This window comes from Panicum virgatum, chromosome 8K (assembly GCF_016808335.1).
Source record: "Panicum virgatum strain AP13 chromosome 8K, P.virgatum_v5, whole genome shotgun sequence".
Classification (NCBI taxonomy): Eukaryota; Viridiplantae; Streptophyta; class Magnoliopsida; order Poales; family Poaceae; genus Panicum; species Panicum virgatum.
The window spans coordinates 34287833-34359921 of NC_053143.1; the positions used below are offsets into that span (position 1 = coordinate 34287833).

At 42.7% G+C, this 72089-nt stretch overlaps 1 protein-coding gene, 2 long non-coding RNA genes and 1 pseudogene across 4 annotated transcripts; 3 read left to right on the forward strand and 1 right to left on the reverse strand.

Moving 5' to 3' along the window:
• Positions 1–2197: 2197 nt before the first annotated feature.
• On the forward strand, positions 2198–3489 carry LOC120644478. Its single transcript, XR_005663768.1, has 2 exons — positions 2198–2647; positions 3107–3489. It is a non-coding gene; the product is annotated as an uncharacterized LOC120644478 (long non-coding RNA).
• Positions 3490–6323: 2834 nt separating this feature from the next.
• Positions 6324–8942, forward strand: LOC120644479 (O-methyltransferase ZRP4-like). Of its 2 annotated transcripts, none has more exons than XM_039921106.1 (2): positions 6324–7122; positions 8304–8942. In XM_039921106.1, exons 1-2 carry the CDS (start codon positions 6355–6357, stop codon positions 8601–8603), a joined length of 1068 nt encoding a protein of 355 aa, XP_039777040.1. In that variant the 5' UTR covers positions 6324–6354; the 3' UTR covers positions 8604–8942. The 2 variants fall into 2 exon arrangements, with proteins under 2 accessions (XP_039777040.1, XP_039777041.1); XM_039921107.1 differs by lacking the exon at positions 8304–8942 and adding an exon at positions 7237–7475.
• Positions 8943–44344: 35402 nt separating this feature from the next.
• On the reverse strand, positions 44345–44949 carry LOC120645653 (annotated as a pseudogene).
• A 14993-nt stretch (positions 44950–59942) lies between these two features.
• LOC120644480 lies at positions 59943–60386 on the forward strand. The gene is made up of 2 exons (XR_005663770.1): positions 59943–60013; positions 60104–60386. It is a non-coding gene; the product is annotated as an uncharacterized LOC120644480 (long non-coding RNA).
• Positions 60387–72089: the final 11703 nt, after the last annotated feature.

The following is a 72089-nucleotide window of genomic DNA, read 5'->3' on the forward strand; positions in this document are numbered from 1 at the left end:
GGCGGGGTGCGTGGCGGTGGCGCGATGGGGCGTGGCGCGGAGGTGCGGCAGCGGCGCGGCCAGCCGGGGTGGCGCGACGGGACGGGGCGGGGCATGGGGCGGGGCGGGGCGGGGTGGCGTGGCGGGGTGGCGTGGCGCGGCGGAGCGGGGTGGCGCGGGGCAGGGCGAGGCAGTAGGGACGAGCATATGGTCAGGAGGCGCGCGGTCGGGACGAGATCGATTTGGATAAGGGCCAGGTGCCCTTTTTGCCGTGTGCCCCCGATCTAGCACACGGCAAAAAGGGAAGGTTTGCCGTGTGTCCCCGATCTAGCACACGGCAAACATGCCACGTCGGCGACGCTGAGTTTAGCCGTGTGCCTCCTGCAGGGCACACGGCAAACCAATGATCTCTTTTTTTTTGTTCCAATATTTTTCCTATAAGTTCATGTTTGTAAATTTTGTTTGTCACATTTTGTCCCTTTGACAAAGTATCTTTGATTCTTTGCCAAAGTTAATCTTTTATGGTTTTATGTAATACAAAACATTATTTCATGCACTTTTAGCTCAAATTCAATATATATCACATGAGATTATTTAGTTGCAAAATAAATTGGTAATTACCAAACTAATCCAAAAAATAACCAAAACTTGGCATGAAATCAACTAAGTGCTGGTTTGCCAATAGAAAAAATTTGAAAGTCAACACGCATTTCTTTGCAAACATTGAGTTCAAATGGTAAAGACTTAGTTACAAATATACGGAACCTCTATAGAGATGTTCCGATTTCTAACACCTGTACTGAAAACTTGTGCAAAACTTTACCAAATTTTTACCATAGTGTCCATGCATGAAATCATAATACCATGACAAGTTTTATAATTTTCAAAATTCATTTGCTTTTAATAAAAATTTAAAACGATTCTTCGAAACGTTTGTGCTCATGTGTCGTGAACAAGATCTTCATAACTTACTTCTGTTTTAGGCATATATCCTCACATTGTACTCCATAACATGAATATGATTTTTTGATGCATTATATTCCACTATTTAATAAACTCCCAGTTCAATCACCAAGAAATTCGATTAATGAAACTAAAGTACTAAATATGGCAAACTTCATGTGAAATATAGCAAAATTTAAAATGAAGTAAAATACATTATATGTGTCTAGCAGAAAAATTTTGGAGGGCAAATTCAAATTTTTTCCCACATGTTTGCCGTGTGCTCCACTAAGGCACACGGCAAAACTTGTGTTTGCCGATTGTTTGATTTTTTCCACACGGCAAACGCACGTGTTTGCCGTGTGCCAAACTTTCACCGTGTGTTTCCTCTGCTGGCTCACGTCAACGAAGCAAGGATGCCGTGTGCCTGGAGTTTGACGTGTGTTTTGGAGAGTGACACACGGCAAAAAATTTGTTTGCCGTGTGCCTTTCAATTGCCGTGTGCTGCTTTGGTCTGCACACGGCAAACACTACGTTTGCCGGGTGCCTGAGGTTTAGCCCACGGCAAATCTCTGGGCACATGGCAAACGCATGGTTTCTGGTAGTGATACATGGGAAAAGGGTCAGAGAATGTACTTACACGAAGACATCCCATAAACAGATCGATCAACGCAGGTTGATTTTTGTAGTTCTTCCAGTGCTTCAGGATAGGCACATGGTTTCGGACTCCTATGTTGCATTCCGTTGCCCACTTTGCAGCAACAAGAGGTACCACGGGCCTTATCCTTCCTTCGGTTATGACAACTTGCAATTTGCCACGCTGAGCTTGGCTCAATCTTTGCAGACCATGTCCCATAGTGACTCCTCGAACCCGTTCTTGTCCTCCTGGTTGTAAATGTTCATTGAAAACACAATTAGTGAGGTGAAGCAAATGTTGATCCAAACTGATCATGCAATCAAAGCTATGAAAAAAAATAGTTGTATTCAGCATCGAAATCAGCAATGTAATACGCTATATAGCAAATAGAGGAACAAACTATCACCTTCGGTGGTCATCTGGTTGTGATTATCAGGATGGGTGAAGCCACGATCTCCATCAGCCATGAGGGAATTACCAGCATCATGCTCGGCAAAAACATCTAAAAAAAGGCAGCCAGTAAGAATGCATTCAGCAAGCTATCAAACATCTATAGTTGAGTTGTGATTTTTTGTGACAAATAAAAAGTACACAAGGATTGTAAGAATGCATCACCTTCATTGTCCATATGGTTGTGCCTCTCCTCTCCCTCGACAGACCCGCTGCATCCATCCTCTCCTCTTCCTCCCTCGCGAGATCCCGGCGGCGACCTCCTGCATCTTCGTCGGCCCCCTCCGTTGAAGACGGAAGATGGAGAGCCGCATCCAATCTGCGCGTCCGGTTCCGCGGGTCCGTCAATTTGGCGTCATTGGGGCCTCGCCCGGCTGCCCGGGTCTACTTCCTGGCCGCCTACGGCAGCTCCTTCCTATTCGCCGCCAACGGCCGCCGCGAGCTCGTGGTGGTCGACCTCACCGAGCGCGCCGACTCCCACCGCCCGTCTCGTACCTAGCGGGGGCGGCCGCCACCACCATCGACGTCTCCGCTCCGCCCCCAGTATCGCGCACCACTGCTCCAACGCCGGTGTGGAGACTCCCGGCCGCACAAAAGTAGTAGCCAATCCTACACCTGTTCTTCAAGTCTGCATCTCAGGTGACTCTAGAGTAGTGTGTAGAACTGTAGAATGGTTTAATTCCTTAGCTTCACCAGAAATTCGTGTGTGATTCCCTATTTCAATTATTTGGGATTTGCTTGGTTAGTGTGCATCTCATGTCAGGAATAATTTAGAGGATGAAGTAGTGGTAAAGAGCAATCTAGGAGAAAACAAATGCCATGGAATGCTACTGCTGCAGACATGCAGGCATGGCCCTGGTTTGCTATTCAGAGTACTATTTGCTAAAGAGTATTAGTATGGAGAGATGCAGGCATGGCACTGGTTTGGTATATCTTTCACGTTGTGCAGTCAGAGTTGCATATTGGAAAATATCACTTGGCTTGTTCTTTCACACTCCTGTGATTGTATTGGAATTTAGTCTTGTGTTCTTGTTCTTCGATCTTTCTTTGTCGGAATCTGACACGCTAAAATATCTACATTCTGAATTTTACATGCAGGGACCCTCTCGTAGGGAAATTCAGAAAATCTGGGACTTGGCCAGCGAGATAGAAACAACAGAAGCCAAGATCAGTGGTATTGGTGATGAGCATGAAAAGGAAAAGGCAAAGAAGAAGAAACACAGTGGAATGCATCCAGCTATCTGATGCTAGTCAAGATATCACCAAGAACATGACTGGGTCATGCTAGGCAAAGTCGAATGTGTCCTGCTAGTCTAGTTGAATGTCTTGTGTTCATGCTAGTCTAGTCGAATGGGCCGTGCGTTAATATGTGTCCTGTGTTATCTGTGTCCTGTGTAATGTGTCCTATGTTATATGTGTTGTGTCTGTGATAACTGGAAGTGACCTTGTGTTATTATCTTAATGGAATTTGTGTTCTGTGATATGTAGCCTCGATGGTTTTTCTGAGAGCAAAAAATTTTCTGGTGCTTTGGCTTCTTCTTTGATCACAATAATGTTCATTGGAATTACTAAGATGAGCATGACTACTTGTTCTTAAACAGAGATACCACTGGTATTCTTTCCAGCATGGACCTATGGACTTGCAATCATACTGAATATTGTGCTGTGAAGTAAATCTGATTAAACGGCCAGCAAAAGTAAATCTGATTAGATTAAACAAAACCACAAATGTCATTCCACAAGGAAACATGGTCTCAAGTACAAGTAGACGAGTCTTATTCTGGATGGCCCTTACAACACAACACTAAAATTGGAGCAATTTCACTAAAGTTTATTCATCATCGCTATTGACCTCAATTGTGGTACCTCCTTCATCGTCACTGCAGTACTCCATCGTGTCGTCGTCTTCATCTTCACCATCACTGTGAAGATGCACTTCCTTGTTAGTTTGTTTCATCATCCGAGCAATTTCAGCAGCTTCAAAGATAGGGTCTTGTTCATCATCTCTATTTAAGGGTTTCTCATATGCAATGTCAGAAACTGTTTTTCGCATGCCCTCCTCTTCGCAACACTCATCCTCTTGATAAGCAGGAGCATTATATGGTACAACCTCAGTTTGACTCACATTGTAAAGATGCCTATGGTAAAATGTCTGTACAACTTGCTAATTTTTACCAAATTTTGTGTCCAGCAAATAGAAGACCTTCCTAGCATGAGTGGCCAAAATATAACAATCATCCTTGTACCACAAACTTCCAACATTGATGCTTTTATAAAAGCCATCATCTTTAAGTTCAATCTTCTTTCCATCTAGTTTAAACCAGTCACATTTAAACAAAACTACGGACCTCTCATCGCCGTTATAATCTAACTGAATTATCTCTTTCAAAGTGCCAAGAAAATCCGTGACTTGTCCATTATGTATACTTTGGCCCTATTTATTTTCGCTTAGCTTATAATCTAAGCATGGCTGCGAGAAGCGAAGATTTTCTCGCTTTTCGATTCTCGCTTCTCGTAGTTCAAATCTTTGAAGCAGATTACCACAGAAGCGAAAATAAGCGAGGTGTTTGGTAGGATTATCGCTTATTTCCACCAATAAGCCGATTATAATCAGAAACAAATAGAATTTTTGTGTTATTACTCCACTATTTCGTGTGGTCTTATTCTTGTCACGATCAACTGTGTTAAACCTCACACCATTGATAATGCGTGAGGAGAATTTTTTAACTCGGAAATCAGGACCACATGCCAAGGAAAAGAGATCATCATCTACCTCTTCTGTGCCAGTATTCTGCTTCATCATAATCTGCCACATGAAACACACATATATCAGAATCCATAGAAAATATCCCAAAAGCCTAAAACTCTGCCTATGAACACCTACATGTTTCCTGAACCAACTCTAGAATCCGTGCTGAATGGTTCTTTCAATGTTTGGCACCAATTGTCTCTCCAATTCTTCACGCGAGGCCACAGGTCATGAGTTCGAACCCCGGCACACGTGCATTTATTTTTTCAAAGAGACCAACTATTTAGTACCGGACACTGCGACCGGTACTAAATGGACCGTCCATTTAGTACCGGCTAGCCGGTACCGGTCGGGGCAACCGGTACTAAGGGCTGCATGTGCCCGGTACTAATGTAGCTATTTCTTGTAGTGTAATGTGAATAGAGAATAATAGCAGACAATTGTATTGGTAGGTGGATGTTTACTGCATGGTGAGTGATAGGCAAATTTAGCAAGTCAGCTGAGCATTTTTACTTGTGTATATTGGTATTTTTCTATTCTACATAAGCAATTTTTGTGTCCTTAAAAATTATTGCTGAAGTATATGTGACGTCTTATTATGAAAGTCTTTTCATAATCAGAATTTGAATTTGATGGCCGATTCAAGAATTATAATTTTTTTAAGTTTTAAAATTGCTTGCATGCATGTACTTTCGTGGGAGATAGGAATCCTCCTATCAGAATTAGAATTCAATGCGATGTATACTAAAAGAAAAATGAGAGTACCAGGCAATTCGACATGGTGTGGTCTAGTCTACTTGATGTGTGAGCCAATCGATGCAAAGAGTGCATGGTATGTTATGATGAGATCAGGTTCGTGTGCATATGCTTGCGGCAGTAGTAGATAAGATCAGGTTCCATTCGAGACCATGTATAAACTGATATAATCTTTTAGAATTTAAATTTAAATTTAAATCAAATGCTATATAAGAGGTGACCAATAAAACTGCCTACGCTTTTCGGAATGGGAGTTTGTGGCTGGCATTAGTGGAGCGAGTGACAAGAAACATATTGGACGCAATCCATCGATCAGATGGCAACTGTTTTATATTTTCTGCAGCTGCACATGTGCACACATGTTCACTTGGAGCAGGCAGCTTTCATATGTGTCCTTTTTGAAGCTAAATTAAATTAATTTCAAAGATAATATGTATACATAAACTGTTTAAAAGTTGGATCTATCGGTAAATTTCCACATGAAAGTGATATCATTGAGTACCCTAACAATGACGTGGCCGTGGACCACCGGCACAAAACCACTATTATAAAAAAGTGTTTCTAAGGGACGGACAAAAATAGTATTTTCAGGGAATAAATATATCAATAGTTCTTACTTTTGGCAGCTAAATATATAAGGTATTTCTAGGAGTGGGACTGCCCCCAAAAGTTGATTTTAAAAATTAAATTAAAAAAGTAGAAATTATCTAAAACTTTCCGGAATATTTTGATCATTGGTCCAGTCTGGGCTGATGAATAATCTTCGGACATCATCTATATAAAGTGGCCCTACCTACGGATGGCTCACCACAATTGAAAACGGCAGCAGTAGCCAAGAACCATGGCGCTCGCAAGCCAGGCCTTGCTTGACGCTCAGCTTGACCTCTGGCAAAACACATTTGCCTATGTCAAGTCCATGGGCCTCAAATCTGCCATAGACCTCCGCATCGCCGAGACCATCCAACACCATGGAGGCGGCGCCACCCTCTCCCAAATAGCCACCAGAGCTATGGTCCCTCCGGCCAAGATCCCCTGCTTGAGCCGCCTCATGCGTGTGCTCACGGCCACTGGTGTCTTCAATGCCCAACAGGCACCACCGGGCATCAGCAGCTGCGAGCAGCTCCTGTACACGCTCACACCAATGTCCCGCCTCCTTGTCGGTTCACGGAACCAGGTCCCCATCACCACCTTGATACTCCAGTCGACCGTCGTCTCCTCCTTGTTTGAGCTTGGTGGGTGGCTCCGGCGTGAGCTGCCCGAACCATGCATGTTCCAGCTGAGGAACGATCACACATTTTGGGAGCTAGCCAACACTGACCCAGCGTTCAACGCGCTCTTCAACAACGGGATGAACTCAGACACTGAACTCATCATGGACATTGTTGTCAATGAGTTCGGGGAGGTATTCCACGGGGCAGACTCATTGATCGACGTCGCTGGGGGGCATGGCGGCGCGGCACATGCCATCGGGAAGGCGTTCCCGCATCTGAAATGCAGTGTGCTAGAACTTGGCCATGTTGTTGCAGATGCTCCCAACTACACCAACGTGCAGTATATCGCTGGCAACATGTTTGAGACAGTGCCACCAGCGAGCATGATATTTCTCAAGGTATGTGGTCGTTTAGCATGTTATCTCATTATTTATCTTGAATTATGTATTAATTCATGCTTTGTTTTTTAAGCACCAACTGATTAATCTCCCGTTAATGTAATCGAGGATTAGTCGTTAAGCCACCAGTCTATATCTCCTTCCCTCTCGTCTCCATCTTGGGTGGTGAATGGTGATCAGGTTGGCGAAATCAAGGTGGAATCCATGGATGGGAGGTTGGGAGCCGACCTGCTGGTGGGGCGCGGATAGAGGGCGCGTGGAGGGTATATATCCATATGGGGAAAACTTCACTATTAACTCAGGCTTGTCTCAATGGAGTTTCATGGCATTAAATATCATCAATTTTGCCCTTATGGTAAGGAGAAAGAAGCGTATAATTTCATAGGATGTGAGGAGAGTTTGATCACCATAAAACTTATCTGGCACAGTTACCTAGTTTCTGGTTTAGGTAACTGCGCCATGAAATTGTGCACTGAGACTGCCCTCAGGCAGCCAGCACCAACGGTGGCTCTGTGGCTGGTTGGCAAAAGCAGAACCACAAGGAAGCATATATCTATAGAAGCTATCTCAATTTTTTGATTTTTCAAACACGCTTAGGATAGTGATGGATCTGACAAGATTTGGTTGTGGCTTTGGGATTCGCGTGCAAATTTTTCGTTTTACAGTTTCACACAGGTCCTGTCACCAACCAAACGCAGCTATACACATGTGCCTGTGCAGGCCAAAAGCTGCTGAATAACATGCAGCTTACAGAGGCCGGAAGCTAGGTAGGAAAAAGTGGCTGCCAATGCACCAACGAAAAAAAATTAAAAACACTTATTACAATCAAATTTTCACCACTTATGCACCCTCCAAATTAAAATCTATGCATCCTTTAGAGCAATCTAGAGCTATTGGTGCACCGTCGTCATGTTCGCTCTAGCTTCGCCCCTGCGGACAAATGCTCACGTAACTTACCCATCCGGGAATAAGCTAGGCGCCAGAAGCAAGGTAATCCTGACCTGAGATCAGCGGTTTCAGACCAGTCGGCTGGGTCTGGGTCCATTTTCGCTTTTGAAATGCTTCTATCTAAATATTAATAAGATAAATATGTTTGTTTTCAATTTTTAGCTTATCTGCACTTAACTAAAAACATAAATTTTTTTATAAGATAGATATGATTTGTTTCTTTTTTCTGGTAGTGGGTCTTGCATGACTGGGGCGACGAAGAATGTGTTAAGATATTGAAGAACTGCAAAGAAGCTATTCCTCCAAGAGACGAAGGAGGAAAGGTGGTAATCATAGATATTGTGATTGGCGCAGGACAGTCTGACAAGAAGCGGAGAGAGATGCAGGCCGTCTTTGATCTGTACATGATGTTTATCAACGGCATTGAGAGAGATGAGAACCAGTGGAAGAAGATCTTCTTCGAAGCAGGATTCCACGACTACAAGATAACACCGGTTCTTGGCGTTCGGTCAATCATCGAGGTCTACCCATGACGTCCTTTCAATATATCAGCATCTTTTCCAATACCACGGTGAACCAGATCCGAGCTTATGTGGGGTGGATTTGTGTAGTTTAAATAAGTTTGCGTGTTCACATGACAGTGGTTCTTGTCTCTACCAACATCGCGTATTGCTTCGTGCGCTTGCTATATGGCCGTGCATATGTGCTTCGTTTTAGCTTCTTTAGATACATAGGTTTTACTATATATCTAGACAGTGTATATCCAGGTGTGTGTATATATATGGGATGGAGCTAGCACAGCTTACATGTGTATATATTTCCCTTTAATTATGAAACAGCGAGTGCGTGTCTACAACGCACGTTACATGGAATGCGGTATCTGTCAGACTTAGCAGATGAGATTAGCAAATGCTTCATTGGGCGAGGCAGGTGTTTGCGGCCTTGACTTTGCTTTCTCGATACCTTCGGCTTCATCACCCTCAATTAGATGATGCTCATACTTTTTTTTGGAGGGCATTGCTGCAGAATCATCATTCACCTCCTCGCATGTTGGATTGAGAAAAGAAGAACAGGCCCCCGCGTCGTCTCTCCCCTAGGAGGCGACTCGGGTGGCACTTCCACTGTCCACCGCCACCACCCCCTCTTAGAACTCATCCTCGCCTGACCAGCACCGGAGCAGGGCACCAGAAGTCTGTGTACCTGCTAGGAAGACGGCGGCAGGGCATCTTCATCGGTTGGTGTGCTCCCGCCCAGGTGGAGGATACGGCGACGGTGGCGGCACCTACGGGGTGGATCTACGCGGTGCCACTACGGAGCGGCCCTTTGGCGGGACCAGCGGGGTGCAGCACCGGTGGCGGCTGCATGTGGCTTGGTGGCGAGGCTCCCTGCCGCGTGCGGCAGTGACAGCTGGCCATGGGCTGCGGGTGGTGAGGACCGACGAGGCCCGGGGGGGCGGGGAGACAGCGTGGTGGGGGCGTGGTGAAGGCTATGCCGGTGCGAGGTGCTGCGGAGGTGCAGGCGCGACCGTGGTGTCGGCCGGCAGGGGCCTTGCATGGAAGCAGGGGTGTGGAGGAGGTTCTGCGGCGGCTGCATGCTGGTGGAGTCATCCACGCATAGATGGGGAGGTGGTGCTCGGGCCTGGCAAGGCGCCGCAACGGGAGGGCTCTTTGTTTAGCTCGTTCGGGGGGTGGGCAAGCACCGGCGAAAGCCATGTTGAATCTTCCGGCAGGACGACGGTGACGCTCTTAGGAGCCGTTTACCTTCTTGGAGGCGTTGTCATGGTAGTTTCCCACTCTAGCCAGTTGCATGGGTGCGTCGGCTACGCCGTGGTGGCATAGTCGGTGGTAGTTTGCTTCAGTAATTGCCAGTGACGCCATGGTGGCTTGGCTGGCAGTAACTAAGCAGGGATGCCAGTGCCGCCATGGTGGCGTGGCTGGAGGCACCTGGCTATACTTCTTTTGCTGCTGGTTTTTGAGCTTGGTTGGTGGCGATGGCCGCGAAATGAAGGCTTGTGTTGATGATCCAATCCAACTGTGCGGAGTTTCTGTTGAGGCTCGTGTCGATTTCCTAATCTGACCGGGCAATTTCTTGAGTTGGAGTGGTGTGGTCGTGTTGATGCCCCAATTCAACCGACCAATGTGCACCTCCTGTGGATGTCCCAATCCGTTCGGCCATAGTTGCAGGTGTAGTTGTAGGTGTTGTAGCTGTTGTGTATGGTTTTTTGTCCAGTTTAACTATAAATTGGATCAATTCTCTTTTTATTACGCCAAACCGCAACTATCAGGATCTTTTGAAAAAATGCTCATACTTTTTATGAAATGTGTGCATTTTTAGCAGTGATTGACTTTATGCTTGTGTGCAATTTCTGTACATTTTTTAGCAGTGATTTGTTTCTTTGTATATGTTGTCTGATGAAATTTTGTGAAACTTTTATTTGTGATCTTGATTTCAAACTTGAGTTTCTAGTATGAATCATGTCGCACATCTACTGCCATTTCATTAAACACCATGAATATTTCATAACTCATCTATATATAGTGTTTGAGATAGAACCAAGCAAACAACCTATGTGGCTATTATGTATGTGAGCACATGCACTATTTTTGCGGAGGCACCAAGAGGATGAAACAACAAGAATTCGATGTAGGTGTAACATTGATAATAATTTCTTGCATTTAATTCCGTACATGTATTAATTGAAAATATTGATATTTGCAGGTGACAGATTTGAAAAATGAAAGAGGACCTGATCGAACCGGAAAGAATTACACTATTGCAAAAACAATTTGTAGCAAGCCCCACTTTTTTTAGAGGTGGACTAAAATGTCATCTGTTCCTACAAATAGGGTGCAGGAACTATAGCAAATGAGCTGCCCATAAAAATCAATTTGTAGCAACGGGTCACCCCCTCACCCGCCCCTACAAATGGGTGTCATTTTCAGGGTTGGGTGGGGGGTAAAATTTATTCTAAAAAATTATTTCATTAAAATCAATTAGTGTTCTACATATCACAATATGCTTATGGTAGGTTAAATTTATTCTAAAAAATTATTTAATTAAAATTGTTTAGTGTTCTACGTATCACAATATGCTTATGGTAGATGAAATTTATTCTGAAAAATCATTTAATTAAAATCATTTAGTGTTCTACGTATCACAATATGCTTATGGTAGATGAAATTTATTCTAAAAAATTGTTTAATTAAAATAAAATAGCAAAACACTTCAAAAATAGGTAAAATTTTTACCATAAGCATATTGTGATATGTAAAACTAGATAAAAATATGAAAAATATAATTCAACATGTTTAGTGTTTAAGAGTGTGGAAAACACAAAGTTAGCTTTGAGTTGTATGAGATAGTAGCGTAACATAGGTACACAATGTTGTTTCAACACTTTTATAACTTATATACATTGCAGTTTGATTTTGATATTTTTCTTACATTCTACATATCAAAATATTCTTATGCTAAATAATTTTTTGAAGTGTTATTATTATTTTTTATTAATTAAAAGAATTTAAAAAAATAGAAAATTATTTGTAGGGGCGGCTGGATGCATCACCCGCACCAATAAATCTATTTTTAGGAGTGGGTGGAAGCCCGAACCGCCCCTAAAAATCAATTTGTAGAGGCAGGTGAAGCCCCCACCCGCCCTACAAATGTTTTTCAAATTTGTTATAAAAATTCGTTTAATTAAAATAAAATAGCAAAACACATCAAATTTTTGTCGTAAGCATATATTGATATGTAGAACTAGGAAAAAATATGAAAAATATAATTCAACACGTTTAGTGTTTAAGAGTGTGGAAAACACAAAGTTAGCTTTGAGTTGTATGGGATAGTAGTGTGACTTAGGTACACATTGTGGTTTCAACTAGGAAAAAAAATATGAAAAAACATAATTCAACACGTTTAGTGTTTAAGAGTGTGGAAAACACAAAGTTAGCTTTGAGTTGTATGGGATAGTAGTGTGACTTAGGTACACATTGTGGTTTCAAAACTTTTATTCTTTATATACACTTTAATTTGATTTTCATATTTTTTCTTATGTTCTACATATCGCAATATGCTTATACAAAAGTTTTAGTCCTCTATATAATGTGCTTTGCCGTTTTTAAAGAATTAAATGAATTTTTCGAATAAAATTGGAAAATAATTTGTACGGCGGTGAGGCCCCCACCCGCCCCTATGAATCGATTTGTAGGCGCGGGTGGTGGCTTGACCCGCCCCTACAAATCCATGCCTTATATAGAGGATGCGCCGGATTTAGAAAAATTTCAGTTCGGGCGCGCGCGAGGAGACGCTAGGAGGGTACCAAAATTGTTCGCCACTGCCGCTGCCCGTGCCTCCTCTAGGCCGCCGCGCGCCCGCGCTTGCTCCTTGCTGCCACCGCCCACACCTCCTCTCCGCTGCCGCCACTGCCACTCCTTCGGCTGCTCTTCCTCCTCCTCTCCTCTCCCATGGCGCCGCCACCGCTCCTCCTCCTTCTCCTCCTCCCCGCGCCATCCCTTCCTCCCCGCGCTGAGCAGATCCGCGCGAGCGCACCTCCTACCCTCTTTCACACTACTGCCGCCACTCCTCCTGCTGCTCCCCGCACTGGCCCCTCTATGTCCGGCAACTCTCCTCCTCGGCGTGCCGCCATGCCGCCTCCTCCCCACGGCGGCCCCGACCGGTAGATCCACCTCGTCCCCGTGGCAGCCCGACCCACGTCGCGGCCTCCTCCCCGAGCCAAGGGCCAAGGCATCAAGGTGAGTTTCTTTTTTTCACTTTTTTCTAGTCCAATGCAAAGTATCAGACACACACTCTTAATTCGTGATAGTGAAACGTAGTTAGTGAAATTGTTCATATGTTTTCTTAGTATATAGATGCTGAGGTAAGATTTGTATGAAATCTGCATAACATTTCTATGAAATTGTTCATAAATAGGCATATGGCAAGTCATGGCTTTGGTCATGGTAGTGGCGGTCGTGGTTGGGGGCATCAGGATTTTCCTTTGCCTGAAACTCACTCTCCTGGCATCACTTTTAGTAGAGTCAACAGGACTAGACTGATTTGATGTTCTCAAGCGAACAATCTAGCTCCAGGAATAGTAAGATCCATTATCTGTGTGCTTAAGAGCGTTTGATCCATATTAATGTTATATTACGTCTAATGCTGCGGATCGATATGTTTACATCGCTTGCCCAGGTAGTTAACCAACTAGGTGGTACACCTCCTCAGGTGGAAACCAAGGGCCAACAATTCAAGAAAATGAGAATCTCTTTCGAGATACCATCAAGAGAAGATCAAGGCACCATGATTCCAATAGTGACTACTAGAAAAGAACCACCTATTCAGATAACTTATGAAAGAAGTGCTATGGAAGCTTGCCTTCTAGAACATGAGAGGCATGGTTATCTAATTCCAGACTTGTCATGGTTCAAAATCAAAGCGCTTCAATAGAATCAACATGATATTGTTTGTCTCTATGATAGCCTTGCACAAGACAATGTATATGACATGGTATGTGAGTTCTTATTAATTTAAAGATATTACAGTACTTTCTTTGATTGTGCAAAGCATTTCATAATATTTGTCTTCCATCTCCATTGTAGGATATCATTGAAATAAGTTTAGAAAATATTTTATGTCAAGCCTTGAAGAACTTAGGTTATCATTGGTACGAGGGGGGTACACCACTTGCTAGGGACGGCCATTACCAGACTAGTATTCAAGTTCAATCTACCCCATCTCCTATAGCGGAACCAATATTCACCATCTACGGCAAAGCACTTCCTCGTAGATGTGAAGCAAAGGATAGTGCACTTATTAGTGCTTTGATTTTTATTGACCGAACCCTGGGGTACAAGATTGGCAATATTAACTATGTTCAGTACCTCTTGCTTGCGAATAATATTCACTAAATGATGTAAAGTAGGCATGCAATTCAACATTTGCACCTTGGATGAACAATTACAATGTAATATGCATCGACTTTATCGAATATTTCAATCTCATACACTTATTCAAGTTTTTGAGGCTATGTAGTGTGATGTGCTTATATATGTAAATCAATTTGTGTCAGTATATGTAGATTGGAAAATTTATTTCCAGAGGCGGGTCACACCTTCACTCACCCCTGGAAATGCAATTTTAGGGGCGGGCCAGCCCCCCAACCACCAATGCATTTCCAGGGGCGGATGAGGGGTGACCCGCCCCTGCAAACAGCTATTTTTAGCTGCGGAAAGTAAGGCGGGTGCGGCATCTACCCCTAAAAATGCTGTTGTACCCGCCCTACAAATAGTTTATGTAGTAGTGTTAGGGCAATTCAAGAAGCAATCTAAGGATTCCTGAAGGTTGAGGTCATAAATCCAAAAGGAGAATTGTATGCGGATCATAGGGTAAGCGTGGGTCGACATGATCCAAACACGGATGACGACCAAGACTTGTATTGTTTGAATAATTTGTCAGAAAACAACTTATGTGTATGGCTACTTGTAAATAGTTTTTTAATCCCTCGTGCATTATTATATATTAGATGTAATTGAATATGTATAGTCTTGCTTTGCTAGATATGAATATAGATATGAACAGGGATGCTAGATATGAATACGAATACGCAAAAGGCTACGAATATGAATGAATTGAAACTAAAAAAGAAAAAGAATAGAAACCTAGACAAACAAAAAACAAAAAAAAATTAGTACCAGTTGGTGTTACCAATCGTACTAAACTGCCGCACCAGGCTCCCCTGCGTGGCAAGCAGTCTAAACGCACCATTTAGTACTTGGCTGCTTGACTGGTATTAAGGGCCTATTTGGATAGGACCCTGGGTGATTTGCGTGGGCAGTTGAGCTGCCTGAGACCTCCCTGTAATCGATTGCAATATTGCCTGGTTAGGCAGACCTGTATTCCAGGTGATGTTTGGTTGAGGCCCTAAAGAAAAGCCTGGGTAGATAAAAGTGCCAGGCAGCGTTTGGTTTATGGGTTGCCTGGGATTACAATCACCATTCGTTAGAGGTGTGGTGAGGTTACCCCGAGATGAAGGATATCTGTTGCAAGATAGTTCTAGTTAATATTTGAATCATTTCAATTCACAAGTTTGACAAAAGGCCAAAATGAATATTCAAGTGGTGGTCGAAACAGAGTTTCCGTTTCATAGGCTAATAAGAAGTTCATAATTACATTACACTAGATGTCTCAGTTCAAATATATTACAAATAGATAACTCTACGAGGCCAAAGAACATACCCCCAAAAGTTAGAAGTTTTCTATCTAGCTTCATGCATAAATAAGTTTGTCGTACTATGCATGATGATACCAGTTACCTAACTGGCAGTTAGCAATTGTTTTAACACTCGGAGTGTAGCAATTGCATGACCAAAAGGGTGCAACAAAAACAGACCCCATCAACTAGTTAAAAGCCTTGCAATTCACATAACAGTTGTGAATTAGTCCAATAAACTTGTCATGATAAATAAAAATATTGAATGCATGTTTCGATATATACCTAAAAGTATGGGTAAAACCGACCGGAGCTATTTGTTATCTTTGCATGGGTCTCTATTGACCTAAGATTAATCATATCTTTGGCAAGATAATGCAGAGCCCTCAAGACCTCACTGAAATATCGACTAACAGTCTCACCGGATCTCTTGAAATAAAATCCAATCACACAATTTCTCAAGTTGTGTCCGACTGTGTGCAGGAACATAGCTAATTGCTCTTCCACCGAGACATGAATGGTATCTCGTAGTAGTCCAGCATCACGCAAATGAGAGGAAAGCTTCCAGAATACATCTTTCCTCATTCGCAGTTGACTTATGCAGTTTGTATCAGTTCCATTATACAACTCATCGAGACGTGTTTGTCTCACCAATGGCCTATATTTTCTTGTCAACTTTCTATAGCGATGACATCTACGTCGTCGCCACTGGGATAGTGGCCACAACAACAGCTAGGACACCTAACATTCTAGCTCGTTGAACAATACAACCAGGACTAGGTTCGAGATCCATTTGAGTATTTTATTACATAGAAAGGTAAGAAGGAAATACAGATAATGCTAAAAACATGAGCATTGCAGGTAAAATTGGATTGAGAAAAATATATTTTCCAATGTGATTCGAATATACTTGCTTGCTGCATCTTATATCCATCACCTTGAACTGAGAAAACAAATAGAAGAATAGAGAGCAGAAGGGGCAAAAGTGGTTTACGCTCTTACCTTTGCCTCTCAACGAAAAGACCTGGGATGCACTGCTGGAGGTTGATTCAGAAGGGGAAGAAGCAATAGGAGAAAGCCAATCACCAGATCTGCAAACTAGATGAACCCCTCTAAAACATCTTTCATCTTCGAGGACAAATCTTGATTTTTCTCTTCCAGGAAAACCTAGCTACAAGCAAGAGGGAAGGGGAGAGTCAAGAAAAGGAGAGGAAAGTGAGCACGGGAGGGTAAAGTGGTGGGCTGTGTGATGATTATAGCCAGGCAAGTTGAGTTGGGAGCCAGGTGACCGATTTGCTAGGCCTGGCTAGGCAACCAAGCACAGGCAGGTCCTTCCAGGCAAGAAGCTCAGGGCTGCAACCAAATGGACTCCAGGCAGGTCATAGGCAAGAGGCGTTGCCAGGCAATCTGGTCCTATCCAAACAGTCCCTAAGTGTACGCACACTTATTATCGACTAGGCGATACCGAGCGGGGAGCTTGTACTAACCGGGTTCCGACCCAGTACTAATGCAAGTTTCTCTAGCAGTGGGAGTTGCACCAACGTGACAAAACTACTTGGTTGCTCTTACCGGCGATGTTTGTTTTGTATGTGTACCTTCCGTTTGATCCATCTATCACTACTAGAAAACAGACCTTCAATACTAGGTAGAAAGGGCCTTAGGTACCGATTTTCCAATTGGTTCCCCCAAACCGAGACCATTGGCTTCGGTCTAGGACACCGGGTATTTCAACCGGTGCCTTTGGCCATTTTTGGTACCGGTTGGAAAAACCAACCGGTACCTTTGAAGCTGCCACACTGACGCAAGCAAGCAGACTCTTTGGTACCGGTTGGTCTTCCAACCGGTACCAAAGAGTTCTACTCATTTCTTTAGAATCCGATTTTATTTATTTTGTTTATTACTATTTATTGTTTTAGAATTGCTATGCGTACCCGAGCTCTACAGTATTATATGTCCATTAGTCATGTTCGAGTTCAAAGAATATTCGAAATTAACTAAAAGTCAAAGGCATACATATAATTAAGTTATTTAGCAATAATAATATATTTACAAATATACAAACAACACGACATCACATTTAGAAATATTTACAAATATACAAGTCATGTTTATAGTGCAAGTACTAGGCCCCTCACGACGTCGAAGCGGACACTGTATTGATGTGACCGTTGTGATAGAACTCGCCTCTAGGATCCAGGACCTCCCTCAAAATGAACCCTGTGGGCTGCTCGCACACGGCGTTAATCCGGTCGACATCGTAAACTTCATCTCTGATTTGACTCATCTATTATTTTTGGGGAAAAAGGATCGATATGTTAATTCATCGCGTTAGTATAATTAGGAAAACGTACTTATGAACGGTTTGTACATACTCTTTGCCTTTCCATAGTACACCTCCCGCATGGAGTTAGAAGGTGCAGGAACTCGCATACGTAGTACCCACACCAATCAGTTCCTAGTCTTTGTCTCGCACACTTTAGGAGAAATAAACTAGTTATTCAATATTTGTGTATGCCAATATAGAACAATTGATATTACTTAGAAAAAGGTTCGCGGCCCAACATACTGAAAATCCATTCTAACATTCAGTTCCTCACTCCATTGACCGGCACTTTTGTTCTTTTTCACAAAATTGTTTCCACACCCTGCACTCAGAATTAAGTTTGATATTGAATAATTGTTTTAAACATAAAAAGGGTTTGATTGTGGATTGCCTCCTTCGGGCACCTCAAAGAGTCGAACACTACAAGATTGCCTCTCTCCATGTTAAGTACGAGCAAAATCCAATGATAACTACAGATATAGATACACAAGCATATATACATACATTAGACTTAGCATTTATTAAGGAATATAAAAGAGGTACGAGTCGACCAAGACTTACCCAAAATTGTAGGGCATCACTATATAGGATTTGTAATATTGGCGCATCAAAAAATGGTACATGTTTTGACACGTCTCCTTGTAATTTTTGTTAAGAACTATCTGGTTGACTAGCAACGGCATCATGAAGCCCACCTGATGGTGCCATCCTTCTTTTTGGCATCTTCGAATCTCCATGCTAAACTATAAAATATAAATTATATAGTGCACAAAGATACTTTCATCGCTGGTTAACAAAAAGTATTAATCTAGAGATAAGTGATACTTACAGAACCCAAATGGTGACGATAGAGACGTCTAGGGCTTGCCGACGGTATATGTGATGTAGAAGTTCGAAGTCCACCCAGAAGTCATCCTCCCCACAGAAGAAATCCTGGTCATGATATTTGACTCCAAACATATTCATTTCTTTCTTCGACATCTACAGGTACCATTTATGCAAATTGTACATCTGCGTGCCTAGACTGATCTACTCCTCGTCAGTGGCGAAAGGTTTTCCATGCTCGTATGGAACAACAACAACTAGAGCTTTCGGGATATCCTCCATTCTCCCCTGTGCCTGCTCAAGCGTTAGTCCTATTTCGAGAAGAAATTCTGCCGTGTGTTGGTTTGGTGCCCTCGGCACCACGAGGGGCTCGAGTTCCTTTTGTTGGGTGCCTAGCTGAGGAACGGTCTTTTCACATTTCTTATTTCTCTGCTGGTGGGCCTTTATAAGCATCCGGTTATAGTCCGAGGGTAGTTTTTTTGGTAGTGGTGGGTTGTTCAGGCATGCATAAACCTTTGCTTCTATTTGTGGATCTACTGGTACTCTCTTCTCTGGGACTTTAGGTTTGAAATGATCTATCACCTCCTTTTGAACGGCCTCCTTTGTTTCCTCCTGGGTCATCCCGTAAGCCAATTTCTTCTTAGGGCCTATTTTCTTTTTGACCGTTTTCTGCTTCTTGTTCGTGGGTCTAGGCGGTGGGAGGGATGATGTCTTTTTCTTTTATTTTTCTGGTGCCGTCGGAGTTGGAGTACTCCTAGCTCTTTGCCCAGGCAGAGATGGTGCTAAGAGAGGTTCTGGAGAGGGATCGCGATCATCAATATTACAATCGGGTGGAGAACAGGGATCCACGAGAGCCGCTGTGTTTCCAATAAGTTTGATGTCGGCCTTGCGCCATAGAATGATCCCATGAAGTGCATCTCCCAATGTCTTCTCTCCATCCCCTCCAATGAAATCAAGCTTGAGATTCTCATTGTCTCCACTCATTCCAACTATCTGCTCGACTGTGACGGAGGCGTAGTCAGTGGGCATTGGCATTCCATGAATTGTACTAGCAGGATTCACTGGTAGGGCTGACCCGTATGCTACATGAATGGATGTATTCTTAGCTCGCACATGTAGCTCGCATGCTGTTGGAATGGTGATATCATCCACTGGGTACCTCTCCACCGGTGCTGCCTCAATTAGGGGGTGCTCAGCTGGTACGTTGGGCGCCACCGTGGATGTACAGCTGCTGCGTCGCTGAGAGGCCATGCTTATCATAACATGCGGCGGCTGCGACCCAGGAATGGCCCTTTGCTGTCTCAGAGCTTGCTACACTGCTTCATTGACCCTTGCGTCCAATTGAGATTCCAGTGACGCAAACTTTTTGTTCATCTCTTCTTGTAAGGCACATATTTTTTCGTCCTGTTCTGCCTTGCTCTTTGGATGAGTCTTGTATGAGCTATCTCCGGCCCAAGCAACTTTCCATGGGACCATGCTGATGCCACGGGCTCGTCCAGGGTGTTTGAGATTCTTTAACACCCTGGTCAGCTCATCATTCTCCCTTTGAGGTTGGAACGTTCCTTGTTTGGCCTCATCTATTGCTGTGACCAGATCGCGGGCCACTTCTTGCATATGCTCAGGCGCAACTAAAGTTCCATCCATTTTTGATTCAGTGTCACACCATTAGCAAATAACCATCACTTTGATCTATCCGGCCAGTCCTAAGTTGCCGGCCGGATGCCTCTATCCATAAGGTCCTACTCCGTCTTCTGCCATTTCCTTACTGCCTTCTTATACCCACCCGCCCCGAGGTGGTGGTTGCACTTCTTGTTTCCTGCATTCTTCTTGGCCTGTTCAGATTTTTCTTGCGCTTGCTTAGATAGCTTGTACTATTTGAACTCCTCCCAGTAAGGTTTAACCTGAGGAAGATCATCCCAGTTCGGTTCTTTATCCTTCTTGACATAATTGGCAAACAACTTCTTCTTGAATGTTGCAAATGCAAAGGCCATCTTTTTCAAGGCATGTTGCTTCACAAGTTCTTCATCTACTCCTTCAGGAAAAATGAACATATCCTTCAATCCTCTCCATAGCATTTTCTTCTGGTGTGGAGGCACAGCATGTTGTTGTTCTGCTAGATTGCTCGATTTGCAGAGTCTTGTGGTGATCGGAATTCTCGCCCGAACAACAACCCCACATTGGGTGACAAACTTGATGCTAGCAGCCTTTGGTGCACTTGGACAACCCTCTGCGTCCACTTCTGTGATGACCTGTCTTCCCTCCAATTTTTTTGGTCAGTCGGCGTCTCCCTTTTGACTGTCTCGTCTTCGATCCAGAGGACAACTAAATAAAAGAAAAGGAATGTTAATTGCAAAACTAATATACTTAAGTCACCATGCATAATTAAGATACGTATTGGAACGGGCTGCTGAGCGGGCATCAGGGCAAAGTCACCATCTTCTTCACTGGCATCTCCGGGCATATTCAGGAACGAATCAGCTGTCTGGGTCTCTTCTGCACCAAATTGTTTGGCGGCGTTGGCCCTAGTATCATCGTTTATTGCATCCATCTTGTATTTTGCGGCGGCCTCCTCATCATAGGGGTCCATCCTTAACTGAAACCCTAATTGTGAGTGTGTGTGTGAGAGAGAGAGAGAGCGAGAGAGCGAGTGTGTGAATAAGTGAGAGAATGAGAGTGTGTGTGAGAGAGAGAGACAGCACTAGAGAGCGAGTGTGTGTGAGTGACATGAATTTTCATAATTGAACACCTTAAAGAAAACAAAATAGAGGAAATACTAAATAAACTAATTACAAAGATGAGTATCTAGTTAACCAAAATACTAAGGCTATTGCATGATAACATGATAAATAATTGGAAATAAATAACATGATAAATAGCATGATAGTGTGTTTGTGCGTGTGTTAGTGAGTGACATCAATTTTTATCATTGAAAATCATAAAGGAAAACTAATTAAATACTAAATATGTACTTGCTAAACTAAATGAGTATCTAGTTATCCAAAATCAAAATTTACAACTAAATTTAACAGCATAAAGTACATATCAATCGTTCAAAATTACATCATTCAAATAATACATGTACATGAAATTAATGATGAAAATTAAAATACCTAGTTTTCACTAAAAACAACTAATATCTAACAAATAGTATACTAAAGAAATACAACCTTAGATAATATGGAACTAGAATTAAACTGAATTACACATGTAAAAAAAGTAAGCTAACGATTAAAATAATAAAAGAAAAAAGGAAAAAGGGCTGGCCGGCGGGAAGAGCAGGGGCGCAGGCCAGCATGTGGTGACGCACCGTGGGGGAGCCGGAGCAGAGGGCATGCATGGAGGTCGAGGTGGCGGGCCAGAGGAGAGGGCGCGTGCGGAGGTCAATCAAGGTGGCAGGGCGAAGGCGCGCGCGGCTCCGCCGGCGACGTCACACGGCGGCGGAAGTGGATTCCTAGGCGGAGGAGCCAACGCCGGCGTGGTGGTGTAGACGACGTGCGTGACGGAGTCAAGGCGGAGGGGCGGAGCGATGTGAGGTGGTGGTGGTGGAGTCAAGCTGCGGAGGGGTGGCGCGTGGCATCGGCATCGAGGCGGCCGGGGGGGGGGTAAGCGGCGTTGAGGTCGCGGCCGGTGCGGAAGGGCGTCGTGGTGGCTGGGTCGCGCAACGGTGTGGCAGAATGGCTGTGGCGCGGTGGAGGACAATCGAGTGAGGCAGCGGAGCTCGTTGATGGGGCGAAAATGGAAGAAGATAGGGGAGGAAGAGAGGGCTGGGATTATATATCCCGGCTATAGGTATCAGGTGAAAAGCGGAACCGGTACCTTAGGCCAGATTTAGGTACAGGTTGTGCATCCGACCGGTACCTTAGGCGTTCCTTAGGTACCGGGTGTAGATCCACCTGGTGCCTTTAGTCCCCAATGGGTGGGAAGTGAAATCTCCCTTTAGTACCGGATGGAGAATAAAAACCGGTGCCTAAGGTTTGGGGCGATTTGCTTTTTTAGCTTTTTGGTCTCAATTGGTTTGAAATCCCTCAATAGCTCAATGATAACCTAAACTAATTTTGGTGCCGCGGCCACGGTTCGAATCCCGCGCGCCGCCCCCTTTTTTTTGGCCGAAAAGGAACCTTTGGTACCGGGTGTAATTCCCACCCGATACCATAGGATCTCCTTTGGTACCCCATAAGGTAGCATTTTATTTTTGTTATCTTTTCTTTTCCCCTTTCTTGTTCTCTTATAAATATGTCGATTGGCTAATAAATCAAAGATTTCTTCAAAATATTTGCAAAAAATCAAATATGCATTCAGAAAATTCACAAAATATAGTTGTTCAATTTAATCATTATTTTGTTTTGTTTTTGTCTGCAGAGTTTGCTTAATTGCATAAAAAATCCAATATCACTTGGGAAAATTCACCAAAAATGTGGTAAAAATTGTATTGATCGTATATAAGTGGGAAAATATTATATATTGTTAAAGTTAATTAGTTTTATGTCAAAGAAAGAGTGTGTGGTGCTCACAGATATGGTCGACTGATTGGGTCAAACAAAATAATATTACAAATATTTCAAATGATGTGTACAAATAGTAAATGTTGATGAGAAATGTTACAAGAGACAATCATTCAATTAATAGAATATTAACGATGGCTCGCTTTACAATCGTCCTTTCATTATGTTTATGGTGTGCGTAGGGAGCCTCCTCTTGGGGTAAAAGGATAATTGTGTCTGCTTTCACTACGAACAGAGTCATGTCTTCAACCTTGTTGTATTCTTCTTCATATGTGACATCGTCAACTCCCACAATTTTTCTTTTACCTGCCAGAACTATATGACGCTTTGGCTCATCTCCATCTGACTTGTCCTTTGCTGATTTATTTCTAGACTTGTCCTTCTTGGGTTTGCTAGACATGTCCTGCACATAGAAAACTTCAGTGACATCCTTAGCTAGGACGAATGGTGTTCGTCCCGAAAGCCAAGCTCCTTGAGGTCTACTACTGTCATTCCATACTCGTCGATATCGACACCTTTTCTAGTCAGCTTCACCCATTGGCAACGAAATAGAGGAATCTTCAGTGGCCCATAGTCAAGTTCCCAGATCTCCTCAATGTAACCAAGATATGAGTTCGTTTGGCCACTAGAGTCTGTGGCATCTATACGGACACCACTATTTTGATTGGTGCTCTTGTTATCTTGGGCTCTTGTGTAAAATATGTATCCATTAATTTCATATTCTTGGTACGTCAAGATTGAATTAGCTAGACCCCTAGCCAGCTAGGCAAGCTGCTCATGAATTCCATCATTGCCCATGAGTTCCTTCTGCAACCTGGTGGCGAACATATCATTATGATGGTTTGTAATCCAGACTTCGAAGGGTACCTGCTTTGCACCATTTGATTGTGCTCCTCCATGTACAGAGCCATCAAGGTTGATTGTTGCAGAACTGTGAGATGTGCTTTGCTTAACGTAGCATGATCATTGGCATTTACTGATTTCCTCCCAAGTGTGCCCTTTCAAATCAGCCGCCCCTCATGTCATGATACTGGAACCCTAATCGGGCAAAGTTCATGCACATAGTCAACACAAAACTCAATGACCTCCTTTGTCACATAACCCTTCACATTGCTTCCTTCCGGTCGAGCCCGATTACGAATGTATTTCTTTAGAATTGCAAAGAATCGTTCAAATGGGCATATAGTATGAAGGAAAACAGGATTGAGAATACCAATATCTTTGACCAGGTGAACCAGAAGATGCATCATAATATTGAAAAATGATGGAGGAAATATCATCTCAAGACTAACGATTCTTTTGACAACATCCTCTTGTAGCCTGATTAGACTCATTGGATCGATTGCCTTCTGAGAAATTGTGTTAAGAAATGCGCATAGCTTTATGATTATTGCTCGAATATTAGATGGTAGAATATCTCTAAGTGCAACTGTAAGTAATTGTGTCATCAACATGTGATAGTCATGGGGCTTTACGTGTGCGAATTTCTTCTCTTTCATGTTTAGTAGCCTCTTTATATTCGAAGAGTAGCCTGATGGGACCTTGATACTGTTCGAACATTCAAACATACTTTGCTTCTCTTCCATGCTTAGAGTGTAGCAGGCAGGACCTAGGTAATGACTTCCTTTATCCCTTTTTCTTGGATGTAGGACGGCCCGTTGTTTCATACGTTGAAGGTCTTGCCGTGCTTCCAGTGTGTCCTTTGGCTTACCGTAGACACCAAGAAAGCCTAACAGATTAACACAAAGATTCTTTACGAGGTGCATCACATCAATTGCGTGGCAGACCTCTAAGACTTCCCAATAAGGTAAATCCAAAAATATACTCTTCTTCTTCCACATAGATGCACGTCCGTCATCACTCTGCACTGATCTGCTGCCAAGTCCTTTTCCAAATACTACTTTTATATCTTTGACCATTTCAAATACCATTTTCCCACAACGGTGCCTTAGTTTTGTACAATGATCTACCTTTCCACTGTAGTGAGCATACTTCCTCCTTAATGGGTGCTTGATAGGAAGAAATCGATGATGACCTATGTACATGATCTTCCTACCATGCTTCAGATACATGCTGTCGGTTTTATCTAAACAATGGGTGCATGCCCTAGAACCCTTATTGGACTATCCGGATAGGTTGCTTAGTGCAGGCCAATCGTTGGTGGTTACGAAAAGCAATGCACGTAGATTAAAATATTCCTCTGCGTGCGCATCCCACACATGAACACCCTCATCTTTCCACAATAATAGAAGATCATCAACCAGTGGTTTCAAATACACATCAATATCGTTACCAAGTTTCTTCGGGCTGGGGATAAGCACCAGCATCATAATGAACTTCCGCTCCATACACAGCCAAGGAGGAAGGTTGTATATACAATGTGTCACAGGCCATGTACTATGGCCACTGCCCTACTCACCGAAAGGATTCATGTCATCCGTACTTAAGCCAAACCTTATATTCCTCGCATCATCTGCAAATGTTGGGAATGTTCTGTCCACCTTTCTCCACTAGGACCCATTAGCGGGGTGCCTCAACATATTGTCTTGCTTACAACCTTCTTTGTGCCATCGCATCAATTTTGCATTTGTTTTGTTCCTTAATAAACATTTCAGATGTGGTATTAGAGGGAAATACCACATCACCTTGGCAGGCACCATCTTCTTGATACGCATCCCCTCAACATCACCTGGAACATCTCAAGGGACCTTATACCGTCATGCGTTGCATACCGGACACACATCCAAATTTTCATACTCCTCACCACGATAGAGGATGCAGTCATTAGGACATGCATGTATCTTCTGTACTTCCAATCCTAGAGGACAAACAACCTTTCTTGCCTCGTATGTTGTTTCAGTCATGGTGTTACCCTCAGGGAGTAGTTTTTTCATAAGTTTTAGCAACTCCTTGAATCACTTGTCAGACAAACCATTTGATGCCTTCCATTGCAACAATTCCAATGTGGTACCCAACTTTTTATGGCCTTGTTTGCAATCTGGGTAGAACAATGTTCTATAGTACTACAACATGTGCTTCAGATCTCTCGATTCCTTTTTTGTTTCACAAACTTCCTCCGCTTCGCGCAGCATCTGACCAAGATCATCTTCTATAACGTATCCTTCAGTATCTTCTTCAGCTTCACCCATTGCAGTATCTTCAAAGAAGGCACCATAATTGGCTGTAAAGTCAGGAATCATGTCCTCTTCTTCTTCATTATTATCCAGCATAATCCTTCTTTCTCCATGCTTGGTCCAAACAAAGTAGTTGGGCATAAAACCACTATTGAACAAGTGACTGTGTATGGTTCTTGATGATGAGTAATCCTTCTCATTCTTACAGAATTTGCATGGACAACGAACAAAACCGTCGTACTTGTGTTTCTTGGCCGCTTCTGTGAATTCATGCACGCCATCAATGAACTCCATTGAACGTCGGTCGGCATTGTACATCTATTGCCGATTCATCTGGGTTCACAATTCACTTATATACATTATTATAGTGTAAAAATAATTCATTCATACTACAAAATTATAGCTAACATCATTAGTGTAAGAATAATAAATTAAATAACTTGCTAACTACATAGATTTATTTTGACATTCTTCAGTTTGTTTGGACTTCCAGGCAACCTTGATTGTTTAAGGATAATGGATTAATTCAGAATGAGTTCTCACATTCACAATTAGTCCATTATCCTCAAACAATCAGAGTTCACAATTCATTTATATACATCATTAGAGTGTATAAATCATTCATAAAAAGAATTAATATTAGGTTGCTAACTACAATAAACTAATATAACAACGATATATAACATCTAAAAATAATTACCCTTGGCAATAATATTGGAACTAAACATAATATATTAAATCTCTTGCAAACTAGTTTGACACACTTCTGCTCATTTTCTTAGATGGTTGATTGATTCCGATACAAATTGGATTTCCTTGGTCCCTCGCTCAGAAAGAAGCGAAACACCAAATCAGTTCTAGGATTTTGTGCCTCTCTTCTTTCCGAGAAGGGACCAGGGGAGACCACGCAATTCAATTTGTTTTAGAAACAGATCCCTATATATATGCATCATTAGAACGTCTTAAAAATTATATACAATTTGCTAATAAAAATTTTGAACAGAAACATTATTGCAATATAAACAAAATTTGAATTGAAACATATAATTGATAATGCATATAACTACAATAAATAGACACTATTCACTTATCAAATAAATTGATAATGCATATAACTACAATAAATAGATACTATTCACTTATCAAATAAATTGATAATGCATATAAATACAATAAATAGATACTATTCACTTACCAAATAAATTGATAATGCATATAACTACAATCAGGTGCTAACTACATCTACAAATATTTATCACATATTACAACTAAATCAAGTGCTAACTACATCTAAAAAATTAATTTAACAAGGCATAGAAAAAAAATACTAACCTTTCAAAAAAATTTGCAAAAATTATCCTCCCCTCCCCTCACTCGGTTGCCATGAATAGTGAGTTCACGACAGCTTGGAGGGGGGAGGGGCTGGAGTATTTATAGGGGCGGACCAAAGGAACAGGTTGGTGCCTATGACTCGGTGCTAAATCTTGCGTATCGACACCGGGTCATGGCACCAACCGGTGCCTTTTGCTCGACCGACTGCCGGCACCGGGTCGTGGCATGAGCCGGTGCTGATGCCGGCACAATTGGCACCGGATCGAGCTACGACCCGGTGCCTACGCCTCTGAGGTCATATGGTACTTGGTCATGGAATGACCTGGATCCTGCTCTAGAACTTTGGCACCAGTTCGTGCCACGACCCGGTACCGAAAGCCCCATGCTGGGCTGGGAGCAGGCCAAGAGTACCGGCTATTGTTGTAGCAAGTACTGATGCCCTGTATCAGTACTGGGTGCAATAGCAGTTGGTACTTTTGGCCTGGATCTTTAGCCCATTTTCTAGTAGTGTATATATGTTAGTTTCTCTTGTAAGACGACTAAGAGGTGCATTGGTATATGTACCCCATTGCTGCGACTTCGAGTTTTGAAAAATTGCATCACAGTGCCTACATACACTGCGGCTGTTTATATATCATTGCGATGCTAATTATTTATTAGTCTCATTTTCAGATGAAATTACTTGTCACTTTCTATAATATCCATGAGTGATCTGTGAATCTTTCTGCATAAACTTGTTCTGAGCTAGTATATATAAGAACTTGAAGAATGCAAAGCATTTTTACATATGATGGCGATCAGATGCTTGAGTGGCTGGCAAAGCACTCATTCTTCTACTACTTCGATGGATACTCTGGTTATCATCAAATCCCTATTCATTCGGATGACCAGAGTAAGACTACTTTCACCTGCTCCATTCGCCTATAGGCGAATGTCATTTGGTCTATGCATCGCACCAGCTTCATTTCAGAGGTGCATGATGGCGATTCTCAAACCTAATCGAGAACATCTTGGAAGTTTGCATGGATGATTTCTTAGTCTACGGCAAAAGTTTCGATGAATGCCTTGAGAATTTGGACAAATTTCTCAAGAGGTGCCAAGAAACGCACTTAGTCCTTAATTGGGAAAAGTGCCACTTTATGGTTAGAGAAGGAATTGTCCTCGGACATAGAGTGTCCGAAAGAGGGATAGAAGTGGATCGGGCAAAGATCAATGTTATCGAGCAATTGCCACCCCCGACAAATGTCAAGGGAGTTAGAAGTTTTCTGGGACATGCTTGCTTTTACAGAAGGTTCATCAAGGATTTCTCCCATATAGCCAGACCTTTGATAAATCTGCTCGCCAAGGAGACCCCATTCAACTTCGACGAGGAATGCCTCATAGCCTTCTATACCCTCAAGAAGGCACTCATTACTGCACCCATCATACAACCTTCCGATTGGAATCTTTCTTTCGAGATCATGTGCGATGCAAGTGACTACACCGTGGGCGCAGTGCTGGGTTAGTGCAGAGATAAACAACATTATGCCATATCATATGCTAGTAAGACACTGACCGGACCCCAGTTGAATTATGCCACAACGGAGAAGGAACTTTTGGCATTAGTATTCGCCATGGATATGTTCAGATCCTACTTGGTTGGTGCTAAGGTGATAGTGTACACGGATCATGCTGCACTAAAGTACCTCTTAACCAAGAAGGATGCCAAGCCACGACTCATTCGTTGGATCCTACTCCTCCAAGAGTTTAACTTGGAAATCAGAGATAAGAAAGGAGCAGATAATTGTGTGGCAGATCATCTCTCAAGAATGCAAGTGGAAGGATCGAACCTCCCGATCAATGACTATTTGAGAGATGATACTCTCATGAAGGTCACTCCGTCCAGTCCGTGGTATGCAAACTTGGTGAATTTCATGGTGACTGGATATATACCTCCAGGAGAAGACAAGAAGAAGTTGATACACCTCAGCAGATTTCACCTTTGGGATGACCCCTATCTATTCAAAGTCTATGCTGATGGTTTACTCTGCCGCTGCATTCCGCTCTATGAGACCCACAAGATTCTGGAGCATTGTCACTCCTCGCCTTATGGAGGACACTACGGAGTATTCCGGACCCATGCTAAAATTTGGCAAAGTGAATTTTTTGGCCAAACATGTATGGAGACACTAAGGAATTCGTGCGGTGATGCCCAAGATGTCAAAAGCATGGGAACATAAATTCTCAAGATGCTATGCCACTGAAGAGCAACCTTCAAGTGGAGATCTTCGACGTATGGGGAGTCAACTTCATGAGTCCCTTCCCTATGTCAGAGCAGTGCGAGTACATCCTGGTGGAAGTGAACTACGTGTCCAAATGGGTTGAAGCACTTCCTTGCGTTGCGGCCAACTCAAGGAGCTTGAAGAAAATGTTCCGGGAAATCATATTTCCTCACTTCGAAGTTCCAAGAGTTGTGATCAGCGATGGAGGCTCACACTTTATCGACAGGACATTCAGGAAGTGTCTCAGTGTGTTAGGAATAGATCACTGGGTTGCCACACCATACAATCCCCAAATAAGTGGCCAAGCAGAAACATCAAACAAGCAGATCAAAAACATTCTGCAAAAAATAGTGAATGCCATGGGGAAGGGATGGAAAAGCAAGTTACCCGAGGCACTCTGGCTTATCAAACAACATAAAAGACACCGATAGGAATGACGCCGTACCAGCTGGTTTATGGCAAAACATGTCATTTACCAGTTGAACTTGAGTTCTAATCCCATTGGGCTATCAAGAGGTGGAACATGGATCTCCAATCAACCAGAGTCAAAAGACCAATTCAACTAGCTGAATTGGATGAATGGAGGGAGAAGGCCTACCACAGCTCCAAGCTCTACAAGGAGCAGACAAAAGGATGGCACGACAAGTGAATCAAGATAAAGCAATTCAAAGCGGGAGATAAGGTACTCCTCTTTAACACTCGCGTTCATTTGTTTGGTCATGGTAAGCTTAGAAATAAGTGGGAAGGGCCTTTCTTAGTGCTTAATGCCACCGATCATGGTGCTATAACCCTCCAGGACGATGACGGGAATGTTTTCAAGGACAATGGCCAGAGATTGAAAATATTCCTCGAGCTCGAAATTTCAAAACTCGAAGACGTAGATGTCTACGAGTTAACCGAGCTAGAGCATCCATCTATGGTCATCACCAGACCATAAATGTATCGTATCTTAAACTAGGTTTCTTTCCCTTTTCTTTCATTTCTTTTCTTTCCTTTTCTAGTCCCAAGCACCCTTATTTCTGAAAGAGGAAAGGATTTGAGCAAAATTTCCAAAAGACCAGAGCCCACACCTGACAAGGTGGGGCCAGCTGGCCTCTCTCAGGCCGGCCGGCCTAGCTCCTAGCCCCCTCGTGCTCATCCAAACATGCAGTGTTCACCTCCCGTTGAACGTTCTAATCTCTAGGTGTTCAGGCCGAGGAGTGTCCTTTTAAACCGAAAGGCTTCTGCATCTTTGATCATTCAAGCCTCCACTCCACTCTTCTCTTCTTCATCCTCTCATTCACCGAGATCACATCCATGGTCTAGAAATCCTCCCGAAAAACACCCAAGTCTGGGGCCATGGTAGCCACCACGCCAAATGCTCCTTCCAAATCCAATCAAAGTCTCTCATCATTCAGCAGCATCAGGATCATCGAGCCGATGGAGATGGCCGCATTCTCGCCGTTGCCGCCGGCTGGCCAGGGGTGTTGACTCCAGGCCGGCTAGCCTGAGAGAGGCCGGCTCGCCTCACCCCGATGCCATTAGCCTCCCAGCTCTGGTGAGCGCTCGGTCTAGGGCCCTGGATCAGGGGTCAACACACGTAGGAAGGTCGTGGTTAAGCGCACAGGATCGTCCTCCACCGGAGGGTGCATTGCACAGGTCGCTGCACTATAGATGGTGCAGCCCAATTCACCAGCATACTCCCTGGAGTACTCACCCGCTAGCCCTAGCCCACAACGCTATTGTCTGGTCAGGGCCAAGGTCAGTGCAGGGAAGGTGCTGCGTCCTCCCTTGGATTGCGGTGAGGTGGAGTTAGTGGACTCTGCACCGGACTCGGTGTTGTGCTTCATCAAGCCACCACCAATCCGTGGCCCTCCGGAGATCCATGCTTACACCGACAACGACGACGATGATGACGATGAGGAGCTAGAGGGTTCTAACATCATAGCCCTCTATGGGCAGCTCGCCGCGCTCCGGCTACATGGCAACAACATGGATGAGTGCGTGGCCAAGTCCGAGATTGATCAGATGGAGCTGGGGGATAGGGTGGACACCCTTCATAAGGCTGTTTATTCGAAGATCAAACGCAAGGAAACCGGAAACGAGGATCTCTAAAGATCCCCGGATCTGAAGTAGGGTGCTAGGATTAGATCAAGTTCTAAGTTTAAGTTAGGTGCTGTTTTTCCCTTCAAATTTGTTTGTTTAATTCGATTCATTTGTAATCAGCAACACCTCTTATTTGAATTCAATAAAATAAAAAGAGTTTTGTTTCTCCCTTGTGTCACTTGTGGTTGGTGCACATTTGTGTGCCAACCACACCCTGTTCTCACACTTTACCAAGTGCGCAGAGATTTCGAACGAGGAGAACGTTACCAAACTTCTGGAAAAGTTTGAGTGAATTCGGAGCTGAACTCAAGCCTTGCCCTAAACCAAGCCGGCCGGTCTACAAATTTTGTCAAAATGACCGAGGCAATTTTTGTTGAGAACTTGAAACCGAGCCTGCATGACAAGAACTGGAACTAGCGATCTGGCCACAGGTGCAGGCCGGCCGGCCCCACTTGTTGGCCAAACGCTGAGCTGCTTCATGAGATGGTGGTTTGCAGCCCCACTTCCCCTTCCTTTCATGGTTTTCATTCAAAATCATTCTGAATAAATTTGTCTGAAATTTTGAATGGAAAACCTAGAAAGAGATGGAATCTTTTCATGAGTTTTAGTTCTTGCTAAGTTTTATTTCTTATGCAAGTACCTAGGTGCCTCTAGAACTTTATGATTAGGATCACTTGATCTTTTGCTTATTGATCCTTCTGATATAATGACATGAGATTCATGCTTGTTCCTAATTCAAAGTCTTGAAGGAATTTTTATTTTGAAAATACAACAAGGCAATCCTCATGCTCAACTTTACTGAAGTCCCTTCCAGAGCCATATACATATACATACAGTTTGAACCTATAGCTATCCTCTGCATTTCGAGCTTGTTCAAACATCAGTGCCTCTTGAGTATATTTTGATCATTCATTCACTTGGGTCATTCACGTACACGATCATCATCCAAAGTCCATCAATTATGGTCTTGAATGAGATCTTCATCCCCCTAAAAAAGAAGAAAAAGAATGAACGACATTCATTCTAGTTTAGTAAAAAAATTAGGAGAGCAAGGGGAAAGATGAAAGGCCCTTGAATTCAAAGGACATGTATCTCCACACACTTTTGCACTTGACCAGAGTTCATGAATGACATAACGACTTAGAGACATAATGTTTGAGCTTGCAAAATAAATGTTGAAGATATGGAAACATCCCTACCTTGAGCTCCACATATTGCCTTTAAGATGTAGGGGAGGCTTCATGAAAAAGCCTGGCGAGGATCAAACACGATGAGTGACCAAGTGACAAGAGCAATGAAGAGTATGCCTTGATTTCTGAAAATCATGAAAAAACCTTCCAGCCGCCGAAGCAGATCGAGTTAGTAGTTAGCAAGTTATCTGGGTAAATTAGTAGGCCATCTGAAGTTAGACCCTTTCTTCCTCTTACCTCTTCTTTCCTGGTGGGTCCGATTGAGTAGTTTTAGGCCTAGTCGCACCTTACTATTCCTTGGATTCGATATCCCAGGTATACTCCCTGTGAAAGCTACAATCAATCTCTGTGCGCTTGTGGAGTAATTCATTTAGGCTAAGGAGTACCAATAGTAATCAGTAAATGCATTTGGCAATTTATTTGCAATATTTTGCAAATCAACAGTTCTTTAAACTCAAAATTCAGTTCATTTAGTACGTGATCCTGAGCTTGAAATGCCTTAAGCATTCCAAATAATTTCCTAGCATTATATATGGTACTTCAAATCTCCCCCTAATGTCTGGAAATGCTCATTATTAAAATAAATCCAGCATGCATACCATAAATAGGTCCTCCATGAGAGGTTCTATATACTTAATGATTGACAGAGATTGAAATCTCACGTTGATCCCAAACTTTCTGTGTGTACCCATCAATGTACGCTGCGGTGTTGAGATTGGTACGTATACAACGTAAGCCAATCTTACGCAAATAGAAAATCTTCGTGGATTCCCACGTACTAAATGCATATAGGGGATATGCAGTTAATCATAAGTCAGGAGCGTGTAAATCTACCTGACTCCAACACGAAGTTGGCAAATAGCAATTCTTTAACAGTGGTCCTATACGATTTTGATGTCTTTCTCATAGATTCCATTTATCCTTTTGGATATTTAACTGAATTCTAAGGCTAAAACAATCGCCATTGAGGCATATAAATTCAGTAGTGTTCAGGATAATGAGCACACAACTTGAGCCATTATTTACCAAATGCATGGCTAAGTGTGGATACTTCACACACTCTAGATCATCTCATAGATGTATCTTTACAACCATGAAATGCCTGAACTGTCCATACAATGTTTGTGTCGGACCCAAACATATTTTCTTGGGTATGATCAAGGGAACTAAAACAATGAAATATGATTTTAAGATAAGAGGGTCTTAAAATCTATTTCATTGTGGCACTTATCGTAACCACACTTATGGAAAAATATGACCAAAAGAATTGCTAATAATTTTTCATCTAATCCCATAGGATGGACAAGTTGATAATTCCAAATCTAGAATGCATCAATAGTGTGAAAAATTATCTCATACGCAATATTTTGTATTGAAATGATTGTTTGCATAATACAATCAAAATGAGACTTATCTCATTACTTATATGCCATATCCAATATTGTCTTCTTGTGTTTCCATATGAAAACATATTTGGATATCTCTATAATTTGGTAAGATATGAATCAAATTAGGTATAATTAAATATAACTTATATCCATAGGAAGAATGATAGTGCTAGAACAGACCAAACAATTATTGCATCGCATCAACAATGGCCAAAAATATTCCCTCTTATTGTCATAAGAACCAGGAACATTTTGCTTCCCCAATTATAGAGTTTGTGGAAAAAAAATATCCACTAGGCACATACCATTCCCATATTGGAATGATTCCCGTATGATCTATATCTATATATGATAAGAATTCAATGAAATTCTCATCTAATATATAGAAATCGATAAGTATTATCAAGTATCAAATTCGTCGATACGATACCCATAGTACAGGAATGGTATAAAACCAATGGTATTGTCCAATGTCCATGTGGGATAATGATACCATCTAGAGCGACTTTATTAAACTCCTCTGAAGTCAATATCCACAACATATGACAGATCATTGATTTAATTAATTTAAATCTAAGGTAAATTAAAAATTACTATGGTGATGCTGTAATCTCCAATGCAAAATTTAGGGGATCTATATCTTCACTTTGTTTTGGATAGTTGGAGGTAGTCAACAAAAATTTAAACTTCACATCAATTAGAGGTAGTCACAAGGTGTGTAGACCTCACAAACAATTATTATTAATATGGCACACATAGTAGATAATCTCTATATCCGAAACATAGAGTAATCTCTCAGTAGTAGGCAAATAAATTGTTGCTATAGGCACGGTCTTTGGGCTGATATATTCACATGAATATACCGTAGCTAATGCCTAAGACTCTACTACCTATGTGTAACCTTTAATAATGAATGATGGTAGTCACCATAAAAGTGTACCATTCGTATATTTTCAAAACACTTATTTGGGAGAACACAATATAAGTAATCATCAAGTTCAAATAAACATAATTTAGACCTCTTAGCAATGGGCGAATAATCGCTACCATAGTCACGGTCTCTAGGCTGAATAATTCAATATGAATTAAGCGCAGCCAATGCCTAGGACTCCATTATTTGTGTTAGGACTCCATTATTTGTGTTAGAATCCCAAATGTATCCAAAATATGGATATAATAATTTTGCATATTCCATCATTAATTAAGAAATTCTTATTTAAGAGGAACAAACTTTGTTAAAATGCTATTTATGGAAAATTACCAAATTGACAAGGTTAACAAAGTATTCTACCGTATTATACTGTTTAAGTCAGATACTAGAACACAAAATTTACTAAGCACATAGTGCTACAGATGGATAGTGGCATAATTTGCGCAAATCCTGTAGGGATCAAAACAAAAAATCCACTTTTTTATGTTAGCCTCACAAGCAAAAATGGTTTGGCTATCATTTTGCCTTTCTAGACTAGGCCAATATGGGCCTAAATACAACAGTCATTAATTAAGGATCACTTAATTAAGAGGATCCGATTTTATTGAAATTAAAAATAGTTACCGAGCAATAAAATCGATAAACCATTTGTGTTTAGATATACAATTTTCTGGTCTCAAAAGAAAACAATGTATATAGTAAAAACTCTACCATACTAATATTGTTAGAGTCTATGACTAAAATAGAAAATTATAGGCACAAAAAACATATATAAACATTAAACAGTGAATATTTCCACAATATATTATGATGCAATTTCTAAAAACTCATAAGTCTAAAAAAGAATCTATTTACTCTAGGTAAATAATTTGCATCATAAGTTGTTTAAACACAAGATCTAAAACAAGCATTTATATTATCAATTATAAATGCAATATATTGCAGTGTTGTATCTAGTCTAGGGGCTAAACATAAGGATACAGTATGTGACATTATTGCCGCTTGCACAGAACCCATACCAAACGATGCCGCATAAGCATTCGTGAGCCTGCTCCGCTGCCGCATGGTCGAGCGGTTAGGGTGAAAATGCTTCCGCCAGCTCCCACCCCAAAACACCAGCGCCGACGCTTCCTCGACACCCCGCCGCCGCCAGGCAAATCGCCGCCGTTGCCGCATATGCGTGGCGGGCATACGTCGCCGCCGATGTCGGCCTGTCACTGGGATGTAGGCAGGCGTGAGCCCCGCCCCCACCATCCCGGGACGAGCAGGCCATCGCCGCGGCCGTTTGGGCGCGGGCGATCCTGCTCCGCTGCCTCTGGCGGGTGGTTGTTGCCATCCACTAACACTCAGTCGGCTCGGCGCCAGGACACAGCGTCCACAGCAACCGCTAGCACCACGGCAGCAGGGAAGCCATGGTGACCACGTTGGTGGGTGGAATTGTTGCAGAAGGAAAAGAAAATTAAGTGCGGCAGTTCGTTTGGTAGCGGTTGCCCCATCCAAGGTAGGTGAGGAATCAATAGATTTGCATTCATTTACCTTTCACGTTGATGGGGCATAGTGCCTCCTTTTCTTCTTCCGTGAAGCAAAAATCATACGGCAATATTGATTGCATGAAGAAGCCGATTGGTCACTTATCTTGATGGACAATCAGAGGCAGCGGTGAGGATGTTCTTCTAGCAAAAGTAGAGGGAGCGCTTCTGCACCGATGCAGAAGGTTGGCCTCGTTTTTTGCCGCGTCGTCCGAGACTTGCCGCCGGGAAGAAATTTCCGTTTCTTTTTCACTAATTCTCAATCGGCAAGAACAAGTGCTGTTAGCGAAGTCGAAGACAAAAACTGCTGTTGCTTTCGGTCCTCTTCTTGATTCTTGTCGCTCCATTTCTCTAGAGCAAAAGTGCCGATAACATGTTAGAAAGTAGAGAGCGAGAGAAAACAGCGATGCAAATGAATCCATGTGTTTCTCATTGATCTCTTAGATATATATACAAGTGAGAGATATCACGAAGGGACACGACGGTTCATAATAGAAACAACTGAACAGACATGACTCTTCTCAAAAGATATGCCCTTTGGGAGTAAACTAACTGCCTAATCCTATCAACTAGACTTGCTTAATGGATGAGACCACTTCGTGAAAAGGCATCTCTTGGCGAAGAGACGTTGTTTCACAACAGTTTGGTTCGTGTTTTTAATGCAATCTAACAGTACAGAGTCCCATTTGCGCTCATTTGGCTGAGAGGTTGGGATGCTCTAAACAGCTGTTTAGTAGATGGATATATTTCTGACTTCATAAATACTCACCCAGTATAGATTAATAGATGTTGTATAAACATAATCAGAATTTGACAAGTTTGACTTGGAACAAAAGAAATGTGACATGAGAAAAGAAAGAGGGAGTAGTATGCATTCTTAGTCGTTGGTGCAGCTGGGACCATACCTACGTTAGACAATATTTATTACAAAGATAATTACACAAATATATCAAGGAACACATTTTTAACTATATATTCAACTTATACTAGAAAAGTGTTTTCCATTAGAAATGGATATATTTTATGAATGCTTCATATGCATGTGCTTGGGGCGGTAGATAAGATCAGATCGAGATTCCATTCGAGACCATGTATAAACTGATATAATTTTTTAGAATTTAAATTAAATCAAATGCTATACAAGAGGTAACCAATAAAACCGCTGAGGCGGATACATAAGTTGCAATCCTTTTCGGAATGGGAGAGTTTGTGGCTAGCGCTAGTGTTGGTCTCTAGTTACAGGAAACATATTGGTCGCAATCCATCAGATGGCAACTGTTTTTTATTTCTGCTGCTACACATGTGAACACATGTTTGAGCAGGCAGCTTTCATATGTGTCCTTTTTGAAGCTAAACTAAATAAATTTCAAAGAGAATATGTATACACCGTAAAAAAACTATACATATTAGTTTCATATAATATTATCGTAAAAATATGTTCCGGCAATTCTGTATGCAAAGTTATGAACAAAGGTAAATCAATATCACCCATATATTTCTTGAAGCTTGAAAATTCAAAATAAATAGCAATATAAACTAGAAAATAGTGCAGGCGAGAGTGTTCGAGAGTTGCCCGGCTTACTGTGTTCGAGAGTCGTCGTGACACTGCTTAGCAAAGCATGACTCGTGGGACGACGGCGCACAGGCGCTTGAGGGAGTCATGCACAGGCTAGGCACAACACAGTCGTGAATTCGCGGCGGCGCTGGCAGCATTGTTTTTGTGCGGAGCACTAGAGGTGTGGAGCATCTCACCTCTAGTGCGGCCGTGTGCACGTGGATGAGGATTGGTAATTGCATCGCAAGGAACAAGGAGATGGCATAGCGCGGCGCACACAGTCGTGAGGAACCATACGCGACGGGTCGTTTTATTTAGAGCAAGTATTATGAGGTGATGTAGGCAGGATTAATGGAATGCCACATTATATTTGTGCTAAGTGGGAGGGGAGAGAAGGGGAGAAAAAGAAGAGAAGTGGACTACAAGTTTACAGGTTGCTCTTAACCGGTTGTAACATGGACTGCAATAAACTTGGTGAGAGAATGAGAGAAAAAAAAAGATGAATCAAATATTAATGGTGCAGTCCACCTATACAGCTATATTGACTTAAGATGATATGGCAACAACGTATAGCTCACAGCTGGCTAAATTATTAGTCTTGCTCTTAACCATATGCGTAGCGCTATAGTTATAGTATGCATAGTGTACCTATATATCACATGTTCACATATGAGGCCCTGAATTTTGGGAGGGGGGTGCCAGGGCGGCCACCGCCGACGACCCCCTCCCTCCCCCACATCCGGCCGGGCCTGTATACAAAGCGTTCAAAAAAAAGTTAGATCAGTAAATTTCCACATGAAAGTGATATCATGGCGTACCCTAATGATGACTTCTGTAGTCTATTGTACAATAGTCGTTTCGTTGTCGCAGCCGTGGCCGTGGGGACCATCAAACAGCACAAAACCTATATTATAGACAATGTTTCTAAGGGGCGGATAGATAAAATAGTATTTTTAAGGATAGATATACGAATACATTTTGCAGCTATAATAAGGTATTTCTAGGAGTGGGACTGCCTCTAAAAGTTGATTTTGAAAACTAAAAAATAGAAATAAGCTAAAACTAATTTTTTTCACTTACCCAGGAGGACACCATGCATGTAGTAAGTCACGGAGTTGTGTATTTTTTTTACCCTTACGCGGTTTACAAGAATTTTAAGGTTTGCATAGAAATAACAAAATTATACAATATATCGATGTTTTAGTGACACCTAGTTATGCTTGCACTCTAAAAAATGATTTGTAGCACCACCCTAATTTTTTAGGGGTGGGTCAAAATATGACCCGTTGCTATAAAGGGAGTAGCCGCGGGGCTACTGTAGCAACCGACTCACATCTAAAAATCAATTTTTTGGGCAGGTGACCCCATCACACGCTCTTGAAAATGGTGGCCATTTTCAGGGGCACCCTTAAAATGCATATTTTAGGGGCGGGTTGTGGCATTGCCCGCCACTACTACAAAAAACCGTTTTTAGGGACGGACGCCGCACCCACCCCTGCTATGCGCAGCTAAAAATAGCTGTTTGCAGGGGCGGGTGCGTTACCCGCCCCTAAAAATGCATTTCTAGGGGCGGCCCATCCCCTCACTCGCCCCTGGAAATGCCCGCCCCTAGAAATGCATTTTTAGGGGTGGGTCACCCCTGCAAATCCATTTGTAGGGGCGGGTTGGAGGGTGACCCGTCGGGTTGGGGGTTGAACCGCCCCTGAAAATGCCCGGGGCGGGTGAGGGGGTGGACTGCCCTTGGAAATGCATTTCCAGCCCGTCCAAAACTTCAGCAATTTGAATTTAATATTTTTCTCGGTATCTTCTAAAATTTGGATTTCCGTTATATTGTTCTGTCAAACTAGTTCTGAATTAACCCATTTAGATCCAACGCTCAAATAACAATGTAGATGCAATCAAATTTCATAAGAAAAAGGTAGGGGTACATCCATGCATATTACAAATATTTAAGTTTGTACAAGCTGTACAAATCCATAAGATAATAGTAGAGGTACATCCATGCATATTAGAAATTTCAAGCTACTACAGCCCGCTTCTGCAGAAATGAAAGATAGTTAATGTCTCCAATCGTCCATTCTAGAACTTCATCAAAATAAGCTAGGGCACGGACAAGTGCACTCTCCTCCTCTTCCCAATAAAAATTACGTATAGAACTACAAAAATTGAACATTGAAGTGTCAAGCTGATTTGTCCTGCAGAAGAAGAGCTTTGCTTGGAACTTGAAATCTCTAGTAAAGAATGGCTCCCCACACATGTAAGTCAAAGCTAAGTTTTCCAAGACTTGATTCAGAATGTCCCAAAAGCTACCTGCCGCAATGGCAGATTCACCATCGACAAGGTTCTAAAAGGTGATAATAATGTTATGAAAGTTGAAATAATGTAACATTACTAATGTTAACAATGACTAAAAAGAAAATCTCATACTCTGTTTTGTTGATTAAGCTGGCAAAGCCTCTCTGCAGTTAGAATAACATTGCTTTTCCCGCCTTGAGCTGCTTAATTCGAAAATATGAAAAGTCGGGCACAAAATACCCATGATCCTGAAGCTGCAGTAGGCAGGCCTCGACAGCTAGCCTCTCATAAGTTGCCCAAATTAGTGCCACTCCACCCATTGCGGCTATTGAAACAATCAGTTTTGCCTCTCCTAGTTCCATTGAAGTGAAATCTATATGTCGAACAGGTACTTGAAAAAAAATATATACACTTTGAAATCAGATACACGAACAAGCTTGATTCGCACCACAGGAGTAGTACCACCCAAACCTTCGACAACATCTTTAAGCCTTCTAATAAGGTTGATATGCTGCATTGTATGTGAGCAAATTTAGAAATTATTGAAGTGTAGGTAAAAATATATAAATAGAACAAATGATTCTTACAGCGTTAGGAATTGATCTGCGCATTCGATTTCCCGATGGCAAGGCAATGGCTTCACGGAAGTGTAGGCCTGGACGCTGAGCCAACCCCTCATCGAACAGGCATCCACAGCCACGACCCCCACGACGGCCGCCGCCACCATGACGGCCGCCGCCACCACCACCACAGAACATCTAGCATTATAAATTTACATTCAATATATAGATCATTAGAGTGTCTTCAAGATATACAAAATTATATATTTCAATTGACAACGAAATGAGAGAGAGAGATATTCACATTAAATGCAACAAATTAGTTCGGCATTTTTCCTCTTTTCTCAGGATTTACTACACCTTTTACAAGATTTTTAATATTTTCACTACCAATTGCAATGGAAAAAAAAAGAAAAATCAAGATTTTATCTGAGGCAGGCCCTAGCCGGGCTGAGGCAGGCGGAGGCGGGCGCGGGCGCCGGAGCTGGCGCGGCCAAGGCGGGCAGATTCGTGGCAAGGTGGTGCGGGGTGGTGGCGGACGAGCCAAGCTGAGGCGGAGGGGAGGAGGAGGAGCGGCGGTTGGAGGGGCTGGTGTCGACGCGTGATAGGGGAGGAGGAGGAGGAGCGGCGGTGGTGGCGCGGGAGAGGGGATGAGGAGGAACGCTAGCATCGGCGTGGGAGAGGGGAGGAGGAGGAGGAGGAGCAGCGGCGCGGGTAGGAGATGTGGAGTGGTGGAGCGGAAGAGGGGAGGAGGAGGAGGAGTGGTAGTGGCGACACGGGGAGGAGATGCGGCGGCGGACGCGGACGCGAGCGGCGGCCGAGGTGGAGGCGCAGGAAGTACGAAAAAATTTGGCAGCCTCCCGGCGTCCCGCGCGCTCCAACTCGAAAATGCTCTAAGTCCCCGTCTCTCCCATATTTATAATGGGCTATTTGTAGGGGCGGGCAGGGGCGCCACCTGCCCATAAAAATAGATTTCTTGGGGCGGGTGGGGACCCCACCCGCCCCTATAAATCGGTTTTTAGGGGTGAATGGCGCCCCCGCCGGCCCCTACAAATAATTTTCCAAATTTTCTAGAAATTTTGTTTAGTTAATAAAAAATAGGAGATCGCATAAAAAAAGTAAAATTTTTTATCATAAACAAAAATATCAAAATCACATTGCAGTGTATGTAATGAATAAAAGTGTTGAAACCACAATGAGTACCTAAGTCACACTAGTATCTCATACAACTTAAGGCTAACTTTGTGTTTTCGACACTATTAAAGACCAAACATGTTGAATTGTATCTTTAGTATTTTTCACTAGTTCTACATGTAATTGTATACTCGTGGTACAAATTTCACATTTTTTTTGATGTGTTTTGATGTTTTTATGGAATTAAATAAATTTCCTGAATAAATTTGAAAACCACTTTTAGAGGCGGGTGAATCATTTTCCAAAATTCGCTGTAAAATCCTTTAATTTATATAAAATAGAAAAACATATCAAAAAATTGTGAATTTTTGCTGACAAATCATTTAATCCAAAAAAAATAGTGTTAAGCTGATACCACTCAAAATGTGCACCTAACCACACTACTATCTCATACTACTCAAAGCTCACTTTGCGTTTTTCAACACTCTCAATGATAATTTGTATGAAAATATGTTTGTCATATTTTTCCTAGTTCTGTACTTCGAAATATGCTTATAATAAAAATTTCACTATTTTCGAGATATTTTTCTACTCTCTATGAATTAACCGAATTTTCAGCATAAATTTGGAAAATCATTTATAGGTACGGGTTGGGGTTGAGCCGCTCCTACAAATGCCATTTTAAAGTAAATCGTCCGTACAAAATTCTTTTTTAGGGGAGGGTGGAGGGATGAACTGCCCCTATAATGTTCTTTTTTAGGGGCAGCTCACCTCCCCTAGCCGCCCCTTAAAATGGCGCCCATTTGTAGGGGCGGCTCCTCATAGATTTTCAGGGGTGGCTCGGTTGCTACAGTACCGGCGCCCCATTTGTAAGAACGGGTGATATTTTAGTTCATCCCTAAAAAAATTCAGGGTGTTGCTACAAATTGTTTTTGTAGTAGTGCACCCCTACAAATGGTTCCACGTAAAAAAATACATAACTTTTTCATATGATCTCGGATGAAGTCATACTTTACACCCAAAATTGCAGAGAATGGCGAGATATAAAATTTCGTGGTTTATAAGTTTTTCATTTGAGGTCATTTAATTGTCCAAAAAGTTATTATAAGTTCTCCAATGGCTATAACTATATAGTATCTCATATCACTCAAGCCATACTTTAAGATTTCACAATCTTAACATTTATATACAATAAAATATATTTGGTATATTTTTATTTGTTTCTATAGTTCATAATAACCAAGTGTAGAAGTTTCAATTTTTTATTTGTTCTGCTATATTTAAAAATTCAAATGAGTTTTTGGATAAAATAGAAAAATATTTTTTTGTGGCGGATGAAATTTTGATCCGCCCCTAAAAAAATTGAGGCGTTCCTACAAATCATTTTTGTAGTAGTATCACCCGCCGCTGCAAATCCATTTTCTAGACATGGGTAACCCCCTCACCCGCCCTTGCAAATCCATTTTCAAGGGTGGGTGAGGGGGTCACCCGCCCTTGTAAACAACATTTGTAGTTGTGGAAAGTAGGGGCGGGTACCACATCCTGCCCTAGAAATGCGATTTTACCCGCTCCTACACAAATTGTTTTCGTAGTAGTGTTGATAACAAGAATTTTATGATGTCTTTGTTAATATCAAAGGATAGGGTGCACATTTGTATATTTTCAATAAAAGAACCATAACCTTGATCAGTACAAAATATACAAAAATATTGTAGATTAGAAATGCGTATAATTGTAATTTTTTCCAATTTATCGAGCAAATAAAAATGTTATATTCGATTCTGCTCAAATAATACCTTATTATATTCAGATGACATTTTTCATTTATTTATTGAACACCAGGAATCATTTATTTATAGTACACTATGTTTAGGAACGACATAAGTAAACAAATTATGGAAACAAATCGCCTAGAAGTCAGAGAATGATTTGTATTAAATTGTCAAAACCTGATATTTGCAATGGGAGACTGTCTATGCATAGAATAATATCTGGAGCCGCCCAAGACTTGCACCGGGAAATCTCAGTCGTCCGACGTGATGGGCCACACGGAGAACGGCAGCGGGACGTCCTTGGCGACGGCTGCGAGGCCGGCGGCTAAGCTCGCGCCCAAACCGACGAGCTTTGCCCTGTGCACCTGCTCGCAGAAATGCCCGGTGGCGCCGGCGCAGGCCCTGATCTGCGCGCCGTACGCCGTCACCGCCGCGAACACCGCGCCCGTCGACGTGTAGAGGAGCACCTGCACGGCGACGTCGGCGACGACCAGGACGACCCGGGGAAGCACGGGCGCCGCCTCCCCCTCGTTGTCGCCCTTGACGAGCTGCAGGTAGATCGCCGCCATCTCCAGGATCGCCGCGGTGATGTTGCACGCAACCAGGTAACTGCATGTGCACCCATGCGTAGGTTAGGACGATGGCATGAGATCCAGGCATGGTGATTACGCATACGTACACGAAGGGCGGGTAGTTCTTGAAGGTGACTGGTGGCGGCGCTGCCGTCGGCGTCGTAGAAGGTGCAGTCGCTCGCGGTGGCCATGACGACCGCCGAGGCGAGCGCCAGCCCGAACGTGCACAGGCGGAGCAGGAGGGTCACCGCCTTGGAGCCATTGGGCGGCTCCGCGGGGGACATCACATGGCAGTCGGATCCCTACATGACGACGCCCGCACGATCGCTCGCTTTGCAAATCACGATGTCAGGTCGAAACCATTTAGGATTTATATATATATATATATATATATATATATATATATGTATATATATATATATTATATAGTTATATATATATACAAGGCAATGAAATGTATATATAGTAGAATGTGATCCTACCATCCTATAATACAAGGAAACTGTAAACATAAAGGGATTCATATTCATATATACTCACTCCTTCCACTTTTATAAGGCATACTATAACATGGTACGATATTCCAAACAATACTTTGACCATTCATTTACCATATATTAAATGACTTATAGTTATAAACTTATAATTATGGCAAAATATATTTGATTATGAATCCAATCATATAAAGTTTACATTGTAAAAAAAAATTAATAGTCAAATTATTGGTCAAAGATAATAAAGTTTAAATTTTGATATGCCTGTGTGTCTTATAAAAATGGAAGGAGGGAGTACGACGAATTCTTTTGGATGATGAATTATCCATTTTTATTTACTGATTTCCCCTCGTACATTATAACTAGCAAAAATGCCCGTACGATACAACGGTAAATGACATATTTTTTGAAATTATACAGTTATAATTAGAAAATAAGTTGAACTTTATATTAGAAGAATTTTTAATGAAAATAAACATTTTAATATTTAGGAATCTGAGTGCAAAATCACAATGTTGTATGTCGGTGGCATAATCCAACGAGTTATACATATCGAGTTCAATCATGGTGTTGAGACCTAGGCTAGTAGGCTGTTCATTAACCTTGGAACCATTCGACAATTTCCATACATGATAATCTTTCAATCTATATCTTTTTATTTTTATGTCTGGTATCCTTTCTCGAATATCCAGCTTTCATTTAAGTTCTCTAGTCTCGGGCAACCTTCCAATTTCTAATCTTTAGTATTTTAGAAAAATCCATTATCATTATTTGTTTTTTTCTAGGCTTTTTGGATAATAACCATAATTATCGGTTCCCATTTTTATGCTGCATTTTTTTGGGTTAACAATTTAATTAGTTTTCAAAACATGAGAGCTGAAATTTATTGATAAAATTCAGTACAACTCTACACGTTACCCACCTTGTGGTAGCTAATGGGGTGCAGGTAGCTCAGCAGAATATCTATCTCCGCATTCTCGTGGCACGAACGTACTCTTAGCATGCGTTTGGTTTCGAGACATTGTAGGATAGGATGGTCTTGTCCCTTGTTTTCAGGATAGAGCAATCGTAATACTTGTTGGGTCAAAGGAAGAGATAGGGGATAGGATGATTTCGATTTTTCGTTTGGTACAAGGCATGAGATAGGGGAGAGGCTGAATGGCCGTCAGCCACCGTGAGTCACGGGCCCTGGTGTCAGCCTCACATTGACGAATGTTCCGCGCGGGCAATCGGTCGAGCATTTTGTGTGCGTCCTGCTGCATGCCGCTGGCCAAGAACAACAGCTCTCACCCCGCCGTCATCCACAGAACTGCAGCTCACGCAGCTGCCGATACTCAAGGTAGCATGCGGCATAGCTCTCCTGCGACGCGTCGATGCTCGATCTCACCCGCTCAGCAGGCCCCTCCGCTTTCGTCGCCGGCGCACGTACACCCTCAACGAGGGGCGGCATGGTGTGCCGCGGAGGGGACGAGTGACGGCGGGCGCTTTGAAGGGGGCACCAGGACCGCCAGGACGAGGGCGGAGGGGACGAGGAGTGTCACGATCCAAACTTGTTAAACATTTTTAACACCTGAACAACATCATCATGAGCATCATCAAAGCATAATGGAGCCTTATGTGCATGTGTATGCTTGATGGAAATTAAAGTTTATGTATGTTTGAGTATATGCTTGTGAAGTAAATTCAATTTTTATTATATAACTGTGCCTCCAAAATTATTATTAAAATACTAGAATTCAAATTATGAATTTAAAATATTTTTGCAGGATTTTATAACTTTTGAAACGAGCCCTAAAATTCATGCAAAACTCAAAAATAGCCCTATTGTTCTTTTTACTACAACCAATATACAAAGGCTTTTTGAGTGATTATTATTGGAAAATGTTCTTGGTGATTTTATCTTGCTCCAGTAAAAATTTCGTTAATTTTTGAGCCTAGGAACGACCTGTTTCTAATTTTTGAAGTTGAGTCGTTGTTTCACCTTTTCCCCTTCGCCCGGGCCCACCTGTCAGCCTCAACCCTTCGCCTTCCTCGCACGCTCATTGGGCAGCAGGGGCGGCGGCGCCCCCTCGCCGGTGCCGATTAGCCAGCGTGTTCTGGGCGTCGAGGCGCCGTGCCGCCCCCTCGTCTCCCTCTCCCCTTTAAAGCCCGGCCGGCCCGTTTGCCCCAAACCCTAGCCTCCTTTCGCCCATCTCCATTGCCACCGCCAGGAAGCTCCGCCGGCCGCCGCAATTCATTGCCTCCGGTGAGCTGCAGTTCGATTCTTCACGCGGGGAGCTTCTACTCCCTCTCCTCGATCGATTCTACCCCTTACTCGGCCTCCTCCCTTGATGTGGAGGCCCCCGGCGAAGCACCCCCGCTGGCGCCACCTCCTCGCCGCCGTTCTTCTCCGTCCAAGCTGCCGGTGAGCTTCACCAATCCTTGGACCATGCCATGCCCGCACTTCCCGGCTTTCCTCGCTCTCCTTTGCCGCGCCGCCGTCTACCATCACCGCCGCGTCGCGCTGGCCTGCCTTGACTCGGGCTGGGTCCGCTGACCCCTGGGCCCCGCTTGTCGGTGGCTGGGTGTTGCCCCGTGTGTGGATCTAGCGTTTTCAAGCGTTTTTTATTGAGCAGCAAACTTGTAAAATGTGTAGAAACATGTGTAGATCTCCGAAATTTGTGAAACTTGTTTTGTTGGGTTAATCTTGATTAGATCTACTCAGAAAAATTATTGTCTTGCCTGTTACTTTCCTGTAGATTTACTTATGATTTAATGTTGCAAAAGTGAGTTAAATACTTAGTTAATTGTGTACTGCTCTAAAAATATCGAACCAAACTTTGTTACACTCCTTGTGAAATGTTCTTTCCAGTAGTGCAACTTGTTTTAATATTTATCTAATGTTCATAGAGTTTTAGTGTGATTTTTTATTCCCTGCCTGCAAGCTTGTTCAATGAATAACGTTTTAACAAAAATTGGTAAAATGGTAAAACCTGTTCTGTTAGCTTCATTTTCATGTCAGTATCTGTGGTAATTTTATGAGATTTGTTCAATAGCATTTGCATACCTTTTCTGAATTTACTTGCTTAGGATAGATGAAACTTGCAATATTCTTAGACAATTCTAGAAAAATGTTTGTGTTGATGTCCTCCTTGTGCTAGATTTATTTCATGTTTTATGCTTGATGAATAGATTTCTTTTGTTAATTCTTGCTTAAGATGCTCTTATTTACGTGCTAGATGTGTATGTTATTGTTGTTATGTTTATGTTGTGCATCAGCGCATGTTGTACCACGTTTATTCATGTCATATCATTCATGAATCAACTATGAAATCATTCTAATGCATGCATCTCATTCATGCATTCTAGTGACCGAATCGTCAGAGAACGAGCCCACCGAGAACTTTGACCCCGAGCCCAGCATCGAGTTCGTGGTCGAGCCCGAAGAAAACTAAGGCAAGCAGCTAAGCATGATTCCTTGTATCCATTTAAATTGATTTAATTTAGTTATCTCATTTGTATATTATTGGGTTATATATATTATTTTATTTATTGCATTTTTGTATCTATTTCTATGCATTACCCTTCCTTGAATATTGTTTATCCTTATCCTTGTCACTTGTAGTTGATTAAATTACTTAACCTGTCTAGATGCTTAGCCGCGCATAGAGTTTTATGTCACTTGATAGGAGAAAATAGCTTTAGAGTCGTCACACTTACCCGACTATCCTTGTGTCGCACTTGTTCGGTAATGGTTTTGTTGGAAGAATAATCTCGTGATCCGGGCGGAAGGATAGGGCCTAGAGAAGTAAGTCACGGGCATAGTCCACTCAGGTTATTTATGGATGACCTTAGTTTTGAGCAACTTTTATAGTGCTACCACATATCCGAATTAAAGGAAAGAATGAGCCAAATACCTTCTAGGCTTAGTCTTTGATGCACGGTCCTAGTTACCTGGCCAAGGGTGCTATGTAGAAAAGCTTAGGGATGTCCCCGGTGGACCTAAGTGACTCTCCGCCTAAGCTAGGCATGATGTTCAAGGGTTGAACCTTTTTGGGAATGGTTGACGTGAGTACCCTCTTATCCAACGTGATCGGTTGGGTGAGTCGCATGGTCCTTGTATCGTGTGGGTAAAGAAGTACACCCTTGTAAGGTTTAAAGCAATTCGAATTGCCACGCTCTCGGTTATGAGCAAGCTCTTTGTCCGACGAACTCTTGGTAGAAAGTTTCGGTTATGATGATTTATATTTCATGGCACTTATATGGTTAATTACTCGTCTCCTTGTAATGAACTAAAATTGGTGTTGTGGGTTGGGCAAGATAATTAATTTTTCTAGAGAGCTAGATATTGATTTAGAGAGTTCATGCTTGCGCTATAATAACTTAACTTTAAAGCCTCTTGTCGAGCCTCTTGTATGATCCTTGTTTATATATATGCGTAAGACTTGCGAATACCCTTTTGTACTCATATTGCTTTTTAAATTAAGTTGCAGGTGAGCCGGATGTTGTTTTTTGCCACTTTTATCCCGCCGATCCCGGCGCGGGAGAGGAGTTGGTCCTTGTGGTTGCGATGGCGCCCTTGAGGAAGACGTTTTCGCTTTTGTCGCGCTTTACATTTTATCCACCGTGTAGTGTATCCTTCGTGGAGAATATGACAAGACACTAAACTTTATTTTCATATCTTTTATTTATCATTCATGAATCAAGGTTTGTATGTAATTGTTGAACCATTTTAATCTCGGATTTGAACCTCCCATGATAAACTTATAATAATTAATTATTGTACTCCTGTTATATTTAAAATTGCTCTTTGTGGCTCATTGGTGATGTATTTATTGCAAACGGTATGTGTGCATGATCTTGGACATGCGGTGGAACATATACCGGGACTACCGGATTTGATATCATTTTAGGCGAATGACGTATAGGTTGTTCAAGTCTTTAGGTGTGAGTTAACACGTGGAGTGCTCTCGAGCGAGTATCGTATTAGCTCTTATCTTAATAATAATAACCGGCTATTTGCCTAAACCAGTGTCAAGTTTCGAACCGGCGGTGATAAGCCTGTACAGTACAAAACCCCAACCCCTCCTTCCTCCCACCACCTTTCTTCTCCAACCCGACGGCCACACCTCTCTCCTCCATTGTTGCTGCTGGATTTTGCCGAAATTCTCATGAAACCTCACCATTCTTGATGTATTGGCTCCACCAACTTATTCTAAGGTTAGTAGCCATCAATTCATTGGCTTTGTACCCATTTTCTTGGGATTAATCATGCAATTCGTGATGAATTGATCAAGGAGGGCTTTTTTCTCCATTTTTGGATCATTTCTCATCATTGGGGCTTCTTTTTTTGTTGTTTGAGTGAACCAACTTGTGATAGGTTTGTAGCTAGCAATCCATTTGATTCATAGCCTTTATCTTAGGATTAGTCATTCATTTTGTGATGAATTGATCAAGGAGAGTCTCTTTTTCTTCACTTTAGGATAATTTCTCATGAACACTCATCATGAAATCATCATGGAGGCTCATTAAATTTTGAGGACTGGACTTCACATATTTGATTCAAGGTAAGAACTAGCTCTTGATGGTTAGATTGTTGTCATAATTGCGATGATTGGGATGTAAGGGGTCTTTCTTAATTAGTTTATAGGATATTTATTAATTGTGATGATCGAGATGTAAATGCTTTTTCTTAATTAATTTAGATGGCATTTCTTAGTTTTGATGATAAGGAACTTGACAAAAATTGAAGTAGATATTTTAATTATTGAAGTAAAGCCTCTTTCTTAATTGATTTAGATGGCCCTTATAGTGTGATATTTGTTACGAAACTTGATAAACTGAAAATCTATGTGTTGAGATGATAATTTTACTAAATTCAGATTCTTGGATGTTTTCTTGTGTGCATAGATGAATCGAGGTTGGATGTACGGTACAAAGGCTGGAAATTTGGATTTTGTCAATGGTGTGGACTCGTTTGTGCAGACTGCCAAGGCACACAAGAATCTACAAGATGATGGCTACATGTATTGCTCATGCATTGATTGCAAAAATCAGAAGCAGTTTGGTAATGTTGAGCAGATCCGCTTTCATCTGTTATTTAGAGGTTTTATGCCCAACTACCAAGTTTGGAACAAGCACGGTGAGGTTGGTGAGACAATGCACTCCGTCCATGAGGACAGGCATGAAACAGTGGCGGAAACAACTAACCCGGAAATAGTAGAGGAAACCGGACATGAAAGCGTAAATGAAACCATGCAGGAAACATTAGTTGCTGATGATGTTGTGGATGCACTAGACCAGATGATACGTGATGGGGAACCGGACATTCTTGACGAAAAGAATCTGAAGAAGTTGGAGCATATGAGGATAGATGCAAGAACACCACTTTACCCAAGTTGCAGCGTGTCTAAACTTGAAGTAAACTTGATGCTATTGGAGATGAAGTCTAGTAATGGTTTGTCAGATAAGGGATTTGATGATTTGTTAAGCTTATTGCAGAAGTTGCTGCCAAGCCCTAACGGGTTGCCTGAAAACACATACCAGGCGAAGCAAATGATTTGCCCAATGGGACTGGAGGTACAAAAGATCCATGCATGCCCTAAGGATTGCATCTTGTATCACGGCAAATATGAAGACTTGGATGCATGTCCAGTGTGCTCAGCTTCACGGTACAAATGTCCTGAATCGGCATTGTCAATGAAAGGTGACCGCAACAAACGACCACCTGCCAAGGTCGTCTGGTATTTTCCTATCATTCCTCGTTTGAAACGGTTGTTTGCAAACGCGAAGACTGCCAAGCTGATGAGGTGGCATGCCGAAGATCGACTCGTTGATGAGAATCTCAGACACCCTGCAGATGGTTCACAGTGGAGAGCTATCAACTACAAATACAAGAATCGGTTTGCAAAGGAAATAAGAAACATAAGATTCGGTTTGAGTATGGATGGGATGTGTCCTTTTAACATGGTGGCCTGTAACTCTTTGCATATACAACCTTCCTCCTTGGTTGTGTATGAAGCGGACCTACATCATGATGCCATTACTAATCCAAGGGCCAAAACAACCGGGAAATGATATCGATGTGTATTTGGAACCACTGGTGGATGATCTAATGAAGTTGTCGAACGATGGTGTCAGGGTGTGGGATGAGTACAAGCGAGAACACTTCACTCTGAAGGCAATTTTGTTTGTAACAATCACAGACCTTCCCGGCCTTGGTAGCTTAGCAGGCCAAGTAACGAAGGGTTACAAAGGATGTGTGGTTTGTTTGGATGATACCAACGCAAGATGGTTGAAGAATAGCAACAAAATGGTTTACATGGGTCATCGTAGGTTCCTTCCAAAGGCTCACCCATATCGCCGGAACAAGAAATCCTTTGATGGTAGAAGGGATGAACGTTTACCTCCCAAGTTTCTAGATGGGAAGGAGATATACAAGAAGATTAGTAAACTAAGAGTTGTACTAGGAAAGGGTAAAGGAAGTGTACCTGCTCCAGCTGATTCGTTGTGGAAAAAAATTCCTTGTTCTGGAGACTCCCTTATTGGCAGGACTTGATTGTTCGTCACGCACTTGATGGTATGCATCTAACTAAAAATGTTACCGAGAGAACGCTCGGAACATTAATGGCCATGAAAGGTAAAGGAAAAGACTCACTTGAAACTCGACAGGACCTGCAAGATATGAATGTCAGAAGTGAGCTGCATCCAATTACTCAACATGATGGGAAGACGAAGCTTCCGGTTGCATCTTGGACCTTGGATAAAATTGAGAAAAGGAAAATTTGTAGCTTCTTCCACGAACTCAAAGTGCCAACGGGCTACTCATCAAACATCAGAAGGCTTGCAAACATGAAGGAGTTAAAGTTCAACATGAGCTGCATGAAGGCCCATGACTGCCATGTCATTATGACACAATTGCTCCCAGTTGCTCTGAGGGGCGTGCTTCCCGTGAAGGTCAGAGATCCGATCATAAAGTTGTGCTCATTCTTCAACGCAATCTCACACAAGGTCATATACCCAAACACACTTGGCAAGCTGCAAGCAGACCTGATTCACACAATTAATCGACTCGAGATGCATTTTCCACCAACTTTCTTTGATATATCGGTGCATCTTATCACTCACCTTGTTTCCCAGATAAAAGCTCTTGGTCCAATCTTCTTGCATCAGATGTTTCCTTTCGAGAGGTTGATGAGTGTTCTAAGAAAATATGTTCGGAATAGATACCGTCCAGAAGGGTGCATGATTAATGGATGGTCTACAGAGGAGGCAGTTGAGTTCTGCACATACTACCTGGATCTTAATAGAATGGGAGTTCCAGTATCTTGTCATGAGGGAAGGCTGGGGGGCAGAGGTATGATTGGTGAGCAATCAGTTCTTATCGATGACCTGGCTAGTTTTAATCAGGCACATTTCACCGTTCTGCAGCAGGCATCTGTAGTCTCACCTTATATTGAAATGCACAAGAGAGAACTACAAGGTAGATATCGCGGTAGGTCAGAAGCATGGCTCACAAAACAACATAAAGAGGAGTTTGGAAGCAGGTTACGACTTAAATTAGCAGGTGTCGATACCGGCAATGCTCAACTAGATCTTTTGGCCATCGGTCCATCTAGTACAGTCCTAAAGTTCCAAGGATATGAGATAAATGCATACACATTTTAGACTAGAAAACAAGATGAGAAAAGCACCAACCAAAATAGTGGTGTCCGTATCGATGCTTACAACGACAATCGTCAATTGGAGACATATTATGGGTTCATAGAAGAGATATGGGAGCTAGAGTACGGACCACTAAAAATCCCTCTTTTTCAGTGCCAGTGGATCAAGCTTCCTAAGGGTGTGTTCACGGACAAGTACGGCATGACGGTCGTTGACCTCACCAACATAGGGTATAGGGATGAACCATTCATATGGGCTAAAGATGAAGTCCAAGTCTTCTATGCAAAGGACCTAGCGAATGAGGGCAAACATGTGGTGCTGCAAGGGAAAAGGAAGATCGTCGGTGTTGAAAATATGACCGAGGATGAAGAGAAGGGATTTCAGGACATGCCTCCACTTGGACCCGATATCGACCTACCTGTGTTTGAAGAGGGAGAAGAACCAGCTTATGTGCGACTTGATCATAACGAGGCCCTCATCGTCAATTGAAGCTATCTTTTCACTATTTATGTACTAATTTAACCATGTAATATTTAGAATGAATTAAAGTATTTTTATTAATTATATGCCTCCACTTCATATGGTGTAAAACTTATTAATTATATGTCTTATTAGAACTATTATATACATGCGAAGTAGACATATTTGTCATAAATGGATTAATGCCATATTTGCCTCCACTTTGTCTTGAATGAAGTAGACATATATGCCTCCACTTTGTCTTGAATGAAGTAGACATGCGAAACTGATTGCAGTGGCCTGCAGAGGCTCAACACCGCCGGGTTGGGGATAGACCCGGCGGTGTAGATCATCAACACCGCCGGGTTGGAGATAGACCCGGCGGTATAGACACTCAACACCGCCGGGTGAGGGCTGGACCCGACGGTGGAGCCCCTGTTTTCCCTTTTTTCCCAAGCGCGCGCCCCAAATCTCAGTCGCCACTCCACCGTCCCAAATCTCAGACGCGGCGCGCCCAATCCCCAATCCCCGGCGCCGTCCACCGCCCCGGCGCCGTCCCCGAGCATTGGGCTCCAGATGCGGCGCCGTCCCCGAGCACCGGCGCCCCGACCCCGAGCCCCGGCACCGCCGTCCCCGAGGCCATCCACGCCGCGGCCGCGCTCGCCCCCGTCCCTCGGCCCTGCCCCTGCAGGGGCCGACAGCTCCGCCACGGCCGCTCTCGACGGCGTCGCCACGCGGCCGCACTCCCGGCGCGCTCGCGCAGGTCTCTGGTATGCGTGAGCACCAAGCGAGAATTGAAAAAAAAATGTTATCCACTAACATAGATGTGTTAATATTAATTGATTGGTGCTCGGCTTCTATAGTTGTTCAGGCCTGGTTAGACATAAGGTGATATTTGGTTGAGTCACTTTACTCTGCAATCAGATAACAATGTGATGTGATTATGTTTGTTTTTGTTTGGTTTGGGCGGACTGTAAACCGGCCACCATGAGCATGTCTCATCCGTTGTTCAGTCACCGCTTTACACCTCGCTGTCAATGGTCTCTAGAGCCTCGCTGCTTCATGATTTTGTAGCTTGTGCCTCGCTGTCAATGACCTCTCCGAGTTGTGTCCCTTCATGATTTAGCTGCAATTATTCCATCGTAAGTCCTCTGTGATTTGGCTGTGGTTCTGTGAGCGTCATTGCCACCGTCCTAATTGTTCTCCAATGCCACCGAGTTCTCTAGCTGCTTATGGCTGTTGGTACGATGCGAGAAGAAGCATTCTGCTAGATGAGAAAGGCAGAAAGGTTCAACAACATTTTCTCCGAACCAAGAAAATCCCATATTCTCTTGATTCTTTTTCCATTCCCGTTGTTTTCCGTTTCAATTACAGTTTAGCTTAAATTTTCTGAACCAGAAAGCACCTAAAGTTCAGAAATTGATCATCATGGAAATTCATTTTATACCATAGTAGGGTACTGAACTGTCTTTGTGACAATTACTCTACAGATTTGTTTGCCATTGTATTTTCAACTGGGGTTCATGTTCATGATTATTTACACTAATTTTGCAACTTCAAACTTCAAAGGTCATTAGGGCAATACCAACCTTGGTAGTTTCCATACTTGCCATGTAACAAGGATACATTATTCCCCATGGATAATGAATTCTCATCCAATCTCCTGCTCTCTCCTTTTCTCTTCCATCCACTATCTCCCTTCCTAGGTTCTTTACATCATTCCCCATGGAGAATGTTGACCTGACCAATATCTTACTAAAAATGTTGGATGGGCTTTCTATGTTTAAACACCATGTTAACAAAGATTAAATAAGCAACATATGTATCTTATTTGCTATGTGTAGTCTGCAATGCATGTCAGTTGATTGTGACATTATCAGATGTATGCTCATGTGGTAATGGCGCTGCATAGCTTCTTTAATATTTTCGCCCCCTATGATCTGCTTTATTGATATGTCTGGTAGTATTATTGTCCCTATGGTGTATGCCATACCTCTGGACTCGGGAGCACACCCATTCTGTTAGTTAACAAAAAAGGACTGTTTGTTGTCAATTGGAATAAAGTTTGCACACATACATCCATCCTCGAGTTCTGCACATGTTGTGATGTTGTGGTCCTCCCAATGTTCAATTCCTTGCAGAGTTTCAGACTTCTACATGTCTTTCCATGAATGTTGATAGTTTTGTTTAACTTGTTTAGGTACATAATTGCGTATCACTTTTTTTTTAACTGAGAACATATCTACTCAGCAGTTGACATCCACATTGCTTATTTCATTTTACTTCAACTGTTTATTGTCCAACTCAATTATTCAGCGCACTGCTTTCTTGATGCTTGGTCATCTAATGTGATTTTTTTATGTATGTGATTAGGCTTGATGACCTCATATTAGAAGCTATAAAGAAGCTTAAGGAGCCTTCTGGGTCCAATAAGGCAGCCATTGCTGCATATATTGAGGTTAGTGGATAACATTTTTTTTTCAATTCTCGCTTGTTTTACATTGTGTTTTGTTTTGTCAGACGTCATGGATACATCACGTCTTATTTTGTGGTGTCAGAAAATGCTGCTCTGTGCCGTAAGCTTTTTGAGCAAACCATGCTTCTTTACTCATATGCAGGTATAATGGGGCGATTTTCACGATTCAAGTCTCGTCGTGGGAAACAAGCTGAAGCTGAGAATAATGCGGAGAATGATGATGGAGGGGCCCGTAGTAATAGTGAGGGTGGAGGGGATGGAACCCCTTCTGAGTACTTAAACCTCAACCAAAATGATGAGGTAATTCAGTGTCGCATATATGTGTGCTCTTCTAATTGGTCAATTGTAGGAAATAACTGTTCAACATATCTGCAGGCGCCAGCTCAGACTGAGGAAGAGACCACGACATCAGCTGCCAAACGAGGTCGGAACAAGATGCCTAAGGGTCGGTCTCTTATTACCGAGCTCGATGAATTAGGTGAGCCCGTCGCTCCTGTCAAGGTGATGGGGCCATACAAGTCAGCTATTGGGGTGGTGGTGAAGGAAAATGTGCCCATCACGTACATGTATTGGAATGCGAAGGATAAGACTTGGGTGGTACCAGACTCAATCAAGGAAATATGTTGGGCCAAGTTGAAAGAAAAGTTCATCTTCCCCAAGGATTCAGAGCCATTAGCACGGCGTCGAGCACTGTTTCTCATGGGCAACTCTTTCAGATACTTCAAATTTACCTTGAAAAAGCATGTGAAGAATGAAACTGAGCCAGATTGGAAGGATTTTCCGAACCAACGACCTTTTTGGGAACAGTTTGTCTTGTACAAGAGGTCAGAGGAGGCACAAGCTAGCAGCGCCACAAATTCACAGAATTGTAAGAAAAATGATAAGCCCCATAAGACCGGCTCTTGTGGGTATATTCTAGCGAGCAAGCAGAGAGGCTGGTCCATAGTGGTGTTACGCTGCAGACAGATGGGTGGGATCCTCGGGCCGTGAGGTATCTTCTAGCGAGGGGTGCGTACTACAATCCTGATGGTTCTCTTGGTTTTCGTGATCGTGATGCTGAGGATCTTGGACGCAAGATTCAGGAAGCACACGAGGCTGCTTCCACTGGCGCTTTCGTGCCAGACAGGGAGAACGATGAGCTGACTCGAGCACTTGGATCCAAAGAGCACCCAGGGCGCACACGTGGGACCAGCAATGTTCCATGGAGGTGTGCCTTTCCTGAACATTTGGGCACATATAGGAGCCGTGGGAGGAGGAATGCTCAACAACAGGCCGAGTGGCAAAGTCTTTTACAAGCTGTCCGTGAAGAAGTAAATGCAACGAATGAGAAGTTTCGGGCTGAGCTTGTGGAATCACTTTCCTGTGGTGCTCCCTTGGCACCAGGAGAAGCAATGAGAGATGCTGCGCCAGATCTTACAAGTCCACAAGGGTTGGTTCGGAGTAGCTGTGGAAGCACTGCGTTGCCTGAGGAGGATGTTGGTGTCACCTTCCCTGTGGATAAGATCACACAACCAACAACCTGCAAGCTATACATCCATCAGAAGTTCTTTGATATGAAGGTGGCTATAGGTCAGGCTTGGCCAACCGGCGAAGGGGTTATGCTGCATAATCGCCCTTTACCTGAAGGTTATGCAAAGGTTACCGTTGATTCTCTTGTTAAGAGGAAATACAAAAATGTGGAGTTGGATATCCCCGGTGATGACAGTAGGTTGCTAGGGGATAACATCGGAGGATTTGTGGCGTGGCGGAAACGCTACATAATATTTGAATCAGAATCTGAGTCATCCGATGATGATCCTCGAGAGTCACCGGAGAGGGACCTACCTCCTTCACCAAAGTCCAACAGAGAATCAAGCCCGCCGTCACCTCAAAGAGAGCTAACTCCTCCTAGCCCTCCAAAAAAAGGCGAACATCATCGAGAACACAAAAAATATCATCTCAGAAGCAATATTCAGAACTGGCAAAAAAGCCAGAGGGACCATGTGAAGGGACGGGCAAGAAACAGGTGAGTGGAAGCATAACATTGCTACTCAAAGAAAAAGGAAAGAAAGTAGAGGAGGACTTCATAGTCCCCAAAGGTGCAATGGACCATTTCTTAAACTTAATGAAAATGCCGCAAACTGGAAATAATCAACCTCCGCTTTCAGACTATGAGCGAACTATGAATATAGAGAGGTGGCGTGAAGGAACCCGAGCTGCACAAAAGTTAAATGTAGCTGAACGGGCCGCATTTTGTGAACAAAACAACATGACAGAGTTAGAACTTCTTCAAATTAAGTATGGAGAAGATTGGTGGAAACAACCATTGCCACTACCAGAAATTTGAATTGGGGAAAGATCTGGTGGCCCCAGAACAAATCCCGAAGCTACCCACAAGAATGCGACAGTTGCATTCTTGGTACAAGATGCAAAAAAGTAAGCTGTTTGGGGCAAGTTATCTTGATGAAGATCTTCATAAGGGGGAAGGCAGAGTGTGGGTTGATTTCGAGCACTTGTATCATTTCTACCAACAGGTTGCTCTCGACGTCTCAATTATGACCTTGTGGACTGTGTAAGTATCCTCACTACTGATCATCTATCGTCATTTATCACTCATTAGCATGTTTAACTTTTCATTATTTTTTTCTAGAATGGAGTCACACAAATGTAGACGATGTGGGATTAACAATATAGGCTTCTTGGACCCTAGCACCGTACATGAGAACACAGTCAATTTCTAGCACCGTACATGAGAACATAGTCAATTTACCAAGTACCGTTGACTACTTGTACAAAGCTTTCCTCTCCATGCAGGATAAAAGATCCATACTTCTTTCATACAATTGCTTGTAAGTTTGTTTTTTAATTCCATATCAAAGTTATTCTCACCACGGTTATTATTAATTTGCTTTGTTGTGTCTTATATACAGTTATCATCATGTCCTACTCGATATCAGCCTTAACAATAGTCGAATCGAGGTTTATGACTCACGAAAGAGGCCATTATCACTAATCCAGCCCATCATTGATGTCCTCAACAAGAAGAGCAAGTGAATTTATACGATATTTCAATGTCGTGTGTCTTATTCATGCAATTTCTATTTCATAATTTCGCTCATATATAGGGCCTTCGCTAAGTATCGTAAGAAAAGCAAAATCCATAGACCTTTTTGGGGAGACTTCACTGTAGAAGAGGCTAAATACATCCTCAAGCAGCCTCCGAGCAACGATCACTGTGGGTTCTATGTAATGCATTACATGCACTGCTACACCGGCGATTGCAGAAGTGCCGAAATGGTTTATATGAAATGGTTAATTGATATATGTTCTTGTGTCTTGAATTATCTAACTTGTCTAATATCTTGTTGTTGTGTCATTTTTTTTCAGAACACTGAGTTGGATTCACGTGAATTGCTCATGGGCGAGCTAGTAGCACTTCAAGAAGAACTAGCTGGATGGCTTGTGGACTACGTGGTGAAGCCAGGATCTGAGTACAGCATAATCTAGGTGTAATGTCTAGATCGTATCGTTCTTGTCAAGCATTGTAATATATTTGGTGTATGGACTAGATGTTCTTAAACTTGATGCGTGGACTCTATATTTTTTATTATGATGTTTGAACTCTCTCATTTGATTTCAATGTATAATATCTTATGGTTCAATTCTGCTGCAATAATTATGTATTATATATGCTATACAAATGTTGTATTATTGATATCTGAATATATTTTTTTTAGTTGGAAAATAGTCATCACCGCCGGTTCTAAACAACAGTTTTTTAACCGGCGGTGATGCGCCACCCATCACCGCCGGTTCTACAATAACCGGCGGTGATAGCACATCCATCACCGCCGGTTCTAGAACCGGCGGTGATAGCCCTCTCATCACCAACGACATAAATCCAACGCCTCCCGAACCATTGGTGATGCTCCTTACGAACCGGCGGTGATGGGGGTGCTAGAGTAGTTACCTAGTGCAAACAGATACGTTGTAAGGTTCAATATCTTTTTCCTCGTAGCGCTAACAGCTAACTGAACTATTAAGTATAGGCTCGGGCATTAGAATTTGTTCTAATTTTCATTATGTCCACCTAGATGGAGTTTCAAATTGCCTAAAACGGGACTGAATCCTCCAACATAAGGTTCAGGTTCATAGAATGCAGCTTGTAATGATGGGACTCCCGTGACTGATTGCGACACATACAAGAAAATACCACCGCCATGGGACAATAATGAATCTGTTTCATAAAATTACAGCAAGCAAGGGAGCAGCGCCGGTTACAGAAGGCCCTCCCTCAAATAAACTGAAAATAATTATGTCACTTAACACTTCAATACTTCGGAGAAAACTACTTATACAAAATCAATTAAGCATATTCATTCAGGAAATATACTTTAGACCAAAGCAGAAAAAGATAATATTTTGATTTAATCTGCAAGAATTCAGACTGAAAGAATAAAGCAAACATTACCTGGTGTTGAGAGAGATATAAGCACTCTTCGTAGCACACATCAGCCTGTAAAAAATTGTAGAACACACCAATTGCCTAGAAATTCAGAGAAGCCAAAATTAAAATCATTTCGTAGTAGTTACAGCATTACCTTTGGTGACATTCATATAATCAATAGTAAACTGTGGAGAATATACAACAAACATGACCACATGTAGAATATGATTGGTAGGACATTATGAGTGAGACCATTTGCAGAGCTAAAGATGTAATGCACCAGTCATTTAAAACCAACCTGTCGACATCAAGTTGATGAGAATGAACGTGAAATATTTGAGTAAAAGCACTGATTTGGACCATGTAAAGCAAAAGCCTCAAATGCATTAGATATAATGTGTCTGTTTGATTAGCAACATTCCTAATGCATTATATTTCATCATTAACTGATTAGTGATCCAGTTCATGTGTTACTAACAACATCAGATTAATTGCTATAAACCAAGAGCAATACCAGTACTGGTTCTCTAAAAAAGGGACCATCGTCATAACAACTGAAGCTCGGTCTCTCACTTTTTGCCAAACTAAAGTGTTCCAGCTGCAACTTGATTCCAGAAAGCAAATGAAATGTTAGCATGTATGTTGGTGATTCCATGATGCATTGATGCAGAAGAAAAAAATCTATTAGGAATGTAACTGCTTCACAACCCTATTAGTAGTTTTCCATGTACTCTATCAGGAATGATGCATATCGCACTCCATTTGATATCTTTGTTCTGTGTAGTACATCAATGAAGGATACGCAGACTGTTGCCATTGTCCAAACTTAATACAATCAGCAATAGAATTCACCACAGAATTAGCACTGTGTATATGAATGTCATACAGTATGTGGTGGATGCATAATTTTGTATTATAAGAAAGCATGTGTCCACACTACTGTAACTTGCAATAATGAAAAGTCCATCCCTGAAGATAGGAAATTAGGTCATTCACAATAGCAAAAAGTTCAGTAAGCTTCACTGAGAAATGTTAGCTTAAAGTATAGTTGGCATGCTCAAAGTTGATTAATGCAGCAAAATATAGAACAAGTTAACTGACTAATGAAACAAGTTAATAAGAAGGCCATCATTTCTTTACGTGCCCAGTACTGCTAAAGTGTTGGTCAAGTTTCTGAATAGACCAATCTCTTAATAGTCTTCTAATACATATCAAATTTCTCCTACTGATTATAGCATCATCATTTTGTAGAACTACTTCACATGTAGAACAACAAAGCAAACCATCTTCTGAGGACAGCATCAACCACAGCAGAAAAATAAACAAATATTAATGAGACTACAAACACCAAGGATATGCCACCCTCACATTCTTTTTAGTAGTAGGATAAGAGTATGACATCAAGGATATGAAGTCAATTGACATGACTTCTCGGTAGAGCAGAACAACAGGCAAGTGGAGCATAGAGCAGAAGAACAGGCAAGTGGAGCATACCATGCTCATGCCGCTTTGGCTTCTTCACTCCTGTCAGGTCCTAATAAGCTTTGTTCCAAATCTTCATCCATCCCTTCAGATCATATGATTGGTATGAAAATAATAAAAGCTCTTTTAATTCAGACTATCAGATAAGTATAGAGGGCAAGTAAATCTAAAAGGAACAAACGATGGACTGATGGAAGCACTGCTTGGGCTTGGCAGTCTCTTCAAAGCACTAAGTTACAGTTACAGTATTACCATAGTTTCCGGTTTTCAACCAAGTTAAATAACAAGGCAAAGTAAGAAAAAAAATTAGTCTTTCACATGCTTTAAAACTCAAGAATGTATGTCCACGCTCAGCTCTCTGCACATAAGTTGGACCAATCAATCAACATGTACAATCCATTGCTTGTGAACATTGTTAAACGATGTCGTGGTCAAAAGGAGTACCTTGAGGTTGTGGAAGCCATCCCTGGCCCGGATGGAGATCTTGCTCGGCGTGTAGCTCTCGTCGAGCTTGAGATCCACATAGAGCACAACAAGCTGCCGTGGAACACAAAACAAATTAACCCCGAATCCCACGAATTAAACAAGCCAAAAGGAATAGCGTCACTACTGAAGCAAGCACCTGCAGCTGCATATGGTGCGCGATGAACTCGCGCTCCATATGAAGTAGCCCCCGAGTCTTAGATTGAATCGAAGAATCAAGCTGAGTGTCAAATCTGTCTTTTCCTTTATTTTTCCATAATTCAAAAAAAATTTGGCCATTAATGACACACATCCCGCAACTCCCGAGCCTTGAATCGAAATCCCAAGATTTAGAATTAAGGATCAAGAATTTGTGGAATTAAATTTATTCTAATGGTATAGATAGAAAATTTAAATTTTGCAGTCTAAAAAACCTCCTTTTTTCAAACAAAGTCCCAGAAAAAATGGTTAAACAGAAAATAATATCTAAAATACCCCTGAATTACCGCTCAGTAAATCATGCGAGATGTCGCTTTGTCTTCTGACTATTTATCAAATTGCCACTGCTACTATTTACTTAACCGTGCGGTGACACCACTACTATTTACTTAACCATGCGGTGAGTTTACGTTTTCACCCACTGCTCTAGCCGCCACAAGGATTTCTGCTTCCACAGACGCTGAGAGTAGATTTGTTCTTGAGCCCATTCATCTTCTCCAATCTTTTCGCTTGAATCCCCAAAATCTTGCAGCGCCCTCTTCGCTACAGACTCAGAGGTCCCGAGTGCATGCGTGCGAAGAGATCTGTGAACTTCCGCATGGCTCCCAAAAAGTCAACTGGAAAGGGGAAGAAGAAGGAGGCGGCTAGCAGCGCTCCGTTGTTGGATGACGGATGGCTAGCAAGTAAGTGCACCGAATCTGACATTCTCTCCCTTGTTGATGAATGTCTTCTGCAACCCCAGGAGACTATCAAGTGGCGCTCTGCTTTAGGGCACACTTGTCCATTCGAAGAAACGAACGAGATAGTTCTCTTTTCTTATTTTGTTGAACGCAGATTTGCAGATTTGGAATTTTAACATCTGATTTCTTCCGTGGCCTTCTTTTTTACTGGGGGATTCAAGCGCATAACTTGATCCCAAACTCCATCCTTCACATTTCTTTTTTCGTCCGTTTGTGCGAAACTTTCCTGGGGATCGAACCCCATTTTGATCTCTTCAAGTATTTCTTCCACCTCAAGCCACAACCCAGCAAAAAAGACATAGCAGTGGTAGGAGACGCTGGTCTTCAGCTGCGCCAGGGCAGGAAAATTTTTTATATCCCGTATAAACTGCTTGGCAAAGTGATTGACTGGAAGGACAAGTGGTTTTATGCCGAGAACCATGCCCCGGCCCTGCCAGATAGGACACCTGGTGCTCCACGGCATTGTGGAGAATGGAATGCTGAGTCTGAGAGTATGTCCCAAGTCAACGAGTTGTTGGATTGGATCAAAAATTTGAGAAAGAAGAACCTGACTGGGGCATCAGTTATGATGTCCTGGATAGCGAGAAGGATCCAACCCTTACAACAACGAAGCCATTTTAGCTTTTATTATAGAGGAATGGAAGATATATCTCGGTTATCTTCCAAAAGAATATCAGAGAGTGAAGCAATGCGTCGAGTACGTCGAGTACTTGACGTGGTATATGGTCTTCTGATGGTGCCGCAATCCTATACCATAAACAATCCACCAAAAGAGGTATGTAAAACCTTTTGATTTGAGCAAATCGAGTGCTTTTTGTTGTGTGTTATGTGTTGATGTGTACATTTCTGTTGCAGGATGATATAAATGTATATCGAAGCAGTCCTCCTCTTCCAGAGATCACACACCCTACTCATCTTCGTCCAAGTGCGCATGACCCAATTGTTCAAAGAAGGCGTCAACAAGCCGTTAAGTCTACTGACACCATAGTAGTTTCTTATTCTGATCTAAGCTCCCCATCTGCAGACGTTGAGGAGGAGTCTGGTGCTGGAGGTGGTGGGAGTTCCTATGCTGAAGGGGATTCGGCGGGCAGCCATCCCAAAGCACCCAGGAATACTACGCGTAAGCGTAAGACATCTTCGTCTAAAGAAGCCAGGTATGCATTTTTTTGGCTATAAGGTTCGCCATCAACTTTTGTAAGTTTTATTTGCCTGACCCCCCTTTTTTTATAGTCCAAGGTCAACGAGGTCTAGGACAGGATGTACTGGGGATGATGTTGGAGTGGGTAACGATGTATCCTCCAGTCCAGTGGATCCATCAAGAGATAGCATGACCATCTTGCCAGAGCAGCAATTCCGGCGAGTGGTGGTGGAGTGACCCTGCCGGATCAACTGATCCCGGCGGGTACTTCCAAAGGTGTTCCCTCAGGGTTGTAGACTGTTCCTGCGGGTGGAGAAGGTCATACAGGTCCCCAGCAGGGATCTCCGGCCTCGGCTGCCGGAGGGCAAGCTACATCGAGTGCTATGGTGACTATACCAGTCCCAAAGTTACTCAAGGCTAGAAAGCTCCCGATCAGGAGATCTGCTTGGTAAGTTCTGAATTCTCCCCTCTCTTTTTTTTGCAAGTGCTTTATTTTGTCGTTCTTCTCTCTTTTTGCAGCAAGGCGTCTAATTTGGGGCTGGGTATAACGGATCCGTCCGTCACATCGCCAGCCCCCGCGCATGACTCCGCTGCTTTGGCGTCGGCTACTTCCCTTCTCCAGGCCGCGATTGGCTCCGTCCTCCCAGCGCCCACTACTGAGGAGGCCCATGCGAGCTCGGCGAAGGGAGAACCATCTGGAGCTGGGAAGGCGTCTCTAGGAGGAAATGATGCCCTGGTGCTATTGGAGGCGCCTGAGATCCTATTAGGTGAGCCAATATTGCCATCTCCTTTAGATCTCGATTCTTTTCTCTTGCCTTTTTGTTTATCTTGATGGAGCACTCGGTCAGCAGATCAGCCACAAGCTCCTGAAGAGCAACCAATTATGGGTGCTGATGCAGAGAGTGACGTGGCCCGTTTGCCAATAGCTGAGGAAGTTCCTGCAGAAGACTTCCCGCTATCGGCGGATAGGATAAAATTAATATAAGAAAATTTGTCAGAATGCCAGAAATTTGTAGCTGTAAGTATCCTCTTTGTCGAGTACTTATCTTTGCAATCGACTGGTTACATGATATGCTCCTTTGAATGTAGGAACTGGCCAATTATGATGCTGTAGTCTCAGGAGTTGGAGAAGTGGCTGAGCAAGCTTAAGAAAACCAGCTCTTGAAACAACAAGTGCCACAACTTGTAAAGGACAAAGAAGCTCTCCAAGAGAGAAACAAGTCGCTGCAAGAGAAAAATAAGTCAATTATAAAGAAACATAAAGGTAAATTTCTTATCTTTATTTTCCTTGTGTTGAAGTAGTCGGACGAAGTTCTCTCCATCATTTGTGATTGCTTATAGTCGTATATTCATGCAGAGATAAAAAATTTGTTAGAAACTAAGGAAGAGCTAGTGACTGACTTAAAGAACCTTGTGTACCGTCATATAGATGAAATGGAGAGGTTCGAGAAGATGCCGAGGGATGCTGATAAATAGCTCGCCGAGACTCTGCAGAAAATCAAGAGTATGGCTGAGGAAAAAGATCTCCATGAGAAGGAGTTAGGTGAGCTGAAGGCTGCTGCGCAGGCTGTGGTGGACATGGTGGATCCACCCGAGAAGGGTACTCGGGAAGACCAAACTCTGGAGAAACTACAAGGGGCTCCACAGAAAATCATGAAGTACCTCTCGAATACCACCCGAGGCTATGTGTCTCACGTACTCGAGTTGGTAAAATTCTACTGGCCGCAGGCAAACCTTGTTCCACTAGGGGAGGGCATCTCTGTTGAGTGCTCAGAAGAAAAATTTACCACCTTTGTAGAAGAGGTGAAGCCAGTAGCTGATAGGATCATGGACATCCTAGAGCAGGAGCCGAGCGCAGAGCCATGAATCAGCTAGCATGAATTTGAGATGTCTTTGTATATATTTTTTTAAATGTTGATACAATATGACTTATGTTGTATTACTCTCTTTGTAAGGATAACTCAGAAAACTCAGCTCATGTAGTCTTTATGTGTTGCTTGTGGTGTTAATACGACGTGCAACGTTCCTGAATAGGCTTAAAGATGATGGTCATTTGGCCGATGATGCGAAATCGAGGAGTATTCTGTCCATAGAAATTGGGTAGGCATTATAGCCTAAAAGCTATTCAATTCTCTTCCTTTCCTTTGAAAGTCAGGGAATTCGAGTAAGATGTTCTATATTCGGACAAGATTGATCCATTAGGATCAAATTAGCGTGGCGACCCGCAGCCATTCAATTCCTATACCTTTAATTTGAATAGGTTAGGAATTCAAGTGGATAGTCGGCGAGATCCTACTCGATTCTCCTTTCTTTTCTTTGAAAGGCTGAGAATTCAAATAGAGTGTTCTTGTTTAAGAACAAGGTCGATCCTTTAAGATCTTTGTAGATGTAAGAGCCTAATAACTGCCCGATTCTCCTTCCTTTCCTTTGAAAGGCTGGGAATTTGAGTAAAGTGTCCTTTATCAAGACAATGTCGATCCCTTAGGATCAAATAGATGTAGTATCTTAAGAATTACTCGATTCTCCTTCCTTTTCTTTGAAAGACTGGGAATTCGAGTAGAGTGTTCTTGTTTAAGAACAAGGTCGATCCATTAAGATCTTTTTAGACGTAAGAGCCTAATAACTACTCGATTCTCCTTCCTTTCCTTTGAAAGGCTGGGAATTTGAGCCAAGCGTCCTTTATCAAGTCAATGTCGATCCCTTAGGATCAAATAGACATAGTATCTTAAGAATTACCCGATTCTCCTTCCTTTCCTTTGAAAGGCTAGGAATTCGAGTAGAGTATTCTTGTTTAAGAACAAGGTCGATCCATTAAGATCTTTTTAGACGTAAGAGCCTCATAACTACTCGATTCTCCTTCCTTTCTTTCGAAAGGCTGGGAATTCGAGTAAAGCGTCCTTTATCAAGACAATGTCTATCCCTTATGATCAAATAGGCATAGTATCCTAAGAATTACTCGATTCTCCTTCCTTTCTTTTAAAAGGCTGGGAATTCGAGTAGAGTGTCCTTTATTAGGACAAGGTGGATCCCTTGGGATTAAGTCGGTATAAGAGCCTAAGAAATTACTCGATTCTCCTTTCTTTCCTTTGAAAGACTAGGAATTGAAGTAAAGTGTTCTTTAAAAGGACGAAGTTGATCCCGTAGGATCAAATAGGCATAATAGCCAGTAAAACTACTCGAACTTATCCTATTCCTTTTCATTGAAAGGTTGGATATATGAGTAGAGGGTCCATTACGAGGACAAAATGGATCCTAATAGCATCCGTTAAGCGTAAGAGCTTTAAAAAATTACTTGATTCTCTTTCCTTTCCTTTGAAAGACTGAAAATTCAAGTAAAATTAGGTAGGCATGAGAGCCTAAAAACTACTCGATTCTCCTTCCTTTCATTTGAAAGGCTGGGAATTCAAGTATAATTAGTAAGACAAGCGTAGGTCTGTAAGAGTAGATGTAGTGAAGAGTAGGTCAGACCCGGGGTAGCGGGACTGTTCACAGGCGTGGAATATTCTAGAGTAAAGGATAGCACATGGAATGTTCTTTACCTCGCATGTAGCTGCTCGTATAGAAGTAGAACTAGTCGATGTAAAAGGAAAATACCCGACCATGATGGAGTAGGACTCTGCTAGTCTTGGACCCTGTTGTGGTGGGCTCTCGGCTAACCCAAGTACTTATCGACGGTGGAAGCGGACTCAACCTCCTGTTCATGAGTACTTTATCAAAGATGGGACTGGTCCTCGCTGACAAACTGACTCCAAGCAAGGCCTCATTCTAGAGCATCGTTCCAGGCAACTCTTCTACCGCGATCGGCACCGTTACACTCCCGGTCACATTTGGCACCAAGGACAATTGCCGCGTGGAGCTCATCAAGTTCGAGGTGGCCAATTTCGAATCTTCATATCATGCCATCCTGGGACGCCCTGCCTTGGCTAAATTCATGGCCATCACACATTACATCTACCTGCTACTTAAGATGCCAGGCATGATGGGAGTTCTCTCACTCCATGGCGATCTCCAGAAATCATTCGAATGTGAAAAGGAAGCCATCACCTACGCTTCCACCAACCACTTGCTAGATGCTCCAGGCGAAGTACTCGTGGTAGCTAAACAGTTTTCTCAGTCAGGTATGGAGATGCCCACAAAGAAGGAAAACTAATCTGCCCCAAGACCACCCCACAATGTGGGCGTCAAGGCCATCCAGCTTTAGGAGGGCGATTCTTCCAAAATCACCCTAATCGGAACAGGGCTGGGTGATAAATAGGAAAGCGCGCTCGTCAACTTCTTTAGGGCTAACCGAGAAGTATTCGCCTGGAAACTAGCGGATAAGCCAGGTGTGCCCAAGGAATTGATCGAGCACTCCTTAAACATCAACGCGAAAGCAATCCCCAAGAAGCAACGCCTGCGTAGGTTCTCGGCAGAAAAAAGAGAAGCCACTAAAAAAGAGCTAGCCAAACTACTCGCCGCTAGGTTTATCAAAGAGGTTTATCATCCCGAGTGGTTGGCTAATCCTGTTCTCATTCTCAAGAAGAACAACAACAAATGGAGGATGTGCGTCGACTATACAGACGTCAACAAACATTGCCCAAAGGACCCTTTCGGGCTCCCATGCACCGACCAAGTCATCGACTCTACGGTCGGCTGTGTACTCCTCTCCTTTCTTGATTGCTACTCGGGCTACCATCAAATCACCCTCAAGGAAGAAGATCATGTTAAGATGGCATTTAGCACCCCATTTGGGGCATACACCTATAAGACTATGTCCTTCGGGTTGAAGAACGCAGGGGCTACTTATCAGCGAGCCATTCAGCTCTACTTTGCCAATCAGGTACATCAGAATGTCGAAGCATATGTTGATGATATGGTCATCAAAACAAGGGAATACAACTTGTTCATCCCCGACCTTGAGGAAACATTCAACAGCCTACGCAGTTTCAGGTGGAAACTCAACCCCACCAAGTGTGTTTTCGGTGTTCCTTCTGGAAAACTACTCGGTTTCATCATCAGCGACAGAGGAATCGAAGCCAACCCCGATAAGATAAATGCTATCATGGATATGCAAGCTCCAGCAACCATCAAGGATGTCCAGAAACTCACAGGGTGCATGGCAGCTCTGAACAAATTCCTCTCACAACTCGGAGAACATGGCCTCCCCTTCTTCAAACTGTTAAAGAGTCAGGATAGATTCCAGTGGACCACAGAGGCAGTGCAAGCACTCAAGGAGCTCAAGCAGCACCTATAGTCACCACCTGTCCTCACGGCTCCACTCTCAGGAGAAGAGCTACTGCTTTACATTGCAGCTACTACCCACATCATCAGCACGGCTATTGTGGTGGAGCATTCTAAGGAAGGGCATGCCTTCGGCGTATAGTGCCCAGTCTACTTTGTTAGCAAAGTCCTTTCTGAATCAAAGGTTCATTACCCCTCAATTCAGAAGTTACTCTATTCAATCCTCATAACCTCCAGAAAAAAGCTGTGATATTACTTCGATGAGTACAAGATCTCAGTCGTTACTGACTTCCCATTGGCGGACATACTTCACAATTGAGACGCGACTGGTCGCATTTCCAAATGGGCTGTTGAGCTAGGAGCACTCGAACTCAATTTCAAGTCAAGAATAGCCATCAAGTCACAAGCACTAGTCGATTTCTTGGCCGAGTGGTGGGAAAATCAAGTACCAGCACCCGTCAACGTCCCAGAACACTGGATCATGTACTTTGATGGTTCCCTCAAGCTAGGCGGAGGAGGAGCCGGTGTGCTCTTCATCGCCCCTAAAGGAGAACAACTCAAGTATGTGTTTTAGATTCTCTTCAAAGTCTCCAACAATGAAGCAGAATATGAGGCATTACTGCATGGCCTTCGACTAGCAGTTTCCCTTGGCATCAAACGACTCCTTGTCTACGGTGATTCCCTCCTTGTCGTCCAGCAAGTAAACAAGGAGTGGGACATCAACAAAGAAACTATGGATGCCTATGTAGCAAAAATTTGGAAGCTTTAGAACAAGCTCTCAGGATTGGAGATTCATCATATCATCCACGACAACAACGTGGCAGCCGATGTCCTGTCGAAGTTGGGCTCTGATCGATCAGAAGTCCCACTAGGAATCTTTGTTCACTAATTACATCACCCATCAGTTCCTACTCAAGATTAGATGAACATCGATTCGGGTCCTTCGGAACCCAATCGAGAGGTCATTATGACAGAAGTCGATTGGCGAGTACCTTTTATCGACTTCATCAGAGAACAAGTACTGCCTCCCAGCATCAAAAAAGAGGATGCCGAGGCAGCACGCATAATGAGGCGCAACAAAAATTATATCCTCATCAATGACAAAGTTTACAAGTGAGGAGCAGATTCGGGAATACTCATGAAGTGCGTTACATCTGAGGAAGGAAGAGACATTTTACAAGAAGCACACGAGGGATCTTGTGGCAACCACGCAGCATCAAGAACCTTAGTAGGCAAAGTTTTCAGATCTGGATTCTATTGGCCTACGACTTTATCGGATGTCGAAGCACTTGTACGCCGATGAGCAGGGTGCCAATATTTCGCCAAATAGTGTCACTTGCCTGCTCACAACCTCATCACCATACCACCGCCATGGCCATTTGCATGCTGAAGTCTGGATATGATTGGACCACTTCCAACAACACTAGGAGGATTTAATCATATTTTGGTGGCAGTCGACAAGTTCACCAAATGGATTGAGTACAAGCCAATTATGAAATTTTCATCAGACCGTGCTGTGGAATTCATTAGCGACATCCTACACTGGTTTGGATTTCCCAATGCCATTATCATGAACTTGGGTTCCAATTTTACTTCTCAATCATTCTGGGATTTCTATGAGAACTCATGCACCGATGTCAATTATGTTTTGGTTGCCTATCCAAG

Excerpts from the sequence above, each read along its gene's own strand:
- LOC120644479 (XM_039921106.1), top strand. The coding sequence starts at position 6,355 with ATGGCGCTCGCAAGCCAGGCCTTGCTTGACGCTCAGCTTGACCTCTGG. Across the intron at positions 7,123-8,303 it reads CGAGCATGATATTTCTCAAG|TGGGTCTTGCATGACTGGGG; the intron begins GTATGTGGTCGT and ends TTTTTCTGGTAG.